This window comes from Microcaecilia unicolor, chromosome 4 (assembly GCF_901765095.1).
Source record: "Microcaecilia unicolor chromosome 4, aMicUni1.1, whole genome shotgun sequence".
NCBI classification, from domain to species: Eukaryota; Metazoa; Chordata; class Amphibia; order Gymnophiona; family Siphonopidae; genus Microcaecilia; species Microcaecilia unicolor.
Genome location: NC_044034.1, coordinates 323104422 through 323176510, shown reverse-complemented (window position 1 = coordinate 323176510; position 72089 = coordinate 323104422). Strand labels below are relative to the sequence as shown.

At 45.9% G+C, this 72089-nt stretch overlaps 1 protein-coding gene across 1 annotated transcript; it reads left to right on the top strand.

Annotated features, from left to right (window-relative positions):
* The first annotated feature begins 25529 nt into the window (after positions 1–25529).
* Positions 25530–49917, top strand: EIF4EBP1 (eukaryotic translation initiation factor 4E binding protein 1). The gene is made up of 3 exons (XM_030201950.1): positions 25530–25806; positions 48573–48743; positions 49323–49917. Exons 1-3 carry the CDS (start codon positions 25674–25676, stop codon positions 49352–49354), a joined length of 336 nt encoding a protein of 111 aa, XP_030057810.1. The 5' UTR covers positions 25530–25673; the 3' UTR covers positions 49355–49917.
* The last annotated feature ends 22172 nt before the right edge of the window (positions 49918–72089 follow it).

The following is a 72089-nucleotide window of genomic DNA, read 5'->3' as shown; positions in this document are numbered from 1 at the left end:
CATTTCTTGCCCTACATCTGTAAGTAAAAGCTGGGTCCTCCGCAGACTTGACTGTCCAGTGGATCCAGCTTCAGCCTATTTTCTCCGTCCATGTGCAGTTATTCTCCTCTCTTCCTTTTCCCTCTCTCATCTCATTCCTCACTCTTCCCTCCTCTCCATCCATGTCCAGCAACCCTCCTCTGCCCCCTGCCCTGCCCTCCATGCACCCATGTCCAGCAGCAACCCTCCTCCCCCCTGCCCTCCATCCACCCATGTTCATCCACCCATGTCCAGCAAACCTCCTCTCCCCCCTGCCCTGCACCCACCCATGTCCAGCAACCCTCCTCTCCTCTCCCCTGCCCTCCATCCACCTATGCCCAGCAACCCTCCTCGCCCCTGCCCTCCATCCACTGTCCAGCAACCCTCCTCTCCCCCCTGCCCTCCATGCTCCATCCACCCATGTCCAGCAACCCTTCTCGCCCCCTGCACTGCATCCACCCATGTCCAGCAACCCTCCTCTCCCCCCTGCCCTCCACCCACCATGTCCAGCAACCCTCCTCCCCCCCCTGCCCTCCATGCTCCATCCACCCATGTCCAGCGACCCTCCTCTCCCCCCTGCACTGCATCCACCCATGTCCAGCAACCCTCCTCTCCCCTCCATCCACCCATGTCCAGCAACCCTCCTCTCCCCTGCCCTCCATCCACCCATGTCCAGCAACCCTCCCCTCCCCTGCCCTCCATCCACCCATGTCCAGCAACCCTCATCTCCCCCTGCCATCCCCTCCATGATCCACCCATGTCCAGCATCCCTAGTCTCCCCCCTGCCCTCCTCCCCTTCATCTGCCTTCTTCGAGCCCCCCCCCCCCCCCGCTGCCCCGGTCGTCCATCATCCATCTGCCCTCTGCTCCCACCCCGACAGACCTGGTTTCCTTCCTGTGCCGCTGCTTGCCTTTAAAAATTTTATTTTCCCTCGAGGCGCACCGCTGTTGAAGCGAAGGCAGCAGGCTCAGCTGAGTTCCAGCCTTCCGTTCCGTTCCATTCTCTTCCCTCGCATCATGGCTCCGCCCTCTTCGGACGTATTTCCTGTTTGCGCGAGGGCGGGGCCATGATGCGAGGGAAGAGAATGGAATGGAAGGCTGGAACTCAGCTGAGCCTGCTGCCTTCGCTTCAACAGCGGCGCGCCTCGAGGGAAAATAAAATTTTTTAAGGCAAGCAGCAGTGCGGGAAGGAAACCAGGTCTGTCGGGGTGGGAGCAGAGGGCAGATGGATGATGGACGACCGGGGCAACGGGGGAGTAGAGGTGAGCCGGCTCGCACTGCCCAACAACTGGCTCACAAGGTGCCAGTAAATTTAACAAGCGGCTCTTGCGAGCCGGTGCGAGCCGGCTCCAGCACACCACTGCCCTTGTGGATATCTGGAAGGCTGTCTCATATGGAGACCTTGTTTTCAAGGTTGCAGGATACAACTGAGGGCCAGATGCACTAAACTTAATGAGCCATTAATGAGCAAGTAGTAAACCCTGGCATGCACTAAACACTTTTTTCCGATGACGGTAGCAGCTAACGAAAACGGAATGCAGATGAGCAAATCGTGTAGAAACCCTATTGTAATGAGATGCACTAACCTTTTCCAATTGCCTTAACGCTGGAAACTCTAACGAGAGGTCTGTACCTCTCGTTGGGGCTGCGCAGGATTGGAAAAATTATTAAAATGTTTTTTAAAAATGGGAGGGGGGGGGCAAAAACAGCCAAGTGCTCGTCAGGAGCGTCCTTTATGGACGTTTTTCACTACATTAAAAAAAAAATCAAACAGGCTCCGATGCTGTTTTGATAAATGTTCAATAAAGACGTCATACAACTTAAAAAAGTGGGAAAAAAATCCACGTGCTCGTCCTTTTTTTTTTTTATTAACAAAGCTATTAGTTGGATTTGAACCCACCACTCGGCTACAACTCTACTTGCTTGGATATCCCTCCCTTACTTCCAGGTTTCTCAGCTAAGTGAAGCACAGCCAAAAAGGACGTTTTTATTATTGCGGGGGGGGGGTGGAGGCCACCCAAAATGTACGTTTTTTTTTAAGTGAAGCTTTATTTTAAAAAAAATCAAACAGGCTCCGATGCTGCAGGCTCTTTTTTGGACATCATTCAACCCCGGAATAATAAAAACGTCCTTTTTGGCTGAGAGACCTGGAAGTCTCTGAGCCAATCACAGCGCGTTTACAATATTGTACAAAGAGACAATGGCAATATTTGAAGAGCATTAAAAAGGCAGGGGAGAAGATAGATGTAACTTATGCCGCTTTGGGAAGACAACCCCACTCTGCCAACTATTATTCCCTTTTGTAGTCATGCGTTTACCTCAAGTGAGATTGTCTTTCCAGGGGCAAGGGTTAACAAAACAGTAACCTTCTTACAGTGATGACAGGACTAATTACAGGAAATAATTAAGAAGCAAAAAGGAAGGTACAATAATGTTTTTAAAATGCACAGTTTAACTAAATGAACAAATAAATCTGCATAAAATGTTCTTTTTTTATAACAGTCTGAAATGTTTTGGAATATTTCTCAAAAAAAATTAACATATTTAAAATTATTTCTCTCCTAGCATACTGGGTTTTGAGTACAGTCTACAATCAACCCTATCTTCAGACAATGTGTCGAATACCAGTTTAAATCACTACAGTTTTAATCTAAATTTTACTGTAAATATAATGTAATTGCCAAGAATTGATTCTTCGTGTTGTATCCTTCCCCAGATGGCTCACAAAATAGCTGAGTTTGTGTTTTGTGGGTAGTGCTGGTATTCGGTGGCATTAACCAGTTAAGTGCCACTGAATATAAGTGGATAGCCCTACACTATGGTCTTTGCCCTGATCATGGCTGAATAGATTTGGATGGGTTGGAGTGGAACTTTTCAGGGGCATCGATGACAACTTCTGAAGGTTTAGAACAAGGACCATGCTTGCACTTCTGCAGTCTATGCCCTGAAAATGTCAAGGACAAATCAAGATCAGGTATACATATAAAGTATCACATCATACCTTATGTAATAAGTGTATCTTGTTGGGCAGACTGGATAGACCGTACAGGTCTTTATCTGCCGTCATCTACTATGTTAGTATGTTACAAGCATTTAACCAGCCAGGAGCTGTTCCTGGTTGATTAAATCACTTTGAATATCAAACTCTCAATTTTATCTTCCTGGGAGATTTTTTTTTTTTTACAGCTTGTATGAAGTGTTCTACTATTCTGAGATTAAAGCCATTGGTGTATCAAAAGCATATTCACTTCATTCAATGTGGTGTTGGAGAATGAGACCGAGAGAAGATGGATGTGGCAGCCTTGAGGTATCTGCATTTTCTGAATCACCTCATTCTCATGATGAGATCCAAGGTCTACTTTCCCGGTTTCTTTCAACAATGAGATTAATAAAAATATGATTTTGAAAGCTTATTTTAGGAGGAAGTAAGTATCTTTTGTGGTCAGTTAGTCAATCTATTTCTCAATGTATCCAAGGCAACTTAGTTGCAGAGTTGCCTCCAGTTAAAATCTTCTGTACTTGCCTTGGGTACAATACTCTAAGATATCACTATAAATGTTTAGTTTTATGAAAGGTAAATGGACACTTTTAGTGGCCCTATTATTTTAGAAAATTTCTTTAGAGATAAAAATGTGGTTGGTCATTGATTTGATTCTGTTGATATTTTATGGATTACTAGTAAAAAAAGGCCCATTTCTGACACAAATGAAACGGGCGCTAGCAAGGTTTTCCTCGGACTGTGTATGTTTCAGAGAGTGTGTGTGAGAGTGAGTGTGTGAGAGAGAAAGTGAATGTGCGAGTGTCTGTGTGTGTGACAGAGAGAGAGTGAGTCTGGGTGCGAGTGTGTCTGTGAGAGAGTGTGTGTGTTTGAATGAGAGTGTGTGTGTTTGAATGAGACTGTGTGCGAGTGCGTATGTGAGACACAGTGAGTGTGTGAGAGAGAGAGTGTTTCACACACTGTATGTGGGAGAGAGAGTGTGTGTGAGACAGAGAGAGTGTGAGAGAGTATCCTGCTTATAATCGAACGAGAATAACGCCCAAGTTCCGACCTAAATCGGGAGATGGGCGTTTATCTCACAAAAACGAATAACGCGGTATAATCAAAAGCCGAATTTGGGTCGCTTTCAACTGCACTCCGTCGCGGATGCGGACAAAGTGGACGGGGGCGTGTCGAAGGCGTGTCGAAGGAGGAACTGGGGCGTGGTTATCGGGCGAACAGAGATGGGCGCCCTTCGCCGATAATGGAACAGTTTTGAGCTAGAATTTAGGACACTTTTCCTGGACCCTGTTTTTTTACGAATAAGGCCCCCAAAAGTGCCCTAAATTACCAGATGACCCCCAGAGGGAGTCGGGGATGACCTCCCCTGACTCCCCCAGTGGTCACTAACCCCCTCCCACCACAACAAATGATGTTTCACAACTTTTTACTTTCACCCTCAAATGTCATACCCTCCTCCCAAGCAGCAGTATGCAGGTCCCTGGAGCAGTTGTTAGGGGGTGCAGTGGACGTCAGGCAGGTGGACCCAGGCCCATCCCCCCCCCTACCTGTTACAATTGTGCTGCTTAATGCTATTAGTCGTCCAACCCCCCCCAAACCCACTGTACCCACATGTAGGTGCCCCCCTTCACCTCTTAGGGCTATAGTAATGATGTAGACTTGTGGGCAGTGGGTTTTGAGGGGGATTTGGGGGGCTCAACACCCAAGGGAAGGGTGCTATGCACCTGGGAGCTCTTTTACCTTTTATTTGTTTTTTGTAAAAGTGCCCCCTAGGGTGCCCGGTTGGTGTCCTGCCATGTGAGGGGGACCAGTGCACTATGAATCCTGGCCCCTCCCACGAACAAATGCCTTGGATTTATTCGTTTTTGAGCTGGGCGATTTCATTTTCCATTATCGCTGAAAAGCAAAATCGCCCAGCTCACACCTTGACGAATAAAACATGGGCGTCTTTTTCTTTTAAAAAATACGATCCGCCCCGCCCCTTCACGGACCCGTTCTCGGAGATTAACGCCCATGGAGATAGGCGTTTCTGTTCCATTATGCCCCTCTATGTGTGCAATACACAGACTCTCTGTGAGACCGAGCGTGTGAGAGTGACTCTGTGACACATAGAGAGTGAATGTGATACAGTGTGAGACATAGTGTGAGAGACTGTGTGAGAGTGAGAGAGAAAGACACTGACTGTGAGCTAGAGTGTGTGTGTGACAGAGATACCTCCCCCCCCCCCTCCATCTGTGGTGTGGGGACCCCTCCCCCTCCCCTCTGGTCTCAGGATCCCCTCGCCCCGTCAGGTCTCAGGACCCCCTGCCCCTCCCCCTCTCTGCGTGGTTGGCAGCACCGTGCGAGTGGGTGAGAGAGAGAGTGAGACTGGGTGCGAGTGTGTCTGTGAGAGAGAGAGTGTGTGTGATTGCCCTCTCTCCCCTGCGCCCCTCCAGGCACCCAGCGATTCTCCTGTCTCCCCTGCCCCCCCCCCCCAGCCACCCAGCGATTCTCCTCTCTCCACTGCCCCCCCTCGAGCCACGTTGACTTCACTCAGAGAAAATGACCCCTTCTCCTGACGCTCCTCCCTTCTTCCAATACACGTCCCTCTGATTGGTCCCTGGACGTCGCGTACCGTTGCGTGAGGCTCCTCCCTTCTTCCCATACAGTTCCCTCTGATAGGTCCGTCGATGTCATGTACCGTTGCCTGGCAACTGTGCACCGTTGCCTTCACTCACTGAAAATGACCCCTTCTCCTGACGCTCCTCCTTTCATCCCATACAGTTCCATGTGATACGTCCCTTGACGTCGTAACTGTGCACCGTTGCCTTCACTCTCACTGTTCCGCCCTCGTCATCACGTTTTGACACAAGGGCGGAGCATAGGGAGATGTGACAGACTTACGATGTTATGAACCCTTCACTGAATGTTACGATGTTACAAACCCTTCACTGAAGCCACGGAGTCAGCTTCAGAACGTTGGAGGTGAGTTTTATTATAGTAGATTCTGTGGAGGACTATATAAGGTTCATAGCTGGTTGTGAATGTTCAATATGCTCTGTTTTGTCTTAATTTGGGGGGGGGGGGTTCTTTTTCCCTCTCCCCTTTTTAATTTATTTTTTAATGCTCGCTCCCCACAATGGGGCTAGGGGGCCCTTTTACAAATCTGCGATAAGCACTAACACATGCTTGATGCAGCAAAAAATGTCATCCCATGGGGCATGCTGAGGAGGTCTGTGGTAATTTTGGGATGTGGGCACACTATCCACTTGCTAAAAAATTTGGGATGCACGTTAATCACAATGCTGCAATTAATGTGTTAATAAATAGCAATAAACAAATTTAATCACAATTAATAATTAACCACCCTCCCTCTCTCCCCCACTCGCATACATGCACACAAGCATGGTTGGTCCTGCATCTCTCCCCTCCCAGACCACTGGCAGCTCTCTCTCCCCTCCCTTCCCCTCCCAGTTTACCTTTTCATTTTCAGTAAGGCTTCAAAGCAGTCATATTGAAATGCTGCCTCAGCCTGCACCGGGCCTTTCCCTCTGACCCGTCCGTCCCCTTCTGACACAACTTCCTGTTTTCAGAAGGCAGTAGGGTCAGAAGGAAAGGCCCACTGCAAGCCAAGGCAGCATTTCAATATGGCTACCGCTGCAGGGCGAAGACTTACTGAAAATGAAAAGGTGAACCAAGAATAGAGGGGAGGGAAGGGAAGAGGAGGGGAGAAAGAGCCGCCAGCGATCTGGGAAGGGAGGGGGAGATGCCAGACCAACAATGTACACATGCGTGCCTGCGGGCGGGCAGGGGAGGGGGGAAATTGAGAGACAAAGTCAGACAGGTGGAGGAAATTAAGAGAGAACTGCAAGGGAAGGGAGGGAGGGAGGAAATCGAGAAAGAAAAGTGGAGGAGGGGAGGGAAGGAATTGAAAGATAAGCGAGGAGAGAGGGAATTGAGAGAGAACTGTGGGGAGGGGAGGGAGGAAATTGAGAGAAAACCATGGAGAGGGGGAGGGAGGGAATTGAGGGAGAACCGCAGGGTGGGAATTGAAAGAAAACCTCAGGTGGCAGTGGGAGAGAGATCCGCGGGGAGGGTCAAAGGGGGAGGGAGAGAGGCTGGACTGTGAAGGGGAAAATAGGGAGAGATGCCAATTGATGGAAAGAAGGATGGAGGGAAGGAAATGGAGGGAGAAGAGAGAGGGAGAGTTGGGCTCAGAGAGAGGGAGGGAGGGAGAGTGATAATGGACTTGGGATGGAGAGGGTGGAGGGAAGGAAGAAAAAGAGAGAGGTTCTGGACTCGGGAGGGGAGTTGGAAGCAGTGCCATAGCGAGGTCAACTGACACCCGGGGTGGGTCGCCGCTGCGCACTCCCCTCCGGATGCAGCACAGCGCACCCTCCCCCTCCGGAGCGCACCCCCCCTCCCGGAGCACGTACTTACGAGGGAAAGCGGCGAGGGATGGGCGGGAGGGCTGAACCGCCCCGAGTGCATGTCGCTGAAAGCCGCGTCGGCTCCGCTGGTTCCCTGCTCTCTCTGCCCCGGAACAGGAAGTAACCTGTTCCAGGGCAGAGGGAGCAGGGAACCAGCGGAGCCGACACCCCCCCCCCCCCAGCGGCGTGCACCCAGGGCGGACCGCCCCACCGTCCCCCCCCCTTCCTACGCCACTGGTTGGAAGAGAGGGAAGAGAGAAAGATAATGGGCCTGGTGGTAGAGGGGAGAAAGTGAGAAAGTTGGACCTGGAGGCAGGAGAAAGTAAGATATTGAGCCTTTTATCAGTGGCATGGCCACAGGGGAGGGGCCTTGGAGACCTGGGCCCCATCCTGTGGCTCAGGCCCCCTCCAAAGATGCAGTCCCTGTTCAATGGCTGGTGGGGTAGCTAAAGCCCCACCAGCCGAAGAAATCCGCTGCCTAAGTCACCCTCTTCTTCCTTGTGCTGCTTAAGGAGCGAGGAAGTTAGAGGGTGCCTCCAGCCACCAAGACTTTCACTTCCCAAGCATGTTCAGGGAGTGCCAGCATCACCAGCTGGAGGCACCCTGCTGCCTACATACTGCTTCTTTGACTGGCAGTGCAGTGTGAGGCTCTGCCCACCAGTGACATCATTATCATTCTGACACCTTCCGTTGGTGAGGTCTAACAGCGAGCCCAGTCTGAGGTATCTGATCTGTCTGCTCATCTACAGAGAGTGTTTGCTGCCTGCAGTCAGTGTATATGTCTCCCTGCACTTCAGTGTGTGTCTGCTGGCTGCAGAAGGATAGGGCTACCGAGAGGGGGAGCAGGGGGGACAAACTTCCACGGGCCCAGACCCCCAAGGGGGGCCCGGCACCGGGGTCTCTCTCCTTCTCCTGCTCCCAGGCCGCCGGCACTGCAGTCCCCGGTCTCACCTGCCTGAACCTCAGCTCCGTCGACAGCCCCCCTCCGTCCGCCACCGGGCCCCCTGCATTCAAATCAGCAGCGCCTCACCTCCGTGTGAAAGCAGCAGATAACCTCCCTTTGGGCCCTCCCTGTGTCCCGCCCTCGTGGAAACAGGAAGTTACATCAGACGAGGGCGGGACACAGTGAGAGAAGGCCCAAAGGGAGGCGATCTGTCGCTTTCACATGGAGGTGAGGCGTTGCCTATTTGAATGCAGGGGGCCCGGTGACGGATGGAGGGGGGCTGTCGACGGGGCTGGGGATGGGCGGGTGGAGACTGGGGACTGCGGCACCGGCGGCCTGAGAGCAGGAGAGGGAGGCGAAAGTGGTAGCGATTGGGGGGTGGGCAGCGGCGGGGGCCCCAGGGGGAGGCGGCCTTGCCCCGGGCTAGGCTCAGTCTCTCGGCGGCCCTGCAGAAGAACTTTGTGGTCATCAGTACTGCAACTCTCTACCATCAGTTCAGCCACTTTAGAATCCTTGCAACTTCAATTTACTCTACAATCAGCTGTTTTTCCTACTGCTCCTGCTTCCGCAGCCAGAACAGTTATTGACATCAGTGAAAAGCAGCCATAACAACCTGCCCACTACTGAGGCATTGTGATTCTACCAGCATCCTAGAAGTGAACTGAGCAGTATAACAACGCTGCTCTCTATCATCAGTTCAGCCACTTCAGAATCGCTGCAACTTCAATTTACTCCACAATCACTTCATGATTATTTGTTGTTCCTCAACTTTTCTTTTTCAATAATATTTCTATGTAATCACACCTCGTAATTGTTCTTTTATATAATTCTGCCATCATGTTAACTGCTCTATCTACCAGCCCAGATTATTGTTGTTATCCCAGAACTACACTAGACTATAGTTGTCTCTCATTTATTATTCCATCATACATCACACATATCATCTCTCACACAAACATTGAATACCCGTTTCAAAGCTCATGATTAGCATGTTAAGAGTCTTGTTATTCTGTTTAATAAACTTGCTCATTCTATCAAGACACCTAACTCTTTCCTAATATCTCAATGATTCACGCTCCAAGATATTATTCCTATAGGTCAACAACTAAATACTAAAATAATTCCTCCACTTTTGCATCCAGATATCTGGATCATAATGGTCCAAATAGAATAGCTCCTGCTAAGCAACATTATAAAAAAAGGCTCAAAAGTCTGTTACAATGAACGCATACTCACTAAAGTCCCTATATCAAATCACAAGTACTCCTACCTACCTCTTCCTATAGGGTATGTCAATGCTCGTTTCGTTATTAATAAAACTGAAATCATTAAAGATTGGATAAATGAAGCTCAATTTGGTCTTGCTGTAATCTCTGAAACTTGGTTACATGCAAAAGATGATCCTATAATTCTTGATATATGTCCACCTGGGTATTGAAGGATGGAATACCCAGGTGGACATATATCAAGAATTATAGGATGGTGACTTAGCCATCATTTATACATCATTTTTTGAGGTAAAAACAATTTCTGAATCACAATCCCCAAATTTGGAAATTGTTGCTTACTGTTGTCATTACTGCTTGTTCAGTGTAAATGACAACTCCTTATCTAATCTATTTGCCTATTATTACTATATTGACCTCATAAAAACTGGAACCTTACAGAGGTAGAGCTTACTGAATTCATCTCTAATGCGTGTATCAATAATGACAATATTATTATGGTTGGTGACATTAATTTACATCTTGAAAACAGTACCAATCACTACACTAAGCATTTTCTTGACTTCCTCAATATATGGCAATTCTCACTTTTCAATAGAATGTTCTTCCATATTAAAAGTGATCAATTAGACATATTAGCTTATTGACCCAACCGATCTTTTCATATCTGAATCACAGTGGACTCCAGTACCATGATCAGACAACTATAGCCTCTCTTTTAAACTAAACTGGAAAGAAATTAACCATTGTTCAAAATCTACAATTATGTTACATTTCTTCAAAACTAAAAGCAAAATTGACCCTCTCAAATTCTGGTCTAATGATCAATTCAGCAAATCATTCACCTCAAACCCATCTACTAATTTCATCCAACAGTGGAGCGATATTAGTAAAACAGTCCTTGACAAACTTGCACATATAACAAACAAATCTCATCCTAAAAAATTATCCCCATGGTTTAACAAAGATCTTCTACAAATGAAATGCAATTGCAGGAAACAAGAAAGAATTTAGGCCAAAAATAAATCTACTGATCAATTAATTGGAAAAAGCTCCTAAAAACATGATTACCAAAGCAAAAACTTCCTACTACTCCAAGCTCATAGGTGATACAAAAGTCAGTCCAAGGAAACTCTACTCCTTAGTAAATAGTCTATTGAACACTCAGCCTGTATCAACTGTAAAAAAAAAAAATCCATTCCAACTGCAGACCAATTGGTGACATATTTTGAACAGAAAATAACTAAAATCAGAATAAACAACTCTTTTACATCAATTGATTACTTCCTCAATCTTCAGGATCAATTACCATCTTTTTCTCATGCAGACATATTTTGGTCCACTTTACACCCAATTGCTATTGATCAGGTCAGTCACACCCTACTCAAATATGCAAAATCACAATGCCTACTTGACACATGCCCTAGTTACCTACTCAGATCAGCTCCTAATCTATTCATCCGTTATTTGCACTCAAATCTTACTCTGATGCTATCTCAGGGTATGTTCTCCCTCTCAAAATGGCAATATTATCTTGACTCCCATACCAATGAATACCCAAACAAGCTTAAGTATAGTCATAGTCTCCAGTTATAGACCAGTGGCCTCAATTCCTCTGTTGGTTAAAGTTAAGGAAGGACTTGTCATGCAACAACTAATGGAATATCTCCAACTCCATTCCATCTTGCATAGCTCACAATCTGGTTTAGACCCTCTTATAGTACTGAAACTGTTCTTACTACCCTCTTAGCCAACTTCAGAAGAGAATTGAGTATTGGCAACAAAATATTAATACTTCAGTTTGATATGTCTAGTGCCTTTGACACTGTTGACCATAATATTCTTCTAAATATCCTCGACCATTATGGAATCTGTGGAGCTGTCCTGAAATGGTTCTCTGGCTTTCTAAAGTCCAGATCATATTAAGTCAAACAATCAGGTGCAATTTCTTCAACATGGTCTCCTGATTGTGGAGTACCTCAGGGTTCTCCTCTGTCCCCCATCCTCTTCAATATCATGATGATCGCCCTAGGTAATCTACTAGAAATAAATGGTCTTTCATCATTCATTTACGCCGATGATGCCACCATTTATATCCCATTCTGTAAAGAATTATATGAAATAATGAACATGATTAAATTAGGCATCAAATTAATGGAATCTTGGGTATCTAATTTTAAATTAAAACTCAATACTGAAAAAATAAGTTTCTAACAGAAACTAACCTTTATCACCCCATAAATCTTTAAAATTTTTACTTTATATAATATCACTTATCCCCTTGACTAATCAATGAAAATATTAGGAATCACAATTGGTCAATTCCTTATCCTTGAAACTCAAGTTTCTAAGGTGATCTTAAGTGTCTTTAATTCACTTCGGAAACGAAAGAGATTAAGAGCTTTTTTCACAAAATCAATCTTTTGTACTTTGTTTCAATCCCTAGTACCAGGGGCGTATCTGGAATCCGGCGGTAGGGGGGGCCACAGCCAGAGAGGGGGGGCACATTTTTGCCTCCCTCCCCCCCCCCGCCGCCGCCGCCTCTCTCCACCCCCTCCCCGCCGTCAACCCTCCCCCACTGCTTACTTTTGCTGGCGCCGAGGTCCGACCCGCAATCTCCGTTTTTCGTCTTCCTCCGTGGCCATGCTTCCAGGAAGTAACGCTGCAGTGCTGATTCGTTGAATCCAGTTCGACGTCTGACGTCAGACGCCGAACTGGATTCAACGAATCAGCACTGCAGCGTTACTTCCTGGAAGCATGGCCACGGAGGAAGACGAAAAACGGAGATTGCGGGTCGGACCTCGGCGCCAGCAAAAGTAAGCAGCGGGGGAGGGTTGACGCCGGGGAGGGGGGCCAGGGCGAAATCTGCGGGGGCCCAGGCCCCTGTGGCCCCACGCAGATACGCCCCTGCCTAGTACTAACAAAATTTTACTACTGGAACTCCATTTATGCAGGAATTAAAGGCAGCCTTATCAAAAAATTACAAACTGCTCAAAATACCGCTGCACGCCTCATATGTAGATCACCTCGCTTTGCCAAAGCAACTCCTCTTTTATATAACTTACACTGGCTCCTAATACAAGAATATCTTTCAAGTTCTATGTTTTTATTCACCAAATTCTATATGGTTCTGCTCCATCATATATGAACAATGTCATTGAATTACCCCCCACATAATGCCGTATCATCATCCAGGGAATATCTCATTCTGCATTTCCATTTGTAGGAATGTAATCTATAAAACAAATCACAATGCCAGTTTCTCATTCAAAGTACTGAAATTGTGAATTCTCTACCAAAAACAATTAAATGCACAGATGATTTTGTCCTTCAGAAACCTACTGAAAACTCATCTTTTCAATTTAGCCTTTCAGAAAACAATGAATTCTATTTGAACATTATCCATTCATACAATTAATTTCACTTCTTCTTTCCTCCCTAATCCTATCTAGCCCTAATTGTACCCATATCTATTCATCTTCATTTCTTTGTTTACAAACTTAATTATGATTTAATCTTCTTCTCTATCCATTTACCCTTAAGAACAGTTGCATCCAGGTTAATTCACCACATGTTATATTTGTTTTACAAAGCCAATGTTATAGCATTATTTATTGTACTTTATAATCTTTTTATGTCATTTTTAATATGTATCATTCATTTAATTGTTTGTTATGTAAGCCACATTGAACCTCGGGCTAATGTGGGGTAAAAATGTCATTAATAATAATAATAATAGGTGGTGGTAAGGGCTTATAAGTACATAAGTATTGCCATACTGGGGCAGACCGAAGGTCCATCAAGCCCAGTATCCTGTTTCCAACAGTGGACAATCCAGGTCACAAGTACCTGGCAAGATCCCATGCTAATCTGTGTTAATGCCCATAAGTTAATGACAAAATTAGCACATGGCCATTAATACAAAAAATAAGAAATTCGGACATTTTACCCGAGCAGTACAAATGGCTTTAATGCATGGGAAAGACCTATGTAACGGCACAGTAAGGCCAATTTTTACCACTCTGGTAAAAGGACCTCTATATCTATATAAGTGTGGCCATCTTTTTTTTTTTTTTTTTTTGCTAGATGCTGCTAATTATGCAGTGAAGCCACAGTATAGGTTTGTAAAATGGGACCAGCTACTACTACTACTTATCGTTTCTATTGTGCTGTTTGTGTAAGTGTTGGCAGCTACACATGGAAGTTTCAAAAGTACAGAACTTCCACATGGAAAATGCCAAGTTAATTCTGCTTTTTTTTGCCTACTTAGAAACTGGTAAAATGGCTGCTCCTGCTGTATATGCCAGCAAAGACACATGAACTCCTGCACTTCCTGATATGTATTTTAGAAAAGGTTCCATATTTGGCAGAGCCTTCTGCAAAATACCTCCAGAAAAGAGCATATCCCAATCTTGACATCTGAATTCTGACATCAGTGTTCTATGGAAAAAGGGAAGGCACTTTGTAAAAGTACCTAAAGGAGGCCAACTTCCCTGATGCAGTTTGGCAAATCATGAATCATGTTGGCAGCTGGTCCCCTGATTCCCACAAGTGTTTTTGCACTAACATTACACTAATGTTTAATATTTGACAATCAAAATACAGATTATGAGGAGAACTTATTATTCGGAAGGAATTAGATTTGAATATTTTTAATTGCAAAGAAAAAAAATTGAAATAATGGACCCTTGATGAAGTTAGGTGAGCCATGAGCTTGAATTATAAAGTAGCTCATATAAAACTAATCACCTCTGATGGTCCTGAATAATATTTTTTCTAAACATTCTCTATAAGTGGATAGTGATGGTTTGCTACATTGTGTGTTTGTGAAATACATTATAGTATATGGACTGAGATTATTATGAGGAAAGTAGCATTTGTGTTCTTTTGAAGAACTTGAGTCTTAATATCACATCCCACATGCACATTTTTTTCATGTCTTTGCAGGCTCGGCTTTACATCTCCACAAAACATTGGGACTTGAAGAGAATGAACAATAAAGAGGAGATTTGGGACAAGCCAGAACAGACTTGGAGTGGCTTCAATTCAGTTTCGAGCTGGTATAAACTGTGAAGATAATTGAGAAAGGAGAATCAACGTGAATTGCTGGGAACATACTGAAATGGGGAGTTGAGGTGCAGTATATCGGAAAAGGATATGGAGAGGATATAGGCACACTTAGTTCTCATTGACGTGAGCCTTAAGTAGAAGCATCATCACTGTCATATTGATAATGCAAAAGGACTTAAGATGGAATTAGCCACATCAGAGTTCTGCGGTAAGCATTTAAATCATATGTGGAAGTGAACATATCCTGTTATGGTCAAGCGTTGCTACTGAGTACCAGAAGTAAAGTTGAGGTACAAACTAATGAGGAGAAGGCGGGGAAGGAAATGTGTGAGAAGGAATGGCTAGAAGGTATGAGTGTGGTGGGGGCCTTGTGGATGAGAAAGGAATAAAGGGATTGAATGAGTAAAAGGAAAAAATAGCGCAATGAGAGACAACTATTTGGTATGTTATTGGATTCAGGTTGCATGCTTGATTACATCTGGATGTGAAATGCTGTAAGAAATACTATGATGTTAAGGAGTTATGTATTTAAGGCTGTTCATTCGCTGTGATGGTTAATAAAACAATTTCATAACAAAGAAGAAATGTTAAACAGGTTTGGGTTCTTCAACTCTGAAAACAAGCAACCGAGAAGGGATATGATCGAAATTTCTGAAATGATTGGGGTGAGTCGGATATTTAACTTTTCACACAATGGTAACACAAGATATTCTATAACACTAGCAACCAGCAGATTGAAAACAAATCATAGAGTGTACATTTTTATGCGGTGCATAATTAAGCCATGGAATCTGTTGCCAGAGGACATGGTCAAGGTCACTAACATAGCAATTTCCAACAGAAGTTTGGACAAGTTCCTGCAGGAAAAGTGTGTAAAAAATTATTAGCCAGGTATAATTGGGAAAGTCATCACTTATCCCTGGAAATATGCTATAAGAAATACAGTAGATCTGCTTTATGGGATCTTCTCTCTCAAAGTGAGGATGCTGGGCTCGATGAATCAGCACAACTTATCTTATGTTCTTATGTTCTTGCCTTTTTTGTGTAAAAAATAATGTTTTACATGCAGAAATAGGCCTTTAATAAAAATGTCCCAGGGGTGTACATGCTTAACAGTACATGTGACTGACACATGGACAATTGTATAACCTATAGTGTTTTAGATGGAGAAATAGGCCTTTAATAGAAATATCCAAGGGTTAGAGGCTGACAAAATTTCAGTTTCAGTTTTGGATTCAACACCAAAACCGGCCCAAAATCTGGATTCAGGTTTTGGCTGAAAATGCCAGTGCATTTTCAGCTGAAACCAAAACTCTATCCCCCAACTCGTGATCGCTTTTGCCACGCCCCCTTTGTGCTGCCAACCACCTGTATGCCCTCCCTGGGCCTACTTTAAGAAGCTGTGGTAGTCTAGTAGCCTCTTCAGGGGTAGGAATGAAGCCCACTCATTCTTGCCCAGTGCTGCTGCTCAGTTAAAATGGTTGCCGAGGCTGCTGCAGGAAGTTTCAGCATCCATTTTGACTGAGCAACGGCACCAGGCAGGAATGAGTGTGCTTCATTCCTGCCCCTAAAAAGGCAACTAGACCACCAGGACTTCTTAAGTTAGGTCCATAAAGGTACTACAGGTGGTCGGGTGGCCGGGGGGGGGAGGGGGGGGGGCAGGTCTCTGCCGAGGGGTTGCAGCCCAGAGGGATTCATCTTCTGTGGGGGCAGAGGCAGGGTGGCATGTCTTCTGCCGAGGGGCATGGAGGGCACAACGGTTTCATTTTCAACTTTGGTTCCAAATGAAACAAAGTGGCAAATTTTGGCCTTGAATTCGGTTGTGGTCAAAACCAAAACCACCAGTTTCAGTTGGCCTCTACAAAGGGTATACATGCATAAAAGTGCATGTGAAGGACAATTCTCTAACAAATGTTTACACTAGTATATGTGCACTTACATCCATAACTGCTAGTCTGGCACCTAAGCATTATTCTGCAAATACCTGTTTAACTTACATAGTGTAAAGATAAAATCCCACAGAAGGTAATGTCCAAAACTAAATAAATAAATAATAAAACACTCCCAAATAAAAGTATTTTGGAGCTTACAAGCTTACAGGGTAGAGTGGCTGTTTTGTAAAAATGCATAGGCACATAGGTGTGGAGGGGTAGCCTAGTGGTTAGAGCACTAATCTTAATATCCAGAGCCAGCCAGTTCAAATCCCACCAATGCTCCTTGTGAACTTGGACAAGTCACTTAACCTTCCATTGTCTCAGGCACAAAATTAGATTGTGAGCCCTCCAGGGACAGAGAAATACTCAGTGTGCCTGAATGTAACTCATCTCCCCTAAATGCACTCGATCTGCGGCCCCTCCGTACCTCTCTACCCTCATCTTCCCTTACGTTCCTACCCGTAACCTCCGCTCTCAAGACAAATCCATGCTTTCAGTACCCTTCTCCACCACCTCCAACTCCAGGCTCCGCCCCTTCTGTCTCACCTCACCCCATGCCTGGAACAAACTCCCTGAGCCCATACGCGGTGCCCCCTCCCTACCCATCTTCAAATCAATGCTCAAAGCCCACCTCTTCAATGTCGCCTTCAGGACCTAATCACTACACCTCTTCTCAGGAAAACTTATCTACCCCAACTTGACATTTCGTCCTTTAGATTGTAAGCTCTTCCGAGCATGGACCGTCCTTAATTGTTAATTTGTACAGCGCTGCGTAACCCTAGTAGCGCTCTAGAAATGTTAAGTAGTAGTAGTACTTCAATTCTTTGAAGGAGTAAACAAACATGTGGACAAAGGGAAGCCGGTTGATATTGTGTATCTGGATTTTCAAAAGGCGTTTGACAAGGTACCTCATGAAAGGCTACAGAGGAAATTGGAGGGTCATGGGATAGGAGGAAATGTCCTATTGTGGATTAAAAACTGGTTGAAGGATAGGAAACAGAGTGGGGTTAAATGGGCAGTATTCACAATGGAGAAGGGTAGTTAGTGAGGTTCCTCAGGGGTCTGTGCTAGGACCGCTGCTTTTTAATATATTTATAAATGATTTAGAGATGGGAGCAACTAGCGAGGTAATTACATTTGCTGATGACACAAAGTTATTCAAAGTCGTTAACTCGCGACAGGATTGTGAAAATTTACAGAAGGACCTTACGAGACTGGGAGACTGGGCGGCTAGATGGCAGATGATGTTTAATGTGAGCAAGTGCAAGGTGATGCATGTGGGGAAAAAGGAACCCGAATTATAGCTATGTCATGCAAGGTTCCACGTTAGGAGTTACGGACCAAGAAAGGGATCTGGGTGTCGTCGTCGATAATACACTGAAACCTTCTGAACAGTGTGCTGCTGCGGCTCAGAAAGCGAATAGAATGTTGAGTATTATTAGGAAAGGTATGGAAAACAGGTGTGAGGATGTTATAATGCGACCGCACCTTGAGTATTGTGTTCAATTCTGGTCGCCGCATCTCAAGAAAGATATAGTGGAACTGGAAAAGGTGCAGCGAAGGGCGACTAAAATGATAGTGGGGATGGGATGACTTCCCTATGAAGAAAGACTAAGGAGGCTAGGGCTTTTCAGCTTGGAGAAGAGACAGCTGAGGGGAGACATGATAGAGGTATATAAAATAATGAGTGGAGTGGAACAGGTGAATGTGAAGCGTCTGTTCACGCTTTCCAAAAATACTAGGACTAGGGGGCATGCGATGAAACTACAGTGTAGCAAATTTAAAACAAATCGGAGAAAATTTTTCTTCACCCAACGCATAATTAAACTCTGGAATTCATTGCCGGAGAACGTGGTGAAGGCGGTTAGCTTGGCAGAGTTTTAAAAGGGGTTAGACGGTTTCCTAAAGGACAAGTCCATAAACCGCTACTAAATGGACTTGGGGAAAATCCACAATTCCAGGAATAACATGTATAGAGTGTTTGTATGTTTGGGAAGCTTGTCAGGTGCCCTTGGCCTGGATTGGCCGCTGTCGTGGATAGGATGCTGGGCTCGATGGACCCTTGGTCTTTTCCCAGCGTGGCATTACTTATGTACTACTGGAAAAGGTGTGAGCAATATCCTAATAAATAATAATAATAGATAAGCAGGCTGAGAGCCAGGGTTCAACTGACACGCCTTGTGATCTTCTACAAGTCTCTTAACCCTCCAATGAATCAGGTACAAACTTAGAGCCCTGTAGGCACACCAATTTTTTAGCATGCACTAATTGTAGAGACACCCATTATATTCCTATGGGTGTCTCTCGCATTAGCGCACTAAAAAGTTTGCACAGTTTAGTAAACAGGGTCCTTAGAATGTAAACCTCTGGGGGCAAAGAAATACTTACTGTACCTGATTTTAATTTGCCTTGAAAAGGTGTGAGGAAAATCCTTCTTAAATAGGTGCAACAAATGTGCCTTCACAGCCTATATGCCCTGTAATAAAATGACCCATGTACATTGACAGACCTATTATTGGTGACTATGAACATAAACAGTTCTGCTTGGGTCAATATTTACCTCTCCAATTAATTAATGTTGATATGGCCCTCAATGAGAGCATCTACTTACAGCTCACCCGATAAGCTTCCCAGCTGTTCAGAGCCCGTTCCATGCTGCATGCATTTTGCAGTATATGTGGGCTCTTGTTTTGCGTGTTGAATCCTTATTTTTCACTCTTCCTTGTCAATGCATTCTGGAGAATGTTAGTCTCATCTAAGATAGAGTAACAGGAGTAAGAAAATAAGGAACTAGTTTAAAGAAAGTTGCTTGAACATTATCTTAGCTAGGGTAGGGGAGTGGGTAAACAGGTCCTGCTATAGTATGTGCAGCTGCTATGCTACTTTGTAGATCCTTTGCAATATAAAAGATTGGAAGTTTCGTGATTTGGATGGGGGGGGATTTTTGGTCCATTTTCAGAAAAAAAAATGTCCAAGTGCAAAACGCTCAAAATCAAGCCACTGGGATGTAGTAGGAGCTAGCATTTTTACTAGACTGACATCCCATAAGTACATAAGTAATGCCATACTGGGAAAAGACCAAGGGTCCATCGAGCCCAGCATCCTGTCCACGACAGCGCCAATCCAGGCCAAGGGCCAAGACTGCAATAGGGCACCCTAGGGAGGCACTGCAGTGGACTTCATAAGAAGCTCCCAGGTACACATCTCACCATTGTTCCCTTACCTTGTCTGCTGAGCCCCCCCAAAACCACTACCCCCAACTGTACACAACTACCATAGCCCTTACGGGTGAAGGGGGCACCTATATGTGGGTACAGTGGGTTTTTGGTGTGTTTTAGAGAGCTCACAGTTTCCTCCAAGTGTAACAGGTAGGGGGAGGTAGGAGCCTGGGTCCACCTGTCTGCAGTGCACTGCACCACTACTAGACTACTCCAGGGACCTACATGCTATTCTAATGGACCTGAGTATAACATCTGAGGTTGGCATAGAAGCTAGCAAGTAATGTTTTTCATCACATTTTGGGGGGGTGGGAGGGGGTTAGTGACCACTGGGGGGAAAATGGGAGGTCACCCCTGATTTCCTCCAGTGGTCATCTGGTTATTTAGGGACCCTTTTTGTGCCTTATTCGTAATAAAACTTAGAAATCAGTGGGGTGTGGAAATGCTAATTCGCTAGAAAACTAGCTCAAAACTTTCCACTTACTAAAAATGACAAAATCAATTTACCGTACAAAAAGTGATTGAATATTATCTTGGAGCTCTTTGAGGCCTTTTTCCTTCCTGCATGGTGCAATATGATGGGTCTGGCACTTTTTGTATGGTAAATTGATTTTGTCATTTTTAGTAAGTGGAATTTTTTGAGCCAGTTATTAGTAATAAAAGCAAGTAAAGCTCAAAACGTCTTAGTTTTAGTCCTGGACATTTTTGTTTTGTTCCATTATGGCTGAAAAATGTCTAAGTCTTAGGAATGCCAAATCCTGCAATGAACAAGCCCACTTGAGATTTGGACATACTTCTGAGGACATCATAGGGAAAACGTCTAAAAATAGGTTTCGAAAAATACTGATTTGGACATTTTTGTGAGAAAAACATCCAAATGCTGCTTTATGCCACTTTTTAGACGTTTTTCTGTTTTGAAAATGAGCCCATTAGTGTATTAAAACCTGCAGATAGATCCAACCACCCTCTCTGGTACTAAAACCACCCCTGCCCAATACCCTGGTCCCTGACTAAGAAGTGTCCCAGGCCACTTGTGTCTTCCAAAAAGCAAGGTGCTACCAATGAATCAATGACTTTTATGAAAGTTACTCCAGTGGGATATACAGTAAATATTACCCAATTAAGATCTGCTTTAACTATCCAGTGCTTTGGGAAATTCAGGTGAGTGTCTATGCACAGAGTACTGTTCAGGAAGGGAGGTAGTGTTCTGATACAGGTCCATCAGCTGCAAACTAACTCTAACCCTGGACACTGGCTACCTAACCAAGAGCACTGTGTAATCTTGAAAAACAAAAACACAGAACATTGTAATATGCAAATGTATCTCCTGCAGATATCCTGGAAACCTGACCAGCTAATGGTCTCCCCCAAGGTAGGTTGGGAACCACTGCTCTGTTTCATCTTTGCTTACACCCCATGTTGTCTATTAAAATGTTTTATTGTGTTGACATTGTAATATAGCATACTATGCCATACTTTGTATTGTCGTTTGAATATTTTTACTGCTGTAATTGTCTTTTGCTTATGTTTGACTTATTTTTGCTGTACACTGCCTTGAGTGAATTCCTTCAAAAAGGCGGTAAATAAAGCTTATAAATAAATACATTTCTGATCAATAGGACAATTTTCTTTGTTTTGTTCTTTTTCATTATCTTCCATTCCTGAAATGTTCCAGAGCTTACAGGTCTGACTGTCACAATGAGAAAAGTACAAGTGTACATTCCAGAATACTGGGGGAGGGGGGGTTGATAAACTACAACCCCTTTCCCCAAAGAATTCGAATGTTCCTGAATATCCCTGTGACCCTAATATGAGCTGTTTTCCTCCAAAACATTAGCAGCATTCGTGTCTCTGTCCTTGGGAACTGTGCTGAGGGAATTCTAGACAGGGATCTGGGGTTAGATAGTAGCATTGCATGATGTATTGTGTTTACTGTGTGCACGTGCTTTCAGCTGGCGTACACTGGCTGTGGGCTTTCACTGTGCAAGGTCACTGGTCAAAGTACTTGTTAAAGCTGGTGCTAGAGCTGGGTCAGCTGAGGTGACATCAGTCATGACAGGATTTTCTCATTGTGGAGGCACATATGAATGCTTGGTACTGATCTGCTTTTTCCTTCACCTGGGTATAGACCATCTGGAACCACACTGGTCTCTGATGGCATAGGTATATGGCCCTCTTCTTCAGGTCCTCAATCTGTGTGGTAGGGGCATAGCCAGACACCCAATCTTGGGTGGGTCTGGACCCAAGATGGGTGGGTAGAACTCTGCCTTGTCCCACAAGTGATTTGATCTATCCCTCTCTTGCCTGGATACCATATGGTCTCTCAAACATCCCCCCCCCCCCCCCCCCCCCCCCGGCATACCTTTTAAATAGCCGATTTGCACCGGCAGCAAGCAGCAACTAATACACACTGCTCATGTTGGCCCCACAGCATGTATCAGTCGCTGCTTGCTGCAGGCGAAGATCTGCTATTTACAAGGTATGCAGGAGGGACAGTTGTTGGCAGTTTTCGGCTGGTGGGGCTTGGGAACCCCTGCCTGCCATATCATAAGTGTGATGCTACTGGGTGGGCCTGAGTCCAAAGTGAGTGGGCCTGGGCCCACCCTTGGCTATGCCACTGCCGTGTGGAAAAGGTGAAATGAGAAAAGAGAGATTGAGTCACTCTCTCCCTACATAGGTTCATTTCTGCAGCCTTGTTGAGCCCACCCTGAACTCTTGTGAATTGACAGGGATTGCTTCTCATCATATCATGTGTATAGGCTCATCCTCCTAGAGCTATCTTCTGGGGTGCATATGTGGGACAGGAATGACTCAGCTACGCTGAGCATAGTGCACTGACATGGATAACCTGTCCTGCTACATCCTTCCCACTTGCATTTCATAGTCCATGTCCCTCAATGTGTTCTGCTCTTATGTGGGCTCTATGTACACCAGTTATGTGGGGACAGAGGGTGTTGTGTTGAGAAATGGGGGGGGTAGGTTGCAGCCATGCCCTACATGGAATATGTACTGCCCCTATGATCAGAGATAATAACATGCAAATTTAAGCACGCTATTCTCTCTGATCATAAGATAAAAGTGCAGGAGGATTGTGCCTGAGTATGCACTCTAGGCTGTCAAAAGACAAGACCTGTCAAACACAGGGGCTGGAGATGCATGGGATCACTAGACCTCAAGTACCCCTACCCTGAGCCAAGCCACAGGGGGGCTGGAGGTCTGGCGGACCTCCAGTCCCCCCAACCCCCCTGACACAAGTTTGGGGGGCTGCAGATCCGGTGACTCTCCAGCCGCCCCCCAGCATCCCCTCAAATAGAGCCCTGGTGGCCCAGTGGGCCATACGTCAACCCTACCAGGTCCCCCTCACCCCCCAATACAGGTTCATGGAGGCTGGAGATCGGGTGGGTCTCCAGCCCCCTAACCCCCCTGGCATCCCTTCACATTGGAGCCCTGGTGGCCCAGTGGGCTGCGAGTCAATACCCCCACCTGACCTGGTGGTCTAGCGGCCCTTCCCCACCCCCTACCTTCATTGGAGGAGGGAGGTGGCCTCCCTCCTCTTCCTTCAGTGCCACCTCAAAAATGGAGGCGCCCAGCCCTGCCCAGTGCATCCTGGCGGGGCTTCACAACATATAAGAGTGAGGGGATGCCAGGGAGGGTTAGGGGGCTGGAGACCCATCGGATCTCCAGCCCCCCCGAACTTGTGTCGGGGGGGCCAGAGGGAATGGAGGTCCACTGGACCTGCAGCCCCCCTGTTACTGGGGGGATTGGGTTGGGGTTCCTGCCCTTGCGGGGGACACGGGCTGCTGCATTAGGGGGAACAGGGGCCCTGCTAGCATGCAAATGCATGCTGGTCACGGCTCACCATTCCTCCCCAATGGTCTGCATACCTTAACGCCAGCTCCAAGCTGGAGTAGGGTTTGCCACAGACAGCGCGCCAATGTTTGGTGTGCTGGTTGCTGATCATTGGGGAGGAATAGTTTTAGCATGCATTTGCATGCTACTTGCACTGAGCCCTGTTTTGCATGCATTTGCATGCCAGTTGCATTCAGAGCCCATGAGCGCGTTGTTTCACGCGCTCGGGGGCTCTGATCATGGGGCGGTAGCAAACGCAGGCGCTAGTATGGCGCTAACAGCCTCTAGTGTCTGCATTTGCTTTTGATCATTGGCCCATAAGTGTGTTAGAAAGGCTCTTTCAGTCAGGGCTGCCAAGAGACTGAACCAGGGCAGGGGCAGGGCTGCTGCCGCCCCCTCTCCGATCACCACTGCTGCCGCCCCCCCTGATCGCTGCCACAACAGGATTGAATTGAAATACCTAGGCTGGCAGGGATCCCGAGGCCCCACCAGCAAAAGACGTCTTCCTCCAACGCTGACTGCCTGCCCCTGCTGCTGCTTTTTCTCTGAGGGCATGCTCGGTTTCAAAACCGTGTAAGCGCACCTGAGAGGAAAAGCAGCCGCTCAGCAATGGGCAGAAGAACAGTGCTGGAGGAAGCTCCGGGTCCTCCCCAGCCTCCAAGGGGGGCCCGTCGCCGGAGTTTTCTCTCTTTCTCTCTCCTGCGATCACTCAGTCCCTTCAGAAGCAGGAGCGAGAGACCCCGGCACCAGGCCCCGCTTGAAAGCCCGGGGAATTTTGCCCCCCCCCCTCCCCCGGCGGCCCTGCTTTCAGCATATCAATGTGGTAGCAACACTGTGGAAACCGGATCACTTTCTCTCCATATAACTTTCATCACTATGAGAGAATAGCAAAATGCTTTGGAGGAAAAAGCCTCTGTATGTCTGCAGTCCAACTTTGTTTATACTTTCAACTTTGAGACTCACAGAACCACAATCTTCATTGGCTCTAAAAAAAAAAAAAAAACTCCAGCTTTTATGTTGCTTAAATTCTCCTTTTATTTTTTACTAATTTTATCTTATTTTTCATAACTCTGTTTTAAAATTTGTATAGGAACGCATCCCCTATTCCAGCATAGTGATTTATATCTGGCTTATTCTCTAAGTCAAAATTTAAAAGAATCTAGGCAGTCACATCAAGTGGCATACATACCTTCATTGCAGCTGGGCTGCCATACCTATACCTATGGACTGAATGTGACCTCGCTCCATGCATAAATAATAGTAGGTATGTAATGGTACAAATGAAAACATAACTTTTGGATTTTATCTTCTGCTTGCCCCTATATACACACCCAGGATATAATTAAGGATTATTGTGCTCTCTTTTGTTATGAATCATAAACCATGTACTGCACTTAAAGACTATAGTTTTGTTTAGTCATTTGTATTATTATTAATATTTTGGTAAACCAAATGTTTTTTTGACTTTCAAAAAAACAAAAACAAATTTTAAAAAAAACCCTTCATTGGCAACTTTTCAAAATGATTAGAGGTGCAAACCCAATGGAAATTACTCCTCCCTGGACACAAACAAGGAGTTTGCTCAATACCGGGGGTGCTGAAGTACCCACAGAGCTGGTTCCTATGTAATGGTCATTGGTGGATCCCAAACCCACGGCCCTGAGGTAATTAAGCGGGTCTTTTACGTCTAAAAGCTTAGCCCTGCTGCTGCAGATAACTCGAGCTAAGCTTTAGTAAACCACTCTCTAATTGCCCCGCCCCCAGGGTTTAGTTTTCCCGCCTTCAAAGAAGACTACAAGATCCGGCATAACCTGCGCAACGACTTCGATTTCTGACTTCAACTCCCAAGCATGCTGGGTGTGGTGTGGTGGAGCGACGATGACAGAGGGTGTGGGCGGCGCTTCCCCCGTGTGTGTGGTGAGAACGGCGGCGGGCGGTGGTGTATCCCGGGCTCGCAGGCTCCGCCGTTAACGAGTGTGAGAGAGGGAAGGGGGCAGGGCCGCAGCACCATGTCAGCTGGCTGTCACCGCACGCAGAGTCGCGCCATTCCCACTCGTCGGGTCACTGTGAGCGACGCGGCCCAGCTCCCGCCCGACTACAGCAGCACGCCCGGAGGCACGCTCTTCAGCACCACACCCGGAGGTAAAGGGGAAGATAGCAGAGACGGGACGTGCAGCACCCGGGGTATTCTCATCACCCTCTCATTCCAAAACAGCGGGCCCAGTCTTCTTCCCCTCCCCCCCACTTCACTCCCACCTCCCTGGGAAGAGGAGGGGGGTCGGTGATATCTCATTACCACCAGGAATTAGGGGGCTTGTACCTTTCGGTGCAGGAGAAACTCAAAATATACACGATCCTGTTTGTGTTTTGTTGCATGGCATGTGATGATTGTAGGGCCTAATTCCGTTTTTCTCTTCCTGTTGCAATATTACAGAAACCGTGCATAAGCAATGTTGAGTCAGACAAGGTCCACCCAGTTCTGTTTCTGATCGGATCTTTCTGCTTTTTAACATTTTGTTGTGTTCTCTTTCACCGCTCCCGTTGTGAATGCTGTACTGTACCTACAGTAATTCAGGATTCTGTGTCAATAGCAAGTACACCTGCCCTTGGGGGCACAGAGCGTGAGAAGTGCACACATGTCCCTCCCTGCAAAAGTCAGTTGTAGAAAACTGTGGTGAGAAGATAAATTAGTAAGATTTACAGCCAAGATCATTTTTGAGGGGCTAGTTGTGCAAAATTAGTGTACCTATGTCTAAAAAATCATTAAGAAACTTCAAACTGCCCAAAACACAGCAGCCAGACTCATATTTGGAAAAACGAAACAAGAAAGCGCTAAACCCCTAAGAAAAAAACTACACTGGCTCCCACTAAAACAATGAATTGCGTTCAATGTTTGCACCCTGGTCCACAAAATCTTTCACGGTGAAGCCCCGACCTATATGTCAGACCTCATAGACCTGCCAACTAGGAACACAAAAGGATCAGCACGCACGCACATTCTTGAATCTCCACTACCCCAGCTGCAAAGGACTTAAATATAAATCCACATATGCATCCAGTTTCTCCCACATAAGTGCGCAACTATGGAACGCACTACCAAAGGCCATAAAAACTGTGCACGACCTAACAATCTTCCAAAAACTACTGAAAACCAACTTGTTCAAGAAGGCGTACCATAATGATCCAGCCTAAATACTAGGCAACTAGATTTTAAATGAACTAGACAAAACCGAACTCTTTACACTAGACTGATAACCTTCGTTGCTACTAATGAAAGTTACGCAATACGCACTACCACTTTATTTCTCTTGCCGGAAATGAACTTTTGATAGTTGATTAACTTATTTTATAATTCATTCTATCATTCAGGATCTTCAAGGCAATACCACTTTGTATTTTACTGTACCATTTATGCGCCTTAATGCAATACCACTTGTAATTCTCCGGAAATGGTGATCGCCATTACGGCATAATGTAAGCCACATTGAGCCTGCAAATTGGTGGGGAAATGTGGGCTACAAATGCAACAAATAATAATAATAATAAAAGCATAACACTGAAAAAGCTCTGATACTTTAAGGCTTTATTAGGGCGTTTAAGGCAACATTCTGCTCAAAAGGCTGGTTTTCTGAAAATATGACTTCTGGATTTTTTTTTTTATCTGCTCACCCAGGATATGATTAACGATTAATTCTCTCTTTTGTTATGAATCATAAACCACTTTAAAGGAAAAAAATAGGCTATTGTTTTGTTGAAAATGTAGTATTGGGGCTTGGCATACTATGGGGCTCATTTTTGAAAGAGAAAAACATCTAAAAAGTAGCATAAAGCAGCATTTGGACATTTTTTTTTTTTTTTCACAAAAAGGCCAAATCAGTATTTTTAAAACATATTTTATACGTTTTTCAATGAAGTCCATCAGAAGTGCATGCAAATCACAAGGGAGGATGGATGTTGGGGGCATCTTGAAGGCGGGGTTAGGTCGTGGCTAACACTTATATGTTTTGCAACCATAATGGAACAAAACAAAAATATCCAGGACTAAAACTAAGACATTTTGATCTAGACCTGTTTTCAGAATGAATAAGGCACAAAAAAGGTGTCTTAAATGACCACTGAAGGGAATCAAGGGTGACCCCCTCTCACCCCCCAAAAATGTGACAGCTGCAGATGTTAATGTCTGGTCTATTAGAGCAGTATTCAGGTCCCTGGAGTAGTGTAATGGTTGGTGCAGTACACAGTGGGGCAGGTTCCTATTTCCCTCTACCTGTTACACTTGTAGTGGAAACTGTGACCCCCCCCCCCCCTCCCAAGGTCACCAAAACCCTACTGTACCCACATATAGGTGCCCCCTTCACCCATAAGAGCTATTGTAGTGAGAGACAGTGTGTTTTGGAGGGCTCTGGGGACAAGATAAGGGAGCAAAGGTGAGATTGTGTACCTGGGAGCATTTTTATGAAGTGCACAGAAGTGCCCTCTAGGGTGCCCCGTTGCTGTCCTGGGATGTCTGGGAGACCAGACTACTAAAAATGCTGGCTCCTCCTACATCCCAATTGTATGAATCTCTACATTTTACACCTAAAGCAAAATATCCAAATCACAAAACCTTGTTCAAAACAGTCACAAGGAGCTGCCTGTGCCTGCAGTGGGAATCGAACCCAGTTCCCCAGGACCAAAGTCCACCACACTAACCACTAGGCCACTTCTCCACTACATCGATTCACTTTTATCCGTTCTACACCACTCAAGATTTTGTAAACCCCATTCATATCTCCCCCTCGGCCATCTTTTTTCCAAGCTGAAGAGCCCTAACCTCTTAGCCTTTCCTCATCTGAGAGAAGTTCTATCCCCTTTATCATTTTGGTTGATCTTCTTTGAACCTTTTCTAATTCCACTAATCAATGCATGCAGTTACACAATTATATTGAAATACCCAGTGTACCTGAATGTAACTCACCTTGAGCCACTACTGAAAAAGGTGTGAGCAAAATCCAAATAAATAAAATAAGTATAGAACAATTGACAAAATCAGATTCTGTAAAAAAAAAATACAAATCCTACGTAGTTGACATAAATAATAAAATGAGGAAGAGACCAACAGAGAGATGGTTCTCAAAAGTTAGTGCAGCATCTAACACTCCAAAACTACCCACTTGATCTTTTGCCACTATATTAGACTCTTCACATAGTAAAGATGAATGGGAAACTGACAATTACCTTTACGAATCCACAAGGATTCAGTTTTAGATGCATTCAGTTGCAACTTCAGTATCGTCCAATACTTTATTTCAGTTAAATCCACAATTTCTTCAATTGACCACCTCTGGCTAATCCCATTGAAACATATAACTGAGGTATCATCAGCAACTAAATGAATATGAATTCCGTGTTTTAACACAATATCAACAACGGGGTGCACTTGGGTCTTTTACAAAGGCACACTAGCATTTTTAGCGTGCGCTAAATGGTGGAAATGCCCATGTATTCCTATGGGCATGTCTAGTGTTTAGCACATGCTAATCAGCATGTTCTAAAAACACTAACGTGCCTTTGTAAAAGACCCCGGTAGAGATTAAAAAGCAGTTGTGCCAATAGAGCACCTTGTGGCATTCCATATTTCAAAAACAAAAAGGTGTTTTAGAAAGTTCAGATTCAAACCAGCACACACTGGAACCTATTTTTCTAAAACAAATATCTAAACCAAAGTAACGCAGCATCACGTATCCCACTTTCCATTAATCTAGTTAATAAAACTGTAATATCAACAGAAGCATAATCGAAAGGGCCGCCCAAGTTTTTCTCAGGACGTCCCCGTGAAGGGGCAGGGAAACCCGTATTATCAAAACAAGATGGACACCCATCTTTCGTTTCGATAATACGGTCGGGAACGCCCAAATCTGGAAATTTAGGTCGACCTTAGAGATGGTCGTCCTTAGACTTGGTCATTTCTGATTTTCGTCGATAATGGAAACTGAGGATGCCCATCTCAGAAATGACCGAATCCAAGCCCTTTGGTCGTGGGAGGAGCCAGCATTCGTAGTGCAGTGGTCCCCCTCACATGCCAGAACACCAACCGGGCACCCTAGGGGGCACTGCAGTGAACTTCAGAAATTGCTCCCAGGTGCATAGCTCCTTTACTGTGTATGCTGAGCCCCCCCAAAACCCACTACCCACAACTGTACACCACTACCATAGCCCTTATGGGTGAAGGGGGGCACCTAGATGTGGGTTTAGTGGGTTTCTGGTGGGTTTTGGAGGGCTCACATTCACCACCACAAGTGTAACAGGTGGGGGGGCCTGGGTCCGCCTGTCTGAAGTGCACTGCACCCACTTAAACTGCTCCGTGGACCTGCATACTGCTGTGATGAACCCGAGTATGACATTTGAGGCTGGCAAAAAATATTTTTAAACTATTTTTTTGAGGGTGGGAGGGGGTTAGTGACCACTGGGGGAGTAAGGGGAGGTCATCCCCGGTTCCCTCTGGTGGTCATCTGGTCAGTTTGGGCACCTTTTCGTGGCTTGGTCGTAACAAAAAAAGGACCAAGTAAAGTTGTCCAAGTGCTCGTCAGGGTCGCCCTTTTTTTTTTTCAATTATGGGTCAAGGACACCCATGTGTTAGGCACGCCCAAGTCCTGCCTTCGCTACACCTCTGACACGCCCCCGGGAACTTTGGTCGTCCCCGCGACGGAAAGCAGTTGGGGATGCCCAAAATCGGCTTTCAATTATGCCAATTTGGGCGACCCTGGGAGAAGGATGCCCATCTTCCGATTTATGTCGAAAGATGTGCGTCAGCATTAAAGAATAGACAAGGCAAACAGCAGAAATCAATCAGGATAAGATTATTTGAAAAGGTTCATCCAAACTGAGAACCACTTTGGGTGAATATCTTCATAAAGGCAACTTATTAAATCAATAACAAAATCCTTGTAACATAAATGCTGTTGTAGAGGTGTGAAGAGTTTTACATTCCACACATTAATTCTTGCCTTCAGATTAGATATGAGAGATCCAAATGTGTTAATTTTTTGTTCAGATGTTCTATATTGCAGACCACTATGTCTTGCTAGTATGTTAATAAAAAGATACACGCCTTAAAGCAAGGGTAGGGAAACTCAGATCATCTTATCCAGCCCATTAGAAGATTGCCTTTCTTCCTCTTCCTCCTGCAGACATCTCCATGGTAGGGACTCTCTGCTCCCACTGTTGCACTCTACCACACAGCTGCTGTCACAGCCACTCTGCTTTGTCCTGTCACTATATTCCTCGGCTCACAAATTAATGTAGCTAAAGCTGCTTCTGCTGCTGAACTCCCTCCCTATTTCACTAATGCTACTGCTCAAGCCTTTTTCTCTGCCTCTCATTCCTTACCATAGCCAAAGGTATAAGTAAGGTGGCTCTCAGCTGCTCCTGTGTATGCCATAGACTGCAGCAGGCAGAGGTAGTTGCTTCTGTGGCAGTAGGGGGAAGCAGCCACCATCCAGAAGTGGTGTGTAGAAGCTATTGCTGCCCTAGCCTCTGCTGCCTTAATAACTCTACAGGCTGCTGATAGCCAGGAGCATAGTGTAGTTGGAGGTCAACCAAAGAGAAACAAGCAGAAAAGTTTCCTTCCTTTTTGAGCTTTTTTTAAATTACTCATCATCCAGTGCAAGAAAATACAAAATGAAATAGTACTAACTCAAATCACATAAGCCAAGTGATAGCCATGTAGTACCGCAGACCTTGGCTGAGCATGTTGGTGGTCTTGGTGCCGGACTTCGCATACTCTTTGTAGCTGCTTTTCTCACAGCAGAAACAAAACAGGAGACAACCTGCTGCTGTATCCAAGCAGATAGTACAAACAGCAGCAGTGATCCAAGTAAGGACGAGACGGCAAAAGTTCACTCAAATGTAACTTTAATGGAAACTAGACCCAACCTGGCCAAGTTTCAGATAACCTTCATCAGGGGTCACACTGGTTTCCAAATATATTCTCTGGTAAATGCATAAGTATCCAATATATACTGCAAATCCTGCGCTGAAGAAGAATCTGCTCAAATGCAGAGAGGCAGGAACAGTTGAGTGAACTTTTGCTGTCTCGCCCTTCCTTGGATCACTGCTGCTGTTTGTACTGGCTGCTTGTCTCGCAACTGATTAATATGTGTGAGAAGTGGCAGGTGAAGATCTGCTTATACCATGCATGGGGTATTGGGTTTGACGTTTCATACTATCTTGATGACTGGGAGAGAGCTTCTGACCATTTTGAGAATTTGTTGGCTCTGACTAAAGTTTTTTGATTTAGACATATACAGATCAATTCAGCAGTGGAGGTGAGCATATTTAAATGTCAGCAGCATTTAAAAATACGTATATGGTAGTCATTGCTTTGGAGTTTTATGTAGGACAAGATTTGTTCTGTGCTATGTGGTTACCGGCTGAAATACCACCACTATCTATACAGTTGGGCATTCACTCTTCTTGTTCCCTAACTTTGCCCCGGCACAATCCAGATAATATCATTGAAAATCCACACATACTGAATTTAATGTTTTATCAGCAGCTCCTAAACATTTATATTCCTTTTGAATATTAACCAAGTAGCTGTCAAGATAATTTGAAAGCAAATTATGCAAAGATGTCAGTAACATAAAGCTTTACAGTTAAAATGCATTGGCTTGCTCAGACTTTATTGGCCAGATAGCTCAATGTCTGGCTCAAGTATATGGATAGAAGAGACATGGCTTAATCTTAACTGGACAGCAGCAGTAATCGGCCACTATCCAGTTTTTATCCTTTAGGACCACATATTAGGTGGTCCTACTCATGCAATAAGCAGCTAAATCCATTTATATTTAAGCAGGGACTGCTCTGTTAAATGTCAACCTCTTGGTTCTTTCTCCTTTACAATACACCCCCTGTCCACCAGGTCAGAGGGAACATCCCATCCCCTAGAATCAGCTAATGCAGCTTCCCCAAAGTCACTAATGGGCCCCTTTGCTCATAATGATTCTCCACCCCTGTTTTACACTCTGTGTGTGCAGCTTTGTACCCATCACTAAAGCAGACAGTATCAGAATGTAACTTGCCTTGGAAAAAGTTGTGAGATAACCCCTGGATTCTGTATATTCACACAAAATTGTGCACACAAATTTGGGGGCACACCTTAAGTTAATTGAGTAATGAACCAACTAGCGTTGATAACTGGGTGCTAATAATTGGCACTAATTGGCAACAATTAGAATTTAGATGTGCATCTTGCTAGGCCCTAATCTGTAAGGATGCACATTTAAATTCTTGTGCACAGATCCAAAAAAGGGGCACGGCCATGGAAGGGGCATGAGTGGGTCATAGAGATTCCAAGAATTTGCGCACAGCATTACAGAATATGGCAGATCTGTGCCTAATTTAGGCATGAGGATTTACACCAGGTTTCACTTGGTATAAATCCTCGTGCCTAAAAGTTAGTTGCAGATCCAGGTGCTAGGTGCTCTTCTATAAATGTTGCCCAACTTAGAGCCGTTAAATAGATAACTGTTTCACAAATGGCAATGTATCACAAGCCTAAACATATCTTTATGATGAGCACTATTAGTGGCAGCTATGGACCTTTTATTGGGAGGAAGTTGCAGAAAGCCAGTGCAGATGACTGTGTGGTTAGGGTGATAAATGCACCCTAATTTTCTGGGCACATGTTGCAGAAAAGAATTTTGCACAGAAGCTAATGCTGTGCAAAACCTGGAGTTAAACACCAGTGTACAGCATTTGGAAATCAATAATAGTGAGGTTTTAGCTATTATGCCTCAATGCAGAGAACTGTGCAGAAGACTTTAAGGTAAGCACAATGCAGAAACTTGAACACTAGGTCTGAGGAGGCATAGAAAGGATAGCTCAGCTCGTTCATCAGCAGTAGCATATGTGAGGATGTAATGCCTGTCATTTTACTGTGATCCCCGAATGCCCCCACCTTCCTCAATTCCAGAGATGACCCCCCCCCCCAAATACCACTAACAATTCCTGGTGGTCTAGTGGACTCAATGCCAGAAACAATGCCCAGTACTTCCCCCCCCCCCCCCCCCCCCCCCCCCAAAAAAAAAAAAAATCCTGGTAGTGTAGCGGACCGTGACCTGACACACACACACACACACCCGTTACCTTTGACAGGAGCAGTGCTCACTCATGCCTCCATCTACCAACATGGTGGCACCTGACCCTGCATGGTACATTCTGCCAAAAAGGGGGCATTTTTGCCTTATTTCATAGACTCCACCTTGACTGCCAAATAAAGGGGAAAAAAGTATTTGACAGACTGGATGACCGAGGGGTAAAAGGGGGCAATCAAGGAAGACAAAGACGTAGCAGAGAGACTGAATGAATTCTTTGCTTCGGTCTTCACCGAGGAAGATTTGGGTGGGATACCGGTGTCGGAAATGGTATTTCTAGTGGACGAGTCGGAGAAACTTACTGACTTCACGGTAAACCTGGAGGACGTAATGGGGCAGTTCAGCAAACTGAAGAGTAGCAAATCTCCTGGACCGGATGGTATTCATCCTAGAGTACTGATAGAACTGAAAAATGAGCTTGCGGAGCTACTGCTAGTGATATGCAACTTATCCTTAAAATCGAGCGTGGTACCGGAAGATTGGAGGGTGGCCAATGTAACACCGATTTTTAAAAAAGGCTCCAGGGGAGATCCGGGAAATTATAGACCGGTGAGTCTGACGTCGGTGCCGGGGAAAATGGTAGAGGCTATTATTAAAAACAAAATTACAGAGCACATCAGAGGACAAGAATTACTGAGACCAAGTCAGCACGGCTTTTGTGTGGGGAAATCTTGCCTGACCAATTTACTTCAATTCTTTGAAGGAGTAAACAAGCATGTGGACAAAAGGGAGCCAGTTGATATTGTGTATCTGGATTTTCAAAAGGCGTTTGACAAGGTACCTCATGAAAGGCTACAGAGGAAATTGGAGGGTCATGGGATAGGAGGAAATGTCCTATTGTGGATTAAAAACTGGTTGAAGGATAGGAAACAGAGAGTGGGGTTAAATGGGCAGTATTCACAATGGAGAAGGGTAGTTAGTGGGGTTCCTCAGGGGTCTGTGCTAGGACCGCTGTTTTTTAATATATTTATAAATGATTTGGAGATAGGAGTAACTACCGAGGTAATTAAATTTGCTGATGACACAAAGTTATTCAAAGTTGTTAAATCGCGACAGGATTGTGAAAAATTACAAGAGGACCTTACGTTACTGGGTGGCTAAATGGCAGATGATGTTTAATGTGAGCAAGTGCAAGGTGATGCATGTGGGAAAAAAGAACCCGAATTATAGCTACGTCATGCAAGGTTCCACGTTAGGAGTTACGGACCAAGAAAGGGATCTGGGTGTTGTCGTCAATAATACACTGAAACCTTCTGCTCAGTGTGCTGCTGCGGTAAGGAAAGCGAATAGAATGTTGGGTATTATTAGGAAAGGTATGGAAAACAGGTGTGAGGATGTTATAATGCGACCGCACCTTGAGTATTGTGTTCAATTCTGGTCGCCGCATCTCAAGAAAGATATAGTAGAATTGGAAAAGGTGCAGTGAAGGGCGACTAAAATGATACCGGGATGGGACGACTTCCCTATGAAGAAAGATTAAGGAGGTTAGGGCTATTCAGCTTGGAGAAGAGACGGCTGAGGGGAGACATGATAGAGGTATATAAAATAATGAGTGGAGTAGAACAGGTGGATGTGAAGCGTCTGTTCATGCTTTCCAAAAATACTAGGACTAGGGGGCATGCGATGAAACTACAGTGTAGTAAATTTAAAACAAATCGGAGAAAAGTTTTCTTCACCCAACATATAATTAAACTCTGGAATTTGTTGCCGGAGAAAGTTGTGAAGGCGGTTAGCTTAGCAGAGTTTAAAAAGGGGTTGGACGGTTTCCTAAAGGACAAGTCCATAAACCGCTACTAAATGGACTTAGGAAAAATCCACAATTCCGGGAATAACATGTATAGAATGTTTGTACGTTGGGAAGCTTGCCAGGTGCCCTTGGCCTGGATTGGCCGCTGTCGTGGACAGGATGCTGGGCTTGATGGACCCTTGGTCTTTTCCCAGTGTGGCATTACTTATGTACTTATGACCCCTATATGGTGTGTACCAGTATATACCTTGTGGGGTCTGGCACTGCCATTTTGGAAGATGGCACAGACAGAACTGAATAGGCATCACTCTTACCTGGTTAAAGGTTCACAGGTGGAGGGGGGGTTGTGGTCCATTAGACCACCAGAGATTTTTTTTTTGTTGTGGTGGTGTCTGGGGGGCATCTCTGGGGGATCAGGAGGTTGTCTTTGTGGTCAAGGGTGGGAAAATGGGATGGTCCACTAGACTACCAGGGATTTTGTTTGAGGGGGAGGTGACTAGAGGGAGGCAGCAAGCTTTTTAAATGTGTTCCTTCCTGTCAGTGCACGAACCTGTCACTGCTTACTCACTGACAGGAAGGGAGACATTTTGCTCTTCAGCCTAGCAAACTGCTGCACTGTTCTTTTTTTTTTTTTGTTTTGTTTGGTTTTCTGAAACACGTTTTTTAACATGGCAGAAATTGGCATGCTATTTGCTTACAACATTGAGAAGCAAAAATTGTGCGTTCAGCTTGCATTGGAAGCCATCAGTATTTGTCTCTAATGCAAGCTTTCTGCATCAGCCTTTGAGTTTTTCCATCCTAGTAGGAGTGAGCAGAACAGGAAACGTATATTTATTTTGCTGGGCAGAATACAACTCATAATGTTGCTCTTCCAGCCACATCTTTACTAGCTAAAATGTACCAATTATAAGCCTGAATTCAAATGCCTTAAGTGGATAGAACATTCCTCATTCTAGCTTATGTGACCAATACTTAGGAGCGCAATTGCTAATGACAAATGTTATCTAGTGCCTTCAGTTTTGTTCTAAATTGGTGCCACGTGTGTATTTTCTCATCTCTAGCCTTTAGGCCTTATTAATATGATGCTTTAAAGTAAAGACAACAAATTAAATGGGGTAGTGATTCTTAGACTAAGCACAATCAGTCCAAGATGATCTCTAGGCTCTATCCTTTCTAATTTGTAGAAAAATTTATTCTGATGTTGTACTTTTACAAAAGAGCTCAAAATGATCTTAAGAATATTTGCTGTTTTTAGAGTTGGGTAGAATTTAATATAACAGTATTTAAAGATGCACATTTTAAGGACAACTAAGGTGGCCTGCAGAAAATCAAGCACGTTGTTAGATACAGGAATATGTATTAAAATAGGAAGGTATTTTTGTATGACTATGCATATAAGTTGAATTTTGTATTTCTAATCCCAAGAATTTGCAGTTTCTAAAAAAAAAAATTCATTCCTTATCATCCTGCTAGTTGTGTGCCTTAACAGCAGATGGGAGGCTGAGAAAGTTTGAATATCCCAGGGACATCATTGCTATAAGGAGTGGTGCAACACTGATCACTTCAGTATTTTCTGCCTCCAGCAGATGATGGAGATCAGACAGGATAGGCCTGTTGACAGTCTACAAGCTGTGGTCCTGAGGTAGAGCCATGGCCTGTGCTCCAGGGGAATCAGTCTATGGACCTTCTCCCAGTTGAGCTCTGACTGGCATTGCCCTCTGTAGTCCTGAACTTAGTCTATGAGCTTTCCTCACATGCCAGGGCAGATCATGATCCTAGGGGCCCCTACCAGTGGGTGGTAAGCATCTATTTCTCTCTCCCTTCTGAGCTCCCCACAGCTGCTTCAGGGAAATGGCTGTGCTTACCAATAACAAAAGAATAAACGTTGGAAACAGTATAAAAAAAAAAAAGAATAAATATTGCCAGTATTGGAGTAGCTGTAACAGTAAGTGGCCCAAAAGTTGGATCTTAAAGTATAGTAGTCTGCTTTAGAAGAAGGCAAAACATTCCAAGGAACGCTAACGCCCGACCAGGAAGGGATCCAAAGACACTGAAGATGTTTAGTAAGAAAATCTTTGAATACTTTGCTAAGTTCAGAGATAGCAGCTTGCCTGTCTCTCCATGGTCCAGTGCATAAATTAGTGTGTACAAAATTTGAAAATATTCACAGGATCACTTTCTGCAAGTGAACTTTTCACAACTTAACAACATAGAAGAATGTGAATAAGCCACTTCGGGTCCACATGTAAGACATATGACAAGTCAGCAAGAGCATCTTCAGTAGCAGTAGAAGCTAGAAGATTGGCATTACTTGGTGCATTGGTACATTCAGAATCAAAATAAACTAAAGCATTCTTTGTACCAGAGCATGGTTAAAAAGACAAAACAATGGATCACTGCCCCACTCTGCAGACATTCTCCAGAAATAGCAGAGCAGCCAATGTCATTGAGGCTTCTAGCCAAACAGAAGACAATCCTATTGGAGAAACAGCTGCCAGCCATAGGAGAAACATGAGCAGCAGTGATAGCCTCAGCACTGCAGCTGTCAAGACCTTACTAAAGGGATAAGAGTCATCTTAAAATGCAATTCCTATTAGCCCCTAAGCAGATTTTTTAATCCAACCAGCATAGCCAGTCCTCTCATTTGAGCTTCTAAGCTAATATAAGGCAGGATCCTGGTAGACAATTTTTATAAGTGACAGATTGGTTTTAAAGATTGTAATTCAGGGATATTAACTCGCTTTCCTTTAGAAATCTCCAGACTTTTTTCTTTTTTAGTTATCAGAACAAGACCTTGTAGGATCTGCAGAAAGGTAGAATCCCCTGTTCAAAGAGAGCAGTGGAATTGATCCTGGAACCGGCTATCGGCAGGTATTTAATTCCAAAGAAAGTGGGGAAAATTAAGACTAATTAGATTTGAGAGACTTCAAATTTCAGATTCAGGAAGAAATTCAAGAGTTTCCTGCAAACTTTATCCAGTTCTTCATATTTAAGTAGGTAATGTTCCCTGGCAATGAGCTTCCATCTTCATTAAACTGCATTCACTGGTAATACCAAATGATTCTATTTAGACTTTCAGCCACACAGTGGGTTTTTGTTTTGTTAGAGTTCAGCAGTACATAAGAATAGCCATACTGGGTCAGACCTGTGGTCCACCTACCACAGTATCGTGCTTCCAGCAGTGGCCAATTTAGGTCACAAGTAACCTGACAATCCCAAATAGCATGAAGATTCATTCTACTGATCCCAGGGACAAGCAGTGTCTTTCTCCATGTCCACCTCAACAGCAGACCATGGACATTTCCTCCAAGAACTTGTCCAAACCTTTTTTTTAAACCCAGATACGCAACCGCTGATACCACATCCTCTGACAATGAGTTCTAGAGCTTAACTGTTCATTGACTGAAAAAATATTTCCTTCTGTTTGTTTTAATAGTAGTACCATGTAACTTTCTTAAGTTTCCCCCTAGTCTTTATACTTTTTGAATGGGTAAATGTAAATTGATTTTTACCCTTTCTACACCACTAGTGGGCAGATGATCAAAAGCCCTGCGCTGTTCCAAACAGCACCCTAAAAGTAGCGCCGGGACAGCGCAGGGCTTTTCTGCATCGATGATCAAAGATAATGCATGCAAATCTAAGCAGCGCTATTATCTTTGATTATCATGTTTAAGTGCGGGAGAATTGTGCCGAGCATGCGCTCAGAACAATCCTCCCGCACTTGTTTGACAGGTCTGGGCTGTCAAAAGCCCAAACCTGTCAAACAGCCTGCCCCGAGGCCCGAACAACGAGGCCCCCCCCCCAAACCCCCAGAAAACGTCGTGGCCGCCGCCGGCCAAACCCTCTCCCACCCACCGACGGGGGGGGGCTGGAGGATCGGTGGGTCTCCAGCCCCCAAAATCCCCAGAAATCGTTGATTGGCCGCCTCTGGCCAAAGGATCTCCTACTGTGATCCATCGACGAGGGGGGGGGTGGGGGCTGGAGGCCCGGTGGACCTCCAGCCCACCCCAAATCCTCCTCCCAGCGTTGTCCTTCGATTCCCTGGTGGTCCGTGGTGTGCTGTGATGTCGTGTCGGCCCCCTCCCGGCCACCCTACCTTTTGTTGGAGGAGGGACGCAGCCTGCCTGCCTCCCTCTTCTTCCAGTCAGTCGAGGCCCATAATGGCGGCGCCCAGCCCACCAATTGCATCCTGGGATGCGCTGGGCGGGGCTACAGACCATGTAAGGGAATCGCTCCCTTACATGGTCTGTAGCCCCGCCCAGTGCATCCCAGGATGCAGTGGGCGGTGCTGGGCGCCGCCATTTTGGGCGTCGACTGACTGGAAGAGGAGGGAGGCAGGCAGGCTGCGTCCCTCCAACAAAAAGGTAGGGGGGCCGGGAGGGGGCTGGCACAACGTCACAGCACAACACTGACCACCAGGGAATCGAAGGACAACGCTGGGGGGAGGATTTGGGGTGGGCTGGAGGTCCACCGGACCTCCAGCCCCCCCCCCCCCCCCCCCCCACCCCTTGTCGATGGATCAAAGTAGGAGATCCTTAGGCCGGAGGCGGCCAATCAACGATTTCTGGGGGTTTCGAGGGCTGGAGACCCACCGGATCTCCAGCCCTCCATGAACATGGGGGGGGGGGATCGTCGGGGGGACCGGAGGTCCACCGGACCTCCTGCCCCCCGTTCGTGTTTGCCTTGGGGGGGGGGGGGGAAGGGGGGGCCTGCCAGCATGCAACTGCATGCTGGACAGGGCTCACCATTCCTCCCCAATGATCCGCAAAATCTAACGCCAGCTCGGAGCTGGCGTTGATTTTGCTGCGGCCAGCGACCCAATCTTTGGCGCGCTGGTCGCTGATCATTGGGGATGAATGCGTTAAGCGCCAATTAGCATGCATTTGCAAGCTAATTGCGCTAGAAGCCCTGTTTAGCATGCATTTGCATGCTACTTGCGCTGAGAGCCCTCAAGTGCACTGTTTCAGGCGCTCGAGGGCTCTGTCATGGATCGGCTGCAAACTCTGGCGCTAGTATGGCGTTAACAGCCTCTAGCGCCAGAGTTTGCTTTTGATCATGAGGGCATAAGTATTTTGTAGACATCTATCATATCCCCCCTCAGCCATCTCTTTTCAAAGCTGAAGAATCCTAACATCTTGAGCCTTTCCTCAAGTCTAATCTATTACGATTGAAGTTTTATCCAATTATCTTTTATTTCTTATTACAATAATGAACTTTATTTATTTAACTACCTAATTCCACTCTGTCACCTCCATATTTTAACTGTATTTCTCTCTTTCTGGAATTTGGTGATCACCATTACGGAACAATTGTAAGCCACATTGAGCCTGCAAATAGGTGGGAAAATGTGGGATACAAATGCTACAAATAATAGTAATATGCGAGGAGTTCATCCCCTTAATCATTCTGGTCGCCCTTCTTTGACCCTTTTCTAACTCTGCTATATCTTTTTAAAGATACACTGACCAGAATTTCACACAATAAGGTGTGGTCGCACCATGGAGCGATTCAAAAGCATTATAATGTTCTTGGTCTTATAATTCTGTCCCTTTCCTAATAATTCCTATCATCCTGTTTGCTTTTTTTTGGCCGCCTCCACACACTGGGCAGAAGATTTCAGCATATTTTCTACAATGACCTTTGCATCTCTTTCTTGGTTTCTGACTCCTAAGGTAGGACTTAGTATCACGTAACCATGATTTGGCCCACGTCGAGAAGATGGAATTTGTTTAACCAGCCATCCAGATATGGGAAAATACTCAAGAGGAACCAGAGTGTTTTTCTATAGTCGCTGGATTTTGTCATAAACTATGCATACTTAAAATTACAACATTTGCGAAGTCTCCAGTACATTAAAGCCCTATTTGGTATCCAAGTGGATAAGGCATTCTTTCCCAATGTCCCCTGGAAAGCAGAGCAAGAGGACAGACATCTCAGTGTAAATGGTTGAGGATCTTACAGATAGAACAAGCTCCTCATTTCAGTCATTTCTGTTTGGTTTCAGCCTCATGGCAGCATGGAATGCATCATCCCTTATGCTTGTCTACGTATGCAGCATCTTCAGTGGGTTTTGAAACTCCCATGCACATAAGCATAAACAGTTGGACTCTTGGCTGTTTTATGTTAGGTCTTCAGTCTAACACCAAGTAGTACAGCTGTTTAGTACCAGGCGGGAACTCACATTATCAATTCATACCCAAGACGTGAAAAATTCTGCTAGGTCAAATTATTAGATATGAGGGTAACTTTCAGTGTTTCAGAGCCTTTGACAATATGTGATCAAGCAAAACAATCACATAACAATGTTTACATAAACAAGCAAGAAGTGACTGGAACTGTATAATGTAGCCATCAGAGTGTCTGAGAAAGAGGTTAGGATTCTGGAACATACATGGTAGGGGCAGCCTGTGTTATTTTCAGTACAGCATCCAGAGCCTCCACAGTGGGGATTGAGATTCTCTGTCTCACCTGGCTGTGGGCCTCAGACTTCCAGCCCGATGTGCAGGATAGCTGGGGGATATCTGTGCCATGAAGGTAAACCACTCCCAGCTTGGCCACCTCATCTAGGAGGTATTTCAAGTACATAATTAGATAAGCATACCAGGACAAACCGAAGGTCCATCAAAACCAGTACCCTGTTTCCAACAGTGGCCTGTCCAGGTCACAAGTATCTGACAAGATCCCAAAAGAGTAAAACATATTCTGTTGCTACTTATCCTAGGAATGAGCAGTGGATTTTCTCAAGTCCACTTTAATAATGGTGTATGGACTTTTCTTTAAGAACTTGGCCAAACCTTTTTTTTTAACCCTGCTATGCTAACTGCTTTTACCACATTCTCTGGTAATGTATTGCAGAGCTTAATAACACATTGAAGAAATATGTTTTCTGATTTATTTTAAATGTACTATTTGGTATCTTCATTGTGTGTCACCTAATCCTTGTATTTTTGGAAAGAATAAGCAAGTGATTCATGTATATCCATTCCATGCCACTCAGGATTTTATAGACCTGTCGTCTTCCCTCATCCATCTCTTCTGTGAGTCAAACAGCCCTACTCCTCTTTAGCTTTTCCTTATAAGGTAGTTAACCTATGCCGTTTATCATTTTGATCATTCTTCTGTATACCTTTTCTAATTTTGCTATATCTTTTTTGAGATATGGCAACCAGAATTGCAAACAGTATTTAAGCTACTGTCACTTCATGGAGCAATATAAGAACATAAGTGTTGCCATACTGAGAGAGATCGAAGGTCCATCAAACCCAGGCCAAGATGCACTAAAAAATCCCTTACCGATTCCCTTAGCAAATCGGTAAGGAACCGGCATGCATCAAGGAAAAGGAATGCAAATGAGCTGCTCGTTGTAGCTCACTTGCATTCTCTATTCCATCATTAAACAGTCGGCCGGTCGAGCATGCGCAGCGCAGCCAAGCGTTACGCTGGCTGCTCTGCGCCTGCCAAGGACGTCCTTTATGGATGTCCCTGACAAGCACTTGGCTTTCTTTTTTTTTTTTTTTTTTTTCCCCTTCTGCTTCCCCCGTCCCCCCTGCATTGAAATCACAGCTTCCCGCAACCCCGCCCCCCCCCTGAGGTTTAGGTCATCGCCACCGCTCCCCCCTCCACCCACCCCCCTCCGCCTGCCACCGGGCCGGGCCCTCACAGCGCCTCTCACCTCCGTGTGAAGGTGCTGCAGCAGGCAACAGCAGATCGCTTCCCTTCGGGCCTCCCTCCTTCCCTCCCTGGCCCGCCCTCGTCTGACGTAAGTTATGCGAGGGAGGGAAGCCCGAAGGGAAGCGACCTGCTGTTGCCTGCTGCAGCGCCTTCACAGGTGAGAGGCGCTGTGAGGGCCCGGCCCGGTGGTGACGGAGGGGGGCGGGTGGAGGGGGAGCGGCGACGACGACCTCGACCTCAGGAGGGGGCGGGGCCCTGGGGTGCGGAGGATGGCGGGAAGGCCAGGGCTGCGGGAAGCTGTGATTTCAATGCAGGGGGGCGGGCGGCGGAAGGGGAAAAAAAAGCCCCCAACAAGTGCTCAGAAGAGCAAGAGGGAAGGGGAAAAAAAAGCCAAGTGCTCGTCAGGGACGTCCTTGAAGGACGTCCATGTTAGACACTTTAGAAGGACGTCCCTGACGAGCACTTGGCTTTTTTTTTCCCTTCCCTCTTGCTCTTCTGAGCACTTGTTGGACGTTTTTTTTTTTTCCTTTCCAATTCCCTCACAGCAGCCCCAACAAGAGGTGCAGACCTTCCGTTAGGTTTTCCACGGTAAGGGGATCAGAAACGGTAGTGCATCTCATTATAATAGTTTGCAACGGCAGTACATCTCATTATAATAGTTTGCATTCCATTTTCGTTAGCTGCTACCGTGACAGGAAAATGCCCTTTTGTGCATGTCCTGGTTTACTACTTGTACGTTAAACTGGCTAGAACCAGTTTAAAACCCATGTTAATGGCTCGGTTTTTTTAGTGTATCTATCCCTAAGTGCTCATTTCACATCAACAAAAATATATATATAAACCCATCATTAAGTGCCTTTGATTATACATATCTCTGGAGCTCACTTACAAAGATTTGTGGAGACTGGAGTGTTTCTCAACTCATCACTGAAGACAGGGGATCCCTTCCACATCCCCACTTCCAATCACCCCTAGCCCTTACAGCATGGATGGTGAGAGGGTAGTGATAGACTCCTTGAACTTGCTAGTGTGTCTCTCAGGTCTTCCTGGCTTCCACTAAGAGGCCTTATGCTTCAAGTGGAAGAGGTTAGCCACTTGGTGTGAGGGCAAGACCCTAAACGTTTTCCTGTCCAACACAAAAACTGCATAAGTGCTTTCTATCAGAATCTGGTCTCAAGACCCAATTAAGATTCATTTCATGAGGGGCTTGCTCCTGTTGAAGCCTCCTGTTAAACACCCTACAATGTCATGGGATCTCACCGTTTGTGTTAATCCTGCTGATAAAAGCTATTTTTCAGCTGCTGGATACCTGTCATCTGAAGTACCTGATCTGGAAGGTCTTGTTTTTAGTGGCGTTCCCTTAAGCCCACAGGATCAATGTGCTCCAGACCCTAGCAGCTGAGCCACCTTACACTGTTTTTCAACAATAGAGTGGTCTTATACACACATCCTAAGTTCCTTCCCAAGGTAGTGTCCAAATTCCACCTTAACAAGTCGAATGTTCTACCAACATTTTTCCCAAAACCTCATGCCCACAAAGGTGGAAGCACACTGGACACTTTCAACTGCAAGAGAACCTTGGAGGAGCATAATTGAATGGCGCTGGCTCCGCAAGGGGGCGGAGCCAACCGTATTTTCGAAATAAGATTGGGGCCGGCTAAATCAATCGCCGGGTTTAGAGGAGATGGCCGGCTTCATTTTTCAGCCATAATGGAAACCGGGCCCAGCTATCTCAAACCCGGCGAAATGCAAGGCATTTTTGGTCGTGGGAGGAGCCAGCATTCGTAGTGCACTGGCCCCCCCTCGCATCAGGACACAAACCGGGCCCCCTAGGGGGTACTTCTAGAAATTAAAAAAAAAAAGTAGCTCCCAGGTGCATAGCTCCCTTACCTTGGGTACTGAGCCCCCCAAATCCCCACCAAACCCCACTCCCCACAACTCTACACCATTACCATAGCCCTAAGGGGTGAAGGGGGGCACCTACATGGTGATACAGTGGGTTTTGGAGGGCTCTACATTAACCACCACAAGTGGAACAGGTAGGGGGGGGGATGGGCCTGGGTCCACCTGCCTGAAGTGCACTGCACCCACTAAATACTTCTCCAGGGACCTGCATACTGCTGTCAGGGAGCTGGGTATGACATTACAGGCTGGCAAAAAAACTTTTTTTTTTTTAATTTTTTTTTGGGTGGGAGGGTTTGGTGACCACTGGGGGAGTAAGGGGATGTCATCCCCATTTCCCTCCGGTGGTCATCTCCGTTTCCCTCCGGTGGTCATCTGGTCAATTGGGGCACTTTTTTGTTACTTGGACCTAAAAATAAATGGCCCAAGTGCAGCCGGCGAAATGCTCGTCAGATCCGGCTATCTTTTTTCCATTATGGGGTGAAGCCGGCTATCTCATAACCACACCCCCGTCCCGCCTTCTGTACCCTCCCTTGAAGGTTGGCTGGCGCCGCGACAAAAAGCAGTTAGGGCCGGCTAAAATCGGCTTTCAATTATACCGATTTGGCCGGGATCAGGAGATCTTCCGGCTATGTTCCGATTTATGTCGGAAGATGGCCGGCAATCTCTTTCAAAAATAAGCTCATTGGTCTTCTATTTGAAGTGGACTAAAGCCTGTAAAAAGTCCACCTAGCTTTGTGTTTCTTTTGACCCAAACAAGATGGGGGGCTGCCATTGGCAAACACACTCTTTCTAACTGGCTAGTGGACTGCATTTCCTTTACTTGCCTTTACTAACCCAATTGAGATAAGTTCCATAAAGGAAATTTGCAGAACTGCAATGTAGTCTTCAGTCCACATATTCACATCTCACTACTGTTTGGAATAGGGCTCCCAATGTGACTGTCAATTTAAGTCAGACAGACCTTCAGAATCTATTTAGAATCCAACTCCATCCCCCTAGGCCCATTTTTGTTTCTATTCCAGACTGCCTCCAAAAAAATAATTATAAGTTCCAAAACCCCATAAGTGTCATCTGTTGTGAGGCTTATTAGTGTTCCCTATTTTTGTTTGAGGCAACCTGAGGAGCTATGGATTCCCATCTATAAAAATATGACACCCTACTTGTCCTTGAAGAAAATAGTTATAATCTGAGGCAAGTTCACAAAAAGCTTCAGCAGGATTTGAACCATAGCGTCCCTGGTTCTCAGCCTTTTGCTCTAACTGCTGGGCTACTCCTGTACTTTCCTGTCTTGATCTTTTTGGTTTCCTTCAGGGACTAAATAAATAATAAGAAAAAAAGCAGCAACCCTCAGCTCTGAGATCCCCCAGTTGTTTGGCTTGTTTTTAATCCTCTTTGTCAATGAAGAAAGCGTGGGGCAGTTCTCCACAGATAACGGGATAAATCAAACATGCATACCTGCATATCTTCCTGGTGAGTTTTAAGTTCTGTATTAGACTGAGTGACCTCACAAGGGAGCAGTTGCATGGATGCTTTTGGGGAAATATCCCTTGAGTGACGATAAATCCTGCACCCATTTGTGTCTGATTTTATTCTACCATCTACACTTTCCTCTGTGTGTTTATGATCTTTTTCATAAGCCTGACTGCCATGTCCTAGCTTTTTATAATATTCATCTAGACTCGTGCATGTTGACTGCTGTTGGAACACAGCTTTAGTAACTTGTTCCTGAATTTCCTCCTTAAATAACATGTTAGCACATGTGACGACACAAGTGTAAACCAGGTTTTACCCATGGGTGAACCTGTTGTGAAATCTCCCTACAACTGGTTCTTCAGCAGCAGTTCTAGGAAATCTCCATCTCGTAGTTTACACAACTAGCAAGTGAAAGTTAAAGGGTTTTTTTTATTATTTATTATTATTATTATTATTTATGTGAATCTTAGGTGCATACTGTTTTACAGAAGAACAGAACTGAGAAATCTTAACTTGGGTCTGATTTCTGTCAGAATTCAAACCTGATTAAATATTTTTCTGTACTTTTTCTTCAAAAAGCTACAAAATGGCTTACAATAAAACACAATTCCATACAAATATGAGAAAACGTTACAACCCGAGCTACCCTTTATTCATCTTTCAGAATGGATGGACTTAGATGTTTTATGAAAAAAAACAGACCTATCAGACGCAACTAGTAAATACAAAAAGAAAATGAGGCTGTTTTGGCATGTATGGTGAATTAATATTATGAAAACAGGGGCTCTTAGACCCTGAAAAAAATCGCCATCATAGGTCAGAAAACTCCTTTGCTTACATAAGTTATATGGTGCTTAAAAAAACCCATATGCTTTTGTCAGGTTAAATTCCATTGAGCAACCAGGCACATGATATTCAGCAGCACTAATGGGTTAATATCGCTGCTAACTTTCTCCTACTTAGCTGGTTAGCGGCTGTTTTGCAGTCCACTAACTGGCTACATATCTGCATAAAGGGCTTGTCATGACATGCTGCTTGTGGGGGGGGGGGGGGTTGTTTTTGTTTTGTTTTTTTAACATTACTGTCTGCTTTATTGTCAGTGCCTGTACCAATTTGCACTCGGATACCAACAGGAAATTTAGCACAGAGTACTGAGCAGCTAATTACTGCCACGATTTTAACACAGCATAAGTTTGCATGCACATTACTCTGAGTATGCCGCAGCAAAATTTCTATGCTAGGTTCGCAGTAGAATTTTGTTCTACTATGAACCTTTGGTCATCGGCCCCAAAGTTAGGACAGCAAAAAGGCTATCCTAACTTTGGGGGTCTTTTAGCATTTTTAGCGCATTCTAGACGCCCGTATATTCCTATGGGCGTCTCTAGTGGTTAGCACACGATAGTCATTAGCATATGCCAAAAACGATACCACGCCTTTGTAAAGGACACCTTTTGTGCTCTAAAGTTAACTAGACACTATTCTGAGTGTCTGCCGGTGCCCAGTTAACTTCCGGGTGATAACTGATACCCAGGTATTCAGTGCCACATGCTGCATGTTCTCTGACATTGAATATCCGAGGTCAGTTCAGCCCGCAACTTTGAGCAGCTCCGATGCCACATACTGCTGCAGGCTGAATATAGAGTCCAGCATGTTTAAACATTCTAAGGTAGGACTCGTGGCCAAGAAATATCAATCATGTTGTTTTGCAGGTGCTTTGGTTAACTGCATGTGGTACTAGTGAAATACTTACATTTTTGCTTTCTTGGAGCATTATGGTATTTTATAGCACACATAGATCCATGTCAAGAATATTAGCTTTCAAAGTTTGTTTTTTCTTCCATAATTAGTTTCTTGTTGATATGATGTAGGCCACCTGCTTGTTAGTGTGGCTGTGTGCACAAACTGGAGACAGATGCTAGAGGACGCAATAAGCAATCATGATTTTAAAGACTGATCTTTCTTCAACTTTCTGATAGGTACAAGAATTATTTATGACCGTAAATTCCTGATGGAGTGCCGTAATTCTCCTGTTGCCAAAACTCCACCCCGTGACCTTCCCAACATTCCAGGTGTTACCAGCCCAAACACAGCGGTGCCTAAAGTGGAAACAAACCACGTTGTCAATCATGAGGAGAAGCATGGCCCCGGTATGTTAAATTACGTTGCCACCAGCTTTCTTGAGAGTTGAGCTTTTTGCGCTGTGACTTTGGATGTTGATGGATGAAATTAAAAATCATATCTAGGTTGGTGTAACACATGAACCAGGTGGTAAATTTAAAAAAAGAGAGCGAAATTGTGTATTATACAGCATGTATGTCATCTGATGTGGCTAGCCAAAAAATGTCTGAACTTTAGTGGCAGGTATTAGTTTGAAATTTATATAATTTTACAGAGAAAATTGCCTGCTTCAAAATTCAGCAAACACTGTGCGCAGATGAATACAATCAACACTGAGTTTGATTCCCACCTCAGGCACAGGCAGCTCCTTGTGACTCTGGGCAAGTCACTTAACCCTCCATTGCCCCATGTAAACAGCATTGAGCCTGCCATGAGTGGGAAAGTGCGGGGTACAAATGTAATGAAAAAAAACACAAAATCAGAGTAAAAACACCTTTATAGCGAATTTGCACTTCAAATGAAAATGAGCAGAAGCATGTGTGTGCACACAAACACCTAGGAAGAAGCGTTTGCTTGTCTAGTTACTTACTTTTTTTTTTTCCTAACAGGAGAAGATGCACAGTTTCAGATGGATATTTAACACCTCCACTGGAAATGGGCCAGTGTGCTTTGTCCTGTGAAGAGTGGACCTCAGTCTGTGGATTCTCACCAGCTAGGCTTTTTGAGTTTGGCCTGTGATATATTTTTTTCTTTTTTCTTTTCTATGTGACTTGGCCTTTCACCACAGAAGGACAATCCATTCATTTCTAGTCCTGAGACAGAAGTCCATTGGGGTTGCAAGATTACTGACTGATTCATATGAGTGTACATAGGTGTTGGGAATCCTGCTGGCAATGGACAACACACAATAACAGAGAAATGTTTCTCCTTTTTGTTTTGTTTTCACATTTATCTGCCTTTATTGATCAGCGTTGATCAGTGTGTGTTAACACTGCAGAGAGTTAAATGTTCTTTTCAAGAAAAAGAATTCCTAATTGAGTCTCTGGGTCTGGAGGATAATGCAATAAATTTGGTGGTGGATATTTTTTTGTTTTACTTTTTGGAAGGGGGATGGTTTGCTGAGAAGTTTGCCTTAAAAGGGACACTGTATAATGGGAGTTTGAAAATGTCTCAATAAAATAAAATCATGTTATCCCACTGTTACTACTTTTCTCCTCTTTAGCTGACGTGTGTGTGTGTGTGTGTTTGTTTGTTTGTTTGTTTGTTTGTTTGTTTTGGTTTGGAGAGTGAGGCCAAATTTTCAGATTCCCATTTTACCCAACTCAGTCAGCATTGCAGTGAGTGCTAAATTAAATACCTGACCCTTTTAATGGATTACTGTTTTACATTCGGAAAAAGAATCACTGTTGGAAGAAAAGATTTCCATTTATCTGTCCCATAAGTATGAGAGAAGCAGGTGCATATTGCATGAAATAAAGAACAGATGTGCATTCTTTCAGGTCTCTTATTTTACTGTTTGTTTAATGATGATGAAAATCTATTTAGTGGGACACCTTAATAGATTTCCCCCTTCTGTTCATGGTAATTTAGCTTGTTTTCAGGTGACTCCCAGAAAATGATCACAAAAGCAGTGTGATCAAAATTAATCTATCCCTTGTGGGCTGTAAGTATAATTGTATAGTTTAACTGTAATCATCTAGGGATTAAGGTGGCTGCTGCCTTTGCATGGGAGCAATTCACATCAAAATTGCAGCTCTAGCATCCTGTGAAAAAGAGAAACCAGCCCCATGACTGTGGGTTAATACCATCTAGCAAAGAGAAAAGGTAGAGACAGAGAAAGTTACCGGCATATAATATGTGTACTGCTTTGGTTGTACCATAGAAAGGTGGTATATCAAATGCATGACCATAATACGAGCTATGATGTAGTAAAGGCTAGAAAGTTAGCCAGGTTGGAACTAAGACTACAGTTCTTTTGAAACGGAGGCAACTGCAGGAGGTTAGTGGCAGCCAGGTACCATCCAGCAAGGCCACAGTGATGTAGGTTGCCAGATGTTCAGGCTGCTTATGGTGTAGTTTTAGTAGACATTTTGATTTTTACAAGAGTTAGTGTAAATTGGAGGAGGGATAAATGGAGGCTTGAGCACACAAGTTCCTATGTTTATTTGTACATACATCTACCTAAAGAAAACAATAGCCATTGAAAATATAAAGCTGTCATATCCTACCGGTGGTAACTGGGATATACCCTTAGCAATGTTGACCAGAACAACTGGGCAAACTGGATGGGTCAACTTTTTTTTTCTCCTTATATATTATATAAAATAACTGAAACATTTAAAGGTCTCCAGTTTGAACCTTAAACACAGGTACCACATATAGCTCACCAACTGATATAACTGTGCACTTAGTGTGAAAACTCCTTACTTTTGGAAAACAAATCAAATCTCGAAGCTAGAAAAGCAGACCTAAAGGAGCTGAGGCAAAGATTTATAGAGGAGACCAACAGGAGATGCAGTACTAAGGTCATCTGAATGGTGAGCATCACTAGGATCCTCTTGCACCAACAATAGGCCTCCAAAGAAGGGTTATGATAGCTATTGTAATTGGCAATTTGATCATCAGGAGTATAGATAAAAGTAGCTGGTGGACATGAGGATCATTTGGTAATGTACCTGCCTGAAGCCTGGTAGACCTCACATATCACCTAGAAAGGATTATAAGCACTGCTTGGCAAAGGGTGATCCAACTATTCTGGTACATGAGGAAAGTTATGGAAGCCAAATTTAGGCTTCCATATAGAAAGTGGAAATCTAGAACTCTACCTCCAGGGTAGCTTTCTAAGAAATGCTTCACATTCCATACACAGGACCCCAGAGGCAGGTGGAGCTCTGGAGTGTCAATATACGGATAAAACGATCATGTAGGGAAGAGGCCAACATTTTGGGGGAAATGGGAGCTTATTCCAAAAGAATATTTAAGATGGAGCCAACATTTTAAAAAGGAGAGAAAGAGCAGTCTGGACTAGAACATGCAGGCGGTGCTTAGTTTTATGTGAGGTATCTTATAAGAATACTACCACAACAAAGAAGCTAGTGTATCCTGTTAAGAGGAGTTGAAAAGATTCCAAATTGTCCCTATCAATGGGTTGGCAGGTTATAAATATAAGCAAACCCTCAATTGTCCGATCTCGGCTAAGGAGCTGCAGAGAGCGATCACGGCCCTCAAAATGCACTCAGCACTGGGACCGGACGGCTACACAGGAGAATTTTACAAAATCCTGAGAATACAAGTGTTGGGGCCCTTGCTAGGCTTTTACCAAGAGGTGGTTGAGGAGGGGCACTTCCCCAGGTACGCCAATACAGCACTGGTAAGCTTGATCACAAAGGTGGGCAAGGATCCACTGATGCCGAGCTCGTATAGACCCATTTCATTAATTAATGTAGACGTAAAAATCTTGCCGCGCATGCTAGCAGATAGGGTAGCCCCTTTGCTGGGGCGACTGATAAAAGATGACCAAGTAGGATTCATCTGGGGGAGGCACTATGTGCAGAATGTGTGCAAATTAATATCAGCATTGTTACAAACGCCGGGGAGAGAGAGGGGGGCCTTGCAGTAAGTCTGGACGCCGAGCGGGCGTTCGATCGTGTACATTGGACGTTCTTGTTTGAGACACTACATTGGGTAGGAATAGAAGGCTGGTATGTGCAGGCAATCCTAGCTCTGTACTCAGAGCCAAAAGCGCAGGTTCTGGTGAATGGGATACAGACCAATGAGTTTGAGATTGGGTGTGGTACCAGGCAGGGATGCCCACTCTCCCCACTGCTGTTTACCCTTTCACTGGAGCCCTTATTATGTAGTATTAGGCGGAATGAAAATATCAAAGGCTTGACCTTGTGGGGACATCCGGTTAAAATTCTGGCATACACGGATGATCTGCTGCTGCTTTTGAGCTCCGCCCAAACCTCACTAGCACATCTACTCAGCACAATCACTAAATACGGGGAGCTCGCGGGGTTGCATTTAAATCTTGATAAGTCACTAGCTATGCCCCTTCATGCAGATCTGAAGAAGGCTTGGACAGGACAATTCCCCTTAAAATGGGCAGAGGGACGCTTGAAATACTTGGGGGGTTATAATACCAGAAGATCTGAGTATGTTATACAAGGAAAATATAGGGTCTCAATTAGAGAGGACCAGGCGCACTTTAAGACTATGGGGAGACTGCCCGCTTTCATTAGTAGGAAGAATAGGGTTGGTTAATATGATGGAGATACCAAGATGGCTTTACCAGTTCCAGGCGCTCCCGTTGTATTTGAGAAAAAGAGAAGAAAAACTGTTCCATAAGGCAATACAGCAGTTCTTATGGAGGGGCAAACGGCCCAGGTTACCAATAAATGTGCTGCAGAAACCAAAGGAGCAGGGAGGGATGGGGCTGCTAAATGTTAGATACCTAACTGTGTCCTGTTCCTTGAGGCATGTGCGAGACTGGTTAACAGAGCAGCAGGACTTCACTGCAACACAGATAGAACAGGGTATGTCTCCCAGGGCACACTTGAGATGGCTGCTGCATGCGCCAGGGGCGATGGCGCAACAGGGGGTATCTGGGAACTTATTAATAGCTACAGCTAGGGCAGCATGGCGGTGGTTATGCCGAAGGCGACTCCCTTTGTGGCTCTGTATCATAACCCGGACTTTCCTGAGGTGTCCACATCAGCAGCCTTTGCACGTTGGCAGGGCCTGGGAATGCGATACATATACCAGATAGTGGATGAGGAGGGCAAACGTAAAGCCTTCACAGAACTGCAGAGAGAGTATGCGGTGCCACAAACTGATTATTTTGCATACATACAAGTACACCATTATGTCACCTCATTAGGTTGGGTCAATTTATGTGAAGATGTGCAGGATGTCTTAAGTTCGGCCCTCACGCTGGGTGTACAGAATAGGGTCCCTCTCCGATTCTACCACAGATTCTTGCAAGAGACTACACCTGAACTGGATTGTACAAAAAAAGTGGGTGCCTGGACAGCGGAGTTGGAAGCAGCGGTATCGGAGGAATTATTTTGGAGATACATACGGACCATTCAAGTAAGCTCTCCATTCCTTAAGTTTTGGGAACTTCGATACAAATTTGTACTTCGCTTATATATCTCGCCGATTAGGGTGAAAAAAGCGGGCTTTGGAGAGTCAGGAGCATGCCCTAAGTGCGGAAAGGATCCGGCCACTCTTGGACATATGTTCTGGACATGTAAATATATAGAGGCCTTTTGGGCACAGATATTGGCAGAAGTATCCAGGCAATGGGGCTGTCAGGTTAAAAGGCACCCATTACTGTTTGAGCAGTTCCAACATGTGAAACCCGCCCAGCCTGGATTCCTCCGGTTCATGAAAAAAGCAGTCCTAATAGGGAAGCAGGTTATTCTATTTCTTTGGAGAAAAGAAGAGGCCCCCTCGCTAGGGGTGTGGAGAGTACGTATGATGGAGCTACTGAAAATGGAGAGATGCGGAATAACATCCTTGGACTCAGAGGAAGGGAAATCCCTGCAACGGACTTGGGAAAGATTTTGGGATACATTGCAGCCAAGAGCGAGGAGTGGGATTCTTAATTAAGTGCACCCAGCATCTCTGGATGCTCACACGCCCGCACATACACATGTACATATATGCATAAAGGTACGCACACACAGGTATAATGCGATAAGTATTAAAGCTGAAGGTACAGAGGAGTGGGGGGGTTGGGTGAGGGAGGTTAGGAGGGGAGGGAGCTGAAAGGGGGGGGTAGTAGAACTCTGTTGAAAACTGTTTTGTATTTTGTCTTGAACCATGCAATAAACATGATTTAAACATAAATACAAGCAAAAAATTTTATTTAAAATAGCTTCAGATGGAATGTATGATGAAGAGGTAGATTTCAAAAATCTGGTGGAAAACATAAGCAATGGACCACAGCGATACCAAGTTTCAAATTACATTGCAGTGATTGGATGGATCAAAATGGTGATGCAATATGTTAAAGATGGTATAAAACCAAAGAGAGTAAACATTTAGCAGCAAATTAAATTCACTATGGAATCTATATAGACAAATACACGTGTGATGGAAAAGAATGTAGCAGACGTGAAGGGGCTAATACTACTGTCCACCTGGCCAGACAGATGATGAAGTGCTAATAGAAATTTAGGAACGCTAACAACCTGGATAATTCAACTCACAGGTTAGTATTGCATTACTACAGTATTGAGTGAGTAAATGTCACATGAAAAAATGCTGGGAAGGTAACGATGTTAGATCAGCAATTCCCTTGCTATGGGTTGCAACTCCAAATCCTTGTTTGGGCTTGAAAGCACAGCAGCAAAAAAAAAAAAGAAAAACCATCTCCAGAGTGTGGTGTCATTGAACTGTGCAGGCCAATAAAGTCCTATAATTTCTAATGCAAACCCTTGGCTGATGCTACATTGGTCTTGCATGAATGAAAGAGGCAAGGATGAAATTACAGTTTTGATTTCTGCTGGGAAACTGGGTCATGGGCCAAAAGCATTTGTTAAGCACTATTCTAGGTGAAATAAATGACTGCTTCATGGAGCAGCTGATTTAGCGACCAAGAAGGAGGTGATTTAGATGCTAGTAATCCTTAGCTCTTGCCCCAAACCCTATGTTCCACTGTTGGGACCACTTGATAATAGTTATCATAATGATTATATTTGACTAATAACTGGAAGGAGGACACTAGTGAAATTTACTATGCTACTATTTGAGAGATTATGATAAAAGGAAAATGGTTAGAAAAAAAACTAGAAACAGCAGTTGCAAAGGTTAAGAGTATATTATGCATGGATGTTATCTTATCTTGAAAGCCCAGACCAGATGAGTTCCACATATTTAAAAAGACAGAAGGCAGGCCAAACAGCTGCCAGCATAGTTAAAAGGTAAGGTGAGGCTATTATAGTTAAAAAGAGGTCTTACAAAAATCAAAATTGGATCCAAGTGAAGAAAAGGGGTTGGAAAGAAGCATAGATAATAGCAAGTTAGATGCCAAGCACAAAATAATTTTAAAAGAAGCTTGCTGTTACGGATGTATCCTGATGTGACCAAGGTAACGCAGAGGAGGCGACAAGCTTTTCTTAAGCTGCGCCCCACTGCGTTTCAGTTGGGGGGCCTTTTTTGGCTAAATTATCCCTGTAAATGTGTGGTGAAGTTGAATGCTGTAAAGTATGTGTTTTTTGAACCTTTGCAGCTGAAAGCGTTCCTGGACTCCCGGGGGGGGGGGGGGGGGGGGGCTCCTTCTCTGTCACCTGGAACAGAGATTGCACCTACACCTCAGTTATAATTGTCTTCCACATCTCCCTTCAGAGTCTCTTTTGTGTTGGAATGTATTATAGTTTAAATTTTTTTCCCAGAATAGTGGCTTGGTCATTAGCTTCTGTTGTGGACTAATATGGGAGGTGGGAGTGTATGTTGGGGGTAGTGGTTTCCTGTGTAAAGATGTACTTACAGTTCTCCGAGGACAAGCAGGCTGCTTGTTCTCACGACTGGGGTTGACGTCCGCGGCAGCCCCCACCAACCGGAAAAAGCTTCGCGGGACGGTCGGCACGCAGGGCACGCCCACCGCGCATGCGCGGCCGTCTTCCCGCCCGTGCGCGACCGCTCCCGCCAGTTACTTTTTTCCCGCGACTGAGAGAGTCGTGTTTTTGCAACTCTCTCGTTTCAGCCGCCGGAATTTTCGACCGCGTTTACGCGGGTCGTCGCTCTTGGCCCTTTTGGCCTCTTCTTCTTTCAGTTTCGTTTGTTATCCAAAAAAAAAAAAAAAAAAAAAGAATTTTGCGCGTGTGGAGCACGCGCTCCTCCTTTTTCCCTCGCTTTCTAGCGGGGACGCCTCGTTGCGGCCTAGTGGCCGCTCGGTCGGTTTCAATTTTCGTGGTGTGATTTTAGCCACCATTGCCGACTTTGACTTCGCCGACGCGATTTTTCCGTCGATGTCCTCGAAGGTCCCGAGTGGATTTAAAAAGTGTGGTCGCTGCGGCCGGCCGATCTCGCAGACCGACACCCACGCTTGGTGCCTCCAGTGCCTCGGGCCGGAGCACAATCTCAAGTCGTGTGCTTTGTGTCTCGGTCTCCGGAAACGGACTCAGGTTGCGAGGCAAGTTCTGCGGGACCGTCTTTTTGGAACTTGCGCCGGCCCCTCGACGTCGACCTCGACGGCATCGGTATCGAAGGCCGGTTCTTCGGTACCGGTATCGATGCCCGAGACATCGGCACCGATGGCAGCGACCCCAGGAGAACAGGTCCCGTCGGCCCGCCGGTCCGCCGGCGAGAGTGGGGTAGAGAGACCGCGTGGGCAGTCGGCCCCGGTCACTCCCTCAACTCGTGAGCCACGGGACCGAACCCTGTCGGACCCGGTACCTCGAGACCGAGGGGGATCGACCTCCTCCTCCTCCATGCCCTCCGGCACCGGTGACGTGCACCGGAAGAAGGACAAGAAGCGCCGTCACCGGGAGCCCTCGGTGCCTGAGGAGGTGTCGACGCCGAAGCGTCATCACAGAGAGGAGAGATCTCCGTCGGTGGTGGAGGGTACCGACGCGTCGGGGTTCCGGCACCTCGGTGCCGTCTCCTGGCCCCCAGCAGCTTCTGGCACCGACACCCTTGCCGGCCCCACCGCCTTTCTCGGCAGCGGGCCTGGACGAGTGCCTCAGAGCCATCCTTCCGGGGCTCCTGGAAGGGCTGATGCGCCAGGCTGTGCCGGCGCCGGGGGTGCTTGCGCCCTCGGCGCCGATGACTGTGGCGCCGGCGAGCTCTAGCCCGGCGCCGGGGCAGTCGACACCGCCGCCGCTTGCGGTGCCGGTCTCGACAGCCACGCAGGTGGAGTCCCCGTCGACGTCGATGGAGGGAGCTCCGTCCCCGCCGGCGCGGGAGTCCACCGCTCGACGACACCGAGGCCTCGGTGCCTCGACGTCGAGCCGGGCCCGGTACCGGACTCAGCTACATGAGCTAATGTCCGATACCGAGGATGAGGACTCGTGGGGGGAAGAGGAGGACCCGAGATATTTCTCCTCAGAGGAGTCTACGGGCCTTCCCTCGGACCCCACGCCGTCACCGGAGAGGAAGCTCTCACCTCCTGAGAGTCTCTCCTTTGCCTCCTTTGTGCGGGATATGTCTATAAGCATTCCCTTTCCCGTGGTCTCTGTGGAAGAGCCGAGGGCCGAGATGCTCGAGGTCCTCGACTATCCATCACCACCTAGAGAGTCCTCCACGGTACCGCTGCACAATGTCCTGAAGGAGACGCTGCTCCGGAACTGGGTGCGACCATTAACTAATCCCACCATTCCCAAGAAAGCAGAGTCCCAGTACAGGATCCACTCTGACCCAGAGCTCATGCGGCCCCAGTTGCCCCATGACTCAGCGGTCGTGGATTCTGCTCTCAAGAGGGCACGGAGTTCGAGGGATACCGCCTCGGCGCCCCCGGGGCGGGAGTCTCGCACTCTGGACTCATTTGGGAGGAAGGCCTACCAGTCCTCCATGCTCGTGACCCGCATCCAATCGTACCTGCTCTATATGAGCATCCACATGCGGACCAATGTGCAACAGCTGGCGGACCTGGTCGATAAGCTCCCGCCGGAGCAGTCCAGGCCTTATCAGGAGGTGGTCAGGCAGCTGAAGGCGTGCAGAAAGTTCCTGTCCAGGGGGATTTTTGACACCTGTGACGTGGCATCTCGTGCTGCGGCCCAAGGTATAGTGATGCGCAGGCTCTCATGGCTGCGTGCCTCTGACCTGGACAACCGCACCCAGCAGAGACTGGCCGACGTCCCTTGCCGGGGGGATAACATTTTCGGTGAGAAGGTCGAGCAGATGGTGGACCAACTGCATCAGCGGGAAACCGCTCTCGACAAGCTCTCCCACCGGGCGCCTTCAGCACCCGCCCCCACGGGTGGGCGTTTTTCCCGGGCACGGCAGGCTGCACCCTATTCTTTTGCAAAGCGTAGGTACAACCAGCCGGCCCGAAGGCCTCGTCAGGCACAGGGACAGCCCCAGCGCGCTCGTTCTCGTCAACAGCGTGCGCCTAAGCAGCCCCCTGCGCCTCCACAGCAAAAGCCGGGGACGGGCTTTTGACTGGATCCACAGGAACATAGCCGCCCTACAAGTGTCCGTACCGGACGATCTGCCGGTCGGAGGGAGGTTAAAATTTTTTCACCAAAGGTGGCCTCTCATAACCTCCGACCAGTGGGTTCTCCAAATAGTGCGGTGCGGATACGCCCTGAATTTGGCCTCCCTGCCTCCAAATTGTCCTCCAGGAGCTCAGTCTTTCAGCTCCCATCACAAGCAGGTACTTGCAGAGGAACTCTCCGCCCTTCTCAGCGCCAATGCGGTCGAGCCCGTACCACCCGGGCAGGAAGGGCAGGGATTCTATTCCAGGTACTTCCTTGTGGAAAAGAAAACAGGGGGGATGCGTCCCATCCTAGACCTGAGAGGCCTGAACAAATTCCTGGTCAAAGAAAAGTTCAGGATGCTTTCCTTGGGCACCCTTCTGCCAATGATTCAGAAAAACGATTGGCTATGTTCCCTGGATTTAAAGGACGCATACACTCACATCCCGATACTGCCAGCTCACAGACAGTATCTCAGATTCCGCCTGGGCGCACGGCACTTTCAGTATTGTGTGCTGCCCTTTGGGCTCGCCTCTGCCCCACGAGTGTTTACAAAGTGCCTCGTGGTGGTAGCGGCCTACCTACGCAAGCTGGGAGTGCACGTGTTCCCATATCTCGACGATTGGCTGGTCAAGAACACCTCGGAGGCAGGAGCCCTCCGGTCCATGCAGTGCACTATTCAACTTCTGGAGCTGCTGGGGTTTGTGATAAATTACCCAAAGTCCCATCTCCAGCCAACTCAGTCTCTGGAATTCATAGGAGCGCTGCTGAATTCCCAGACGGCTCAGGCCTACCTTCCCGAAGCGAGGGCCACCAATCTCTTGGCCCTGGCTTCGCAGACCAGAGCGTCTCAGCAGATCACAGCTCGGCAGATGTTGAGACTTCTGGGTCATATGGCCTCCACAGTTCATGTGACTCCCATGGCTCGTCTTCACATGAGATCTGCTCAATGGACCCTAGCTTCCCAGTGGTTCCAAGCCACCGGGAATCTAGAAGATGTCATCCGCCTCTCCACCAGTTGTCGCACTTCACTGCTCTGGTGGACCATCCGGACCAATTTGACCCTGGGACGTCCATTCCAAGTTCCGCAGCCCACGAAAGTGCTGACGACGGATGCATCTCGCCTGGGGTGGGGAGCCCATGTCGATGGGCTCCACACTCAGGGTCTGTGGTCCCTCCAGGAAAAGGATCTGCAGATCAACCTCCTGGAGCTCCGAGCGATCTGGAACGCACTGAAGGCTTTCAGAGATCGGCTGTCCTGTCAAATTATCCAAATTCGGACAGACAATCAGGTTGCAATGTATTACGTCAACAAGCAGGGGGGCACCGGATCTCGCCCCCTGTGCCAGGAGGCCGTCGGGATGTGGCGTTGGGCGTGTCGGTTCGGCATGCTCCTCCAAGCCACATACCTGGCAGGCGTAAACAACAGTCTGGCCGACAGACTGAGCAGAGTCATGCAACCGCACGAGTGGTCGCTCCATGCCAGAGTGGTACGCAAGATCTTCCGAGCGTGGGGCACCCCCTCGGTGGACCTTTTCGCCTCTCAGACCAACCACAAGCTGCCTCTGTTCTGTTCCAGACTTCAGGCACACGGCAGGCTAGCGTCGGACGCCTTTCTCCTCCATTGGGGGACCGGCCTCCTGTATGCTTATCCTCCCATACCTTTGGTGGGGAAGACCTTACTGAAGCTCAAGCAAGACCGCGGCACCATGATTCTGATAGCGCCCTTTTGGCCCCGTCAGATCTGGTTCCCTCTTCTTCTGGAGTTGTCCTCCGAAGAACCGTGGAGATTGGAGTGTTTTCCGACTCTCATTTCGCAGAACGACGGAGCGTTGCTGCACCCCAACCTTCAGTCTCTGGCTCTCACGGCCTGGATGTTGAGGGCGTAGACTTCACTGCGTTGGGTCTGTCTGAGGGTGTCTCCCGGGTCTTGCTTGCCTCTAGGAAGGATTCCACTAAAAAGAGTTACTTTTTCAAGTGGAGGAGGTTTGTCGTGTGGTGTGAGAGCATGGCCCTAGAACCTCGTTCTTGCCCTGCACAGAACCTGCTTGAATACCTTCTGCACTTATCAGAGTCTGGCCTCAAGACCAACTCAGTAAGGAATCACCTTAGTGCGATTAGTGCTTACCATTATCGTGTGGAAGGTAAAGCCATCTCTGGAGAGCCTTTAGTCGTTCGATTCATGAGAGGCTTGCTTTTGTCAAAGCCCCCTATCAAGCCTCCTACTGTGTCATGGGATCTCAACGTCGTCCTCACCCAGCTGATGAAACCTCCTTTTGAGCCACTGAATACCTGCCATCTGAAGTACTTGACCTGGAAGGTCATTTTCCTGGTGGCAGTTACTTCAGCTCGTAGGGTCAGTGAGCTTCAAGCCCTAGTAGCTCATGCTCCATATACCAAATTTCATCACAACAGAGTAGTGCTCCGCACTCACCCAAAGTTCCTGCCGAAGGTGGTGTCGGAGTTCCATCTTAACCAGTCAATTGTCTTGCCAACATTCTTCCCCAGGCCGCATACCCGCCCTGCTGAACGTCAGTTGCACACATTGGACTGCAAGAGAGCATTGGCCTTCTACTTGGAGCGGACACAGCCCCACAGACAGTCCGCCCAATTGTTTATTTCTTTCGACCCTAACAGGCTAGGGGTCGCTGTCGGGAAACGCACCATCTCTAATTGGCTAGCAGATTGCATTTCCTTCACTTACGCCCAGGCTGGGCTGACTCTTGAGGGTCATGTCACGGCTCATAGTGTCAGAGCCATGGCAGCGTCGGTGGCCCACTTGAAGTCAGCCACTATTGAAGAGATCTGCAAGGCTGCGACGTGGTCATCTGTCCACACATTCACATCTCATTACTGCCTCCAGCAGGATACCCGACGCGACAGTCGGTTCGGGCAGTCGGTGCTGCAGAATCTGTTTGGGGTGTAAATCCAACTCCACCCTCCAGGACCCGAATTTATTCTGGTCAGGCTGCACTCTCAGTTAGTTGTTCTTCGTAGGTCAATTTCTGTTGTACCCTCGCCGTTGCGAGGTTCAATTGACCTGGGTTATTGTTTTGAGTGAGCCTGAGAGCTAGGGATACCCCAGTCGTGAGAACAAGCAGCCTGCTTGTCCTCGGAGAAAGGGTATGATACATACCTGTAGCAGTTGTTCTCCGAGGACAGCAGGCTGATTGTTCTCACCTTCCCTCCCTCCTCCCCTTTGGAGTTGTGTTTCATACTTTATTGCTTGTCATTCAACTGGCGGGAGCGGTCGCGCACGGGCGGGAAGACGGCCGCGCATGCGCGGTGGGCGTGCCCTGCGTGCCGACCGTCCCGCGAAGCTTTTTCCGGTTGGTGGGGGCTGCCGCGGACGTCAACCCCAGTCGTGAGAACAATCAGCCTGCTGTCCTCGGAGAACAACTGCTACAGGTATGTATCATACCCTTTCTCCTAAGTTGTACAAGAGGTGTTCTTGGTACTGTATATATGAAATGTAGAAATAAAGAAATAAAAAATAAAAAAAAAAGAAACTTGCTGTAGAGGCAAAAATTCATAAAAACATTTTCAGATATATTTAAAGCAAGCAGTTTGACTTTTAAGATGATCAAGGAGTAAAAGGGGTACTTGGGAAGGATAAGGGCACAGCAGAAAAATTAATGAATTCTTTGTTTTGATATCTTCTTTGGAGAAGGATACCCATTCCAGAAATGGTATTTAGTGGTGATGACTTTGAGAAGCAGAAACAAACCATGGTGAACCTGAAAGCTGTAATAGGGCAAACTTACAAACCAAACCGCACTAAGGGTCCTTTTCCTAAAGGGTTGGCACTTGGCAACAGGTTTTCTACGTTCCAATCTGGAACTACCGTAGGAGCCTGTTGGTAGTTCTCAACCCTAGCACATGCCATTTCTGGCACTACAAAAATATGTTTATTTCTGTAGCACTGGGATTACTCAGTGGTAATCGGCGCTGCCTGGGTAGCACAGGAGCCCCTACTTGTAATCTCAGTGGTTGGCGGGAAATAGCCATGCGGTATGTGAAACTTACCACATGGCCATTTCTTTTCCTCAAAGACAGTCTTACCCACTGTGGTAAAAGGGGGCGTCAGTGTGCATCAAAAACATGCGCTGACGCTAGCGCAGGCCCCTTTTTACCGGAGCTTAGTAAAAGGGCCCTTAAAGTACTAAATCACCTGGGTTGGATGATATATGTACTCCAATGTTCCAAAAGAACTTGAATTATATTGTAGACATAGGTTGCAAATTGCAAATATTATTAAAATGATGTATGGTATCTGAAGAATGAAGGTTGGCCAATATAACAATTTCAATAAAAGGAACCAAGAAACTACAAACCAGACAAAATGGTAGCAATGAATCTAAAGGACAAAATCACAGCAAAGAATGACATGGTTTAATGGGATAGAGCCAAGATGGATTTAGCCCAGGAAAGTCTCACCAATTTGCTACATACTTTGATGGCTTTAATTAGGGATGGACAATTAACGTGTTAATATTTTAATATGTTAATGTTTTAATGCTCACCTTTTTTTCCTCCCAATGCAGATCTGCTCCCTTCCCCCTGTGTTTAACTCAACAGCACAGAAAAGAGGGGGAAGGAGGAAAGGAGAGAAAAGGGGAAAGAGAAGGGGAGAAGAGAGAAGTCCATCAAGCCCAGAATCCTGTTCCTCCAACAGTGACCACTCCAGGTCACAAGTACCTGGGGCAAAATCCCAAAACAGTATAACATGTTTTATGCTGCTTATCCTAGAAATAAACAGTGGATTTTCCCCAAGTCCATCTTAGTAATGGCTTATGGACTTTTAGGAAGCTATCCAAACTTTTTTTAAATCCTGCTGAGCTAACTGCTTTTACCACATTCTCTGGCAACTAAATCCAGAGTTTAATTACACGTTGAGTGACACAATATTTCTTTCTATTTGTTTTAAAAGTATGTCCATGTAACTTCATTGAGATAAATATGATACAGACATCAAATATGTGAAAGATCCTAATGAACAAACAAACATTTTCCAAAAATGGGGAGGCTACATAACTAGAGGACATGAAATGAAGCTGCAAGAAGGTAAACTTAAAAGCCACATCAGGAGATACTTTATTACAGAGAGGATGGTGGATGCCTGCAGTGCTCTTCTGCAGGAGGCAGTGAGGACAAAAACTGTGATAGAACTGAAAAAGTCGTGGGATAAACACAGATAATCCCTATTAGCAAGTAGATGGAATTAAAGTAGTTCCATCCAAAACATAAATGACTTCCATACACACAGAAAAGGTGTGGTGTTGGTGATGGTGGTAGGTAATCTGCACGGAGTGGCAGTTACAACCCTGGCCACCTTTTTGGGCAGATTGGATGGACTATGTTGGTCTTTATCTGGTGCCTTTTGCTATGTTACTATGTGTGTAGAATATCAAACACTTTACAGTATTTATGGGAAAATGTAATGCACTGTTTGGAAGTACATTATTTCTGCTCATCTGTTATGCAGGTTTTCCTTCTCTTTTTTGGAGTTTAAATTGATTGCAGGGTCTGTCCAGCCTTTAGGCAAGACTGTGGCAGTATTTTATTTTCTATTTATTTAATTTCTGCAAGCAAGCCATTAAAGCAGTATAAATTCAGGTAACGCAGGTATTTTTCTGTCCCTGGAGGACTCACAATCTGAGTTTGCACCTGAGGAAATACAAGTCACCAAATTTTGGGTGTGGATCCCAGCTCTGTATGCAAACTAATTAGTTAACGAGCTGTTAATAATCAGTAATTGGTTAATAACTACCATATGGTAGTTAAGCCCCACCCAGTACATTTCAAGATGCATCGGACAGGGCAGGGCACCACTATTTTGATGGCGAGTCCAGCAGGAGTAGGAACTAGAACTCCGTCCCTCTTCTTTTGTCAAGATAGTAGGGGGTTGGGGGGCAGCCACCGCTAGGCCATCAGGGCTAGTCTTTGGGATGGAGGGCATGGCCAGGGGCCCACTGGAACACCAAGGTTTTATTTACTTTGTGGGGGAGTGGGGAGATCTGGTGTCAGCAGACCACCAGGCCCTTATGTCCTTGGGGGTGGAGGGTCTGGGGTCCACTGGACCACCAGGGTTTAGTGCTTTGCGAGTAGTGGGTCTGGGGCCCCACTGGTCCTCCAGACCCTTCTGTGCTTGGAGAGTGAGGGGTCTGGGATTCCTCTGGACCACCAGGGTTTAGTGTTTGTGGGTCTTATGTCCACTGGACCACCAGGGCTTGATGGCCGGGCTGCTTGACAAACCCTAACATCAGCTCTGAGCTGGCATAGGGTTTGCAGTGGGTGGAGCACCCTTTTGGGGGAGGAATAGCGAATGAGTTTATCAGCATGTATTTGCATGCTCATTGCCTATTCCTTCCCGTGCTCATTCGATCCCATGCTCCAGGTCTCTGAACATCCTGCACTGGTAAACACAGGTGCTAGTCTGGCGCTAATGGCCTATAGCACCTGCAGTTACTTATGAGCATCGGGGTATGGTGCACAACTCAAAGGGGGTGTGGCCATGGGAGAGGCATGGGTGGATCAAGGGCATTCCCAGAAAGGTGTGATGTTATAAAATAAGTGCAGTGCCCAAAATTAGGTGTGTGATCTGTGCTAAGCTAGTATTCCATAAAAAATGCATACCCTTTGCAGAATACGTGTCCGTTCTCTTGAGACTGGAGTAGCAGACTTGGTGGAGCTGAGGGAGACAAAGAGGTACAAAGAGGAGACCTACAGTGATCTAGTACAAAAGTCACACCTCCAGTCTGGCAGCCCCTGTGCTGCCTTGGAGGAGGGAGTTTTCCTAGAAGAACAGCATCACCCTGGTGAAGTAGGAAGTACTCCTGTAGCCAGGACCTGCCCACCAGGGGATGTACTATCCTCTCACACCAAGGATATGTCTCCAAGAACTGCCCAGGAGGGAAGGGTTAGGACAGTTGTTGTAGTTGGTGATTCGATCATTAGGCATATAGATAGTTGGGTGGCTGGTGGACATGAGGACTACCTGGTGACATGCCTGCCTGGTGCAAAGGTGGCAGAGCTCATGCATCACCTAGACAGGATCTTAGATAGTTCTGGGGAGGAACCGGCTGTCTTGGTACATTTGGGTACCAATGGCATAGGAAAATGTGGGAGGGAGGTTCTGGAAGCCAAATTTAGGCTCTTAGGTAGAAAACTGAAGTCCAGATCCTCCAGGGTCGCATTTTCAGAGATACTCCCCATTCCACGCATAGGACCCAAAAGGCAGGCACAGCTCCAAAGTCTCAATGCACGATTGAGATGATGGTGTAGGGATGAGTGATTTAGATTTATTAGGAACTGAGCGACATTCTGGGAAAGGGGGAGACTGTTTCGAAAGGATGGACTCCACCTTAACCAGGATGGAACCAGGCTGTAAGCACTAACTTTTAAAAAGGAGATAAAGCAGCTTTTAAACTAGAATGGGGGGGGGGAGCCGACAGTTGCCCAGGAGCGCATGGTTCGGTGTGGAGTATCCTTGAAGGATATTATTGAAACAGGACATTTAGGGAATCCCAGTAGAGAGGTTTCAACAATGCTGAAAATACTGGGAGAGGGCATGGCTGGGTAGACGTGAAATAGAAGATATTCTATGGATACCAGGAGAAGAGCTGGCGCGTATAATAAAAAGAGTGCCCTTAGGGCTAAAGCATCCCCTCTCGACATGGCATCAAATTAGGAGACATACGTTCCCTGAGAGGAGATATTTTAGGCAAACAGCAATAAGATGGACGGCGGGATTTCCCTTGGGGGAGACAGAAAGGGCATTTGATATCTGGGCCAAAGCGGGCCTGTGTACACTGTGTCAAGTTTGGACAAAGGGGAAACTGGCTAGCTTTACAGGGCTCCAGGAAGAATATGGACTGCTGGGGAGAGAGACCTTGTTTATTATTGCTGTCTTCGCAGTTTCATTAAGAGATGTGCACAGGATGAGCTAGAGCTAGAGGAAACAGCCCTGGAACTAGCGATGCATAAAGGGAGGGGGGTAGAGGCAGTATAACCCGTATTTATTTAGCCCTGGTGAGACGATCTGACCCTCAGGTATTCTATCATGCGAGATGGGAGGGGGCGCTGCAAACTTCATACACTAGAATGGATGAGGAATTATAAATATTTGCTTAAGTCTTCAATAGCGCAGTGGGTAAATGAAAATGGGTTTAAAATGCTATACTGGTGGTACTACACTCCTGTCAGGGTCCAAAAAATGTACCCGGGAATTTCGGGACAATGCTGGCAAGAGTGTGGCCATAAGGGCACATTCATCCACATATGGTGGGAATGTGCGAAAGCTAAAATGTATTGGGCTAAGGTGGTAGAGCTGGTTAGTAAAGTGGTTCAAAAGGTATACCCATGTGAGGCAGAATATTGCCTTCTCCACTTCAGGCCGGTATCAGTACCCAGTTGGCAACATACACTGGCAACACAATACTTTGTAGCGGCTAACCTGGCGCTGGCCCGGGTCTGGAAGCAGACAGAGCTACCAGCGCTACATGTGGTGACTCAGAAAGTGGATTTCCTCTACCAGATGTCGAAATTGACAACCATGCGGAGGGGCACCATGTTGATCTTCACTAAAATATGGTCGTTATATGAACAATTTCAAGATCAAGACCAGACACCACTGGACTTGGGGGAAGGGAGTGAGGGTACGGGGGGGGGGAATATGGGGATTGTTATTGCAGAAGCTGTATGTAATTGGTTTGATTTGAACGTACCTTACTTTATTATCAATAAAAAAGAAGAGGAAAAAAAAACAATGCTGAAAGTAAGCCAGGTGTGCTTAATGAGAGATCAGGATAAAAGATGCACATTATCTCCTTCAACTTCTAAGCAGCTTGTAGATCAAAGGAAAAAACAGAAATTCAAGTGCCTGTATAAAAATGCTAGAAGCCTAAAAAATAAGATGGGAAGAGTTAGAATATATAGCACTAAATGATGAGGTAAATATAATAGGCATCTCCGAGACTTGGTGGTAAGAGGACAATCAATGGGACACTGTGTTAGGGTACAAATTGTATCCCAATGATAGAGAGGATCAAATTGGAGGGAGTTCGTTCCTGCACTCGTTCCCAATTCCCGACAGGGAAGCCCTGTTTCACCAATAGAATGGCTGCCTCAGGGGAAAACAAAAAAAACAAATTTTCAACAGCACATCCGAGTCTCGACCCACGCCTGCACTGCCATTCCTGAGGAGATGTTTGAATATGCAGTGAAGGCGTGGGTCGAGACTTGGATGTGCTGTTGAAAATTTGGTTTTTTGTTTTCCCCTGAGGTATCCATTCTATTGGCGAAACAGGGCTTCCCTGTCGGGAATTGGGAACCAGTGCAGGAACGAACTGTGAGATACACTGCATGGAACTAAGAAAATCACATTGGTTTCACTATCCAAGCTTAGTAACGGCGTTTGGCCGAAAATACTTTTTTGCCTTCATCAACAGGGTTTTGAAAGGGTGTTATGATATATAAAGCATGAAAGAAGAGTATGTGGAGTTTTTTTTGAGACTAATGATTAACGAGGTCCCCTCTCTATCTACAAATTTATTATCACCCTTAAAACACTGGTAGATTGTAGAATTTTTGAAAACAGTATTGATTTCAATTACCCCAATATTGACTGGCTAAATGTTACATCAGGGAGTGCCAGGGAGATAACATTTCTAGATGTAATAAACGACTGCTGCTTGGAGCAGCTGGTTCAGGAACGAACAAGAAAGGGGGCCATTTTGGATCTGGTTCTTAGTGGCGTGCAGGGCATAGTGCGAGAGATGGCGGTGTTGGGTCCCCTGGGAAATAGTGATCATAACATGATCAAGTTTGAGCTACTATCTGGGATTAACCTGCAAAGGAAATCTCCTGTAGCTGCATTTAATTTTCAAAAGGGCGACTATAATAAAATGAGGAAAACGGTTAAAAAGAAACTAAAAGGATTGGCTGCAAGGATTAGGACACTAAATTAGGCGTGGCCTTTATTCAAAAATAACATCTTGGAAGCCCTGTCCAAATGCATTCCACATATTTGCAAAGGTGGAAAGAAGAGAAAACGTCAGCCAGCATGGTTAAAACAGCATGGTTAAAAGGTGAAGTAAGAGTCCATTACTGCCAAAAGATTGTCCTTCAAAGAATGGAAAAAGGACCCAAATGAAGAAAATAAGCAGCAGCATAAGCACTGGCAAGTCAGATGCAAAGTATTAATAAAGAAGGCTAAAAGAGAATATGAAGAGGAACTTGCTGTAGAGGCTAAAACTTATAGTAACAACTTTTTCAGGTACATCAGAAGCAGAAAGCCTGCGAGGGATCCGTGGGACCATTAGATCACAAAGGAGCAAAAGGGGGGGCTCAGGGAGGTCAAGGCCATAGCGGAGAAACTGAATGAATTCTTTGCTTCTGTCTTTACGGAAGAAGATGTAAGAAATCTGCCTGTACCGGAATTGGTTTTCAAGGGTGATGATGCAGAGGAACTGAAAGAAATCTCGGTGAACCTGGAAGATGTACTGAGCCAAATTGACAAATTAAAGAGTAGTAAATCACCTGGACCGGATGGCATACATCCAAGGGTACTCAAAGAACTCAAGCATGAAATTGCTGATCTGCTGTTAGTAATATGTAACCTGTTGTTAAAATCGGCCATAGAACCTGAAGATTAGAGGGTGGCCAATGTGACGCCAATTTTTTAAAATGTTCTGGGGGTAATCTGGAAAATTATAGACCGGTAAACCTGACGTCGGTGCCGGGCAAAATAGTGGAAACTATTATAAATAATAAAATTACAGAACATATAGACAAACATAGTTTAATTGGACAGAATCAGCATGGGTTCAGCCAAGGGAAGTCTTGCCTCACCAATCTGCTTCATTTCTTTGAAGGCGTGATTAAACATGTGGATAAAGGTGAGCCATTGATATAATGTATCTAGATTTTCAGAAACCTTTTGATAAAGTTCCTCATGAGAAAATTAAAGAGTCATGGGATAGGAGGCAAGGTTCTGGTGTGGATTAGGAATTGGCTATTGGACAGAAGACAGAGGGTAGGGTTAAAATGGTCATTTCTCTCAATGGAGGAGAGTGAACAGTGGAGTGCCGCAGGGATCTGTACTGGGACTGGTACTATTTAACCTATTTATAAATGATATGGAAATCGGAACTATGAGTGAGGTGATCAAATCTGCAGATGATACAAAACTATTCAAGATTGTTAAAACACGTGCGGACTGTGAAATATTGCAGGAAGACCTTAGGAAATTGGAAGACATGGCATCCAAATGGCAGATGAAATTTAATATGGACAAATGCAAGGTGGTGCAAATTGGAAAGAATAATCTGAATCACAAGGGTCCACCTTGGGGGTCAGCACTCAAGAAAAGAATCTGGGTGTCATTGTAGATAATACACTGAAATCTTCTGCTCAATGTGTGGCGGCAGCTAAAAAAGCGAACAGGATGCTAGGAATTATTAGGAAAGGGATGGTGAATAAGACCAAAAATACTATAATGCCTTTGTATTGCTCCATGGTGCGTCCTCACCTTGAGTATTCTGTTCAGTTCTGGTCACCTTATCTCAAAAAAGACATAGCGGAATTAGAAAAGGTTCAAAGAAAAGCAACTACAATGATTAAGAGGATGGAACTCCTCTCATATGAGGATAGGCTAAAGAGGTTAGGGTTCTTCAGCTTGGAAAAGAGACAGATGAGGGGAGATATGATTGAGGTCTACAAAATCCTGAGTGGTGTAAAACAAATAGAAGTAAATCAATTTTTTACTCATTCCAAAAGTACAAAGACTAGGGGACACTCAAGGAAGTTATATGGAAATACTTTTAAAACAAATAGGAGGAAATATTTTTCACTCAACGAATAGCTAAGCTCTGGAACTCTTTGCCAGAGGAGGTGCAGGGCTGCCGAGAGGGGGGGGGGCAGGGGGGCAAAATTCCCTGGGCCCGGGCCTCCAAAGGGGGCCCGGTGTTGGGGTCAGGCCGCCGGAGCTGCAGTCCCCAGTCTCACCTGCCTGCCTCCTCGGCTCCAGGCCCCCTGCATTCGAAGTGGCAGTCACAGATCCCCTCCCTTCAGACCTTCCCTCCCTGTGTCCCTCCCTGTGTCGTGGAAACCGGAAGTTACATCAGACGAGGGCGGGACACAGGGAGGGAAGGCCAGAAGAGAGGCGATCTGCAACTGCCGCTTTGAATGCAGGGGGCCCGGAGCCCTGGAGGCAGGCAGGTGAGACCGGGGACTGCAGCAGCGGGAGGAGTGACGGGGGCAGCAGAGGTGGGGGGAGCGACGGGGCAGCAGGGGGAGCGAAGGGGGGCGGCAGCGGTGGGGGGGCGGAGGTAGGGCGGCCTTGCCCCGGGCCTAGCCTAGACTCTCGGTGGTCCTCAGGAGGTGATAACAGCAGTTAATGTATCTAGGTTTAAAAAAGATTTGGGCAAATTCCTGGAGGAAAAGTCCATAGTCTGCTATTGAGACAGACATGGGAAGCAACTGCTTGCCCTGAGATTTGTAGTATGGAGTGTTGCCACGATTTGGGCTTCTGCCAGGTACTTGTGACCTGGCTTGGCCACTGTTTGGAAAATAGAATACTGGGCTAGATGGACCATTGGTCTGACCCAGTATGGCTACTCTTATGTCCACCAGCTGCAACAACCCTAAGAAACAAAAACCCTTCCCCAACAAAAACCACCCCCAAAAGACTAATGCTGCATGGGAGGGTGGGAGGGTAAGCCACCTTAGTGGAGCAGAGAAAAGCTCTGATCCTCAGGAGAGGCCTGCTGTTAAATCATTTCTGGTGACCTGCCTCACTTTTTGGAAACAATCCAATTGGGGTCACCAGGGGCCGGCTGGAAATGTAGCTTCATTTGAATGGCTAATCCTAATGCCAGATCAGCACGCAAGCCTCTGCCTTTCACCCCAGTACTCCTCACCCTCTTGAAGCTTCCATCTCCTATAGCACCCAGCCTCCAGGTAGGTGGCCCAGACCCTGGTTAATGGAGCCCATTGAGACCAGCTCTCGGGCAAGTCTCTTCTAAAGAGGACTACATTAGTAACCTGCATTGGTAACCTTTGTTAAAGTCTGTTTTGAAGACAAAACGCCTGATGGTGTCCTAGATAGATCGAAAGCAGAAGGTTAGAAAATTGGACAGATGCAATTACTAGGGCAAGTATTAGCAGTAAGTTTGGGAGACTGGGGTTCATTACTGTCAGGTATGGGCAGAACTAACCTATTTGAAGACATTG

What these genes read in the sequence shown, in the direction of transcription:
- EIF4EBP1 (XM_030201950.1), top strand. Translation starts at nt 25,674, where the DNA reads ATGTCAGCTGGCTGTCACCGCACGCAGAGTCGCGCCATTCCCACTCGT. An exon ending in CTTCAGCACCACACCCGGAG is followed by an intron (nt 25,807 to 48,572) that starts GTAAAGGGGAAG and finishes ACTTTCTGATAG; the next exon opens with GTACAAGAATTATTTATGAC. An exon ending in TGAGGAGAAGCATGGCCCCG is followed by an intron (nt 48,744 to 49,322) that starts GTATGTTAAATT and finishes TTTTCCTAACAG; the next exon opens with GAGAAGATGCACAGTTTCAG.